Raw genomic sequence first — 50,974 nt, forward strand, 5'->3', positions numbered from 1 at the left:
AAAATATAAGATATGATATTTAAATATAGTATTTGAAAATTGAGGGTTTTCCATATAATTTTTCAAACCAAGCTCTTGTTTGATCATTTGCTTCCTCTTAAAGTAATCTAGTTTAGTTCGAGTTAAATACTATTTCACCCATTTGCACCCCTAAGTTTGACCATTATTATTATTACTATTGTTATTATTATTTTCAATATTTTTTAAAAGCAACACTAAATGTATAAATAATGGATACAAACGAGTATAAATAAATTGACGTATTATTATATAATTGATTGATTTAATTGTTTATCTTATTGTTAATCCATAATTATAGAATTATATGATAATATATTAATTTATTTAAATATATTAATATTCATCTATCGAATGCAAAATATTATTAATTTTTTTAATAAGTTTTAGATTGAGTTTAGTTGTTCGAAAACATAAAATAAAATTATTACAAAGAAAAGTGAAAAACAAGAGAAAACATCCAACAAAGTCTTGAAAGAAAATACATTGACGGATTAATTTTAAGAATAGTTTGCGTGACAAAAATGAGATACCCAATTAAGAGGACATTAGTTAAAAGCATTTTATGGGACATTTGATCGAGGTGTTATAAAGATTATTTTGATAATTTATTTTTTATTACTTATATTATTTTATTTGATTTATAAGTAATAAAAGATTTTGGTAATCTTTTATTATCAATTGTAATATGATAGATCATATAAAAGTAATCTGATTACCGTCTTTATTTTGTGTATTAAAATATTATTAAAGTAATCTTAATTTTATTATAACTATATCTTTATTTATTAATTTTTTAATAATAAAAATAATCGTATTTTTAATTAATATAACAAATAAATATTTTACAATAATTAAGCTAAAAAAATATATAAATAAAATTATACACTAATATTCTTTTATTATTTTTAATTAAACACAATAATTATTTTTATTTATTTATTTTAATTAAATTTTATCAAATATATAATCATTTATAAATAATAATAATTTTTTAATTTTGATAATAAAAGATTTTTTAAACAAAATATTTTGTATCACATAGGTTATGATTGATTTTCTTTTGCTTGTTATTTTTAGTTAAAACTAAATTAGGTTGAAAAAGTAATGGTTGATTAGACGGAAAATGAGAGGCCCAACTTGGTACTAAATTACTTCTGTAATTCATTTTTTTTAATAATTTTTTATTATTTTAATTTACAATTGGATTATTATCTAATATTTCTCATTTAATTTTAGTTAATTAATTTGTATTTTTGGGTGGAAAATTATATAATAATATATAAATTTATTTATACTTATTAACACCTATTTATTATATATAAAATATTATCAATTTTTTAAATAAGCTTTAGTTTGAGTTAAGTGGCTAGAAAAATATAAAATAAAATTATTAAAAAGAAAAGTTAAAGGCAAGAGAGAACATCTAATAAAGTCTTGAAAGAAATATATTGATTGATTGATTTTAAAGGTCGTCTGTACGGTAAAAAATGAGATATTTAATAACGAGGTATTAATTAGAAATATTTTAGGGGATGTTTGATTGATTTTTAATAATTTGTTTTTTATTATTTTATTTAGTTTATAAATAATAAAAAATTTAATAATTTTTTATTATTAATTTTAATGTGATAGAAAATATAAGAGTAATTTGATTATCACCTACATTTTAGATATTAAAATATTATCAAGATAATTTTGATTTTATTATAACTTAATTTTATAATAATAAAAATAATCTTATTTTTAATTAATATAATAAATAAATATTTTAGAATAATTAAATCTAAAGATATTTAAGTAAAATTATATATTAATATTTTTTGTTATTTTTAATTAAAATTTAATAATTATTTATATCTATTTATTTTAACTAAAATTTTATCAAATATATAATAATAATTTTTTAATTTTAATAATAAAATATTTTTTAAACCAAATATTTCTTTGAAAATATATTAAAACTTAAACTTTTTGATTTCGTACCGCATAGGTTTTGATCCATTTTCTTTTGCTTGTTACTTTTAGTTAAAACTAAATTAGGTTGAAAAAGTAATTTTTGATTAGACGGAAAATGAGAGGCCCAACTTGGTACTAAAATACTTTTATAATTTTAATTTACAGTTGGATTATTATCTAATATTTCTCATTAAATTTTAGTTAATTAATTTCTATTTTTGGCGGGAAAATCGCTGCCACAGCAGTTTCTTTTAATTCAGGTGGGCGTCTTCTGACAGTAGGTCCCACGTGTTGCGTGATGTCTGCCTCAGTTTCTTTCTGAACGCGCCATCCCAGAAAAAGCACAATACTTTCCATACTCGTTTCTCCACGTGTAAAGTACTTCCACGCGTCCGGCTATTTAGTATCTCGGGACTAAACAGTGTTAAGGAGAGAGTGTTCGAATGTGAGATGAGCCTGTGGCCCACAGAAAAAGAGCAGTGTCACCGTGCGCACAAAAGTCCACAAGGGAAAAAAGTTAGTGAGAGAAGATTTTTTTTGTTTTCAAGTTTAATTAGTCATAGGTGGAACCCACACGGTTTTGATGCTCGTCCTCTTCTATCCTCGTTGATTTTGGTACTTGCAATTGTACCCTATGATGCTCCCTTGCAATTTAGGGTCGGCCCTGGTTGGAATCGGATTTGAACCAAAAAAAAATTAAAATATGAAATTGATTTGAATTAAAAACTTATTTTTTTTGAATAGTTTTTCTAATTATAGATCATAAATTAAAAAAAAAAACTTATTTATAAGTTTTAAAATGTTTTTTTTTTAATAATATTAAGTCGAGTTTAAGCATCAACCATCACATCGAGATCACGCTTATGATTTTCACTTTTTAAAATGCATTGAACTTATTCAACTCTCTTATATTGAGTCGAGCTTCAACATGCCCAAACTCAAGTGTTTGAATTCGATTCAATTTAAATCCACCCAAATTTTAATTAAAAGTGGATTGAAAATCAAGACACAACTAAATAAAAGTTAATTTGAATATAAAATTGTCAAGTTATGATTGAATTTAGTTCGTTTGATAGATGAATAATATTGTTATAGAAAAAAATCATTAAAGAAGAAAAATAGTCAAATAACAATCATTAATGAGACAAATTCTCATCCAATAATGTCGAGAAAGCAAAAACGATCGAATTGAGCCAAATTAACACCAAACTCGTCCTACTCACCATGTGAAATATTGAGATAATATTTTTATCAATATTTCTCCGTGCTATATTGAGATAATATTTTTTATTTATCTAATTTAATAATTATAAACTAATTATTAAATTTGAGATTTGATTGATTTACGTATAATTTGTTAAAATAATAATAATAACAACAAATAGACAAGTAATCCATCAACTTTTTATAATGATAAAAATCAAGATCTTGATTGATGCATTTTAGTGCATTGATTTATTTTGAATTTATTTAATTAATTGGCCTTTTTAAAAACATATTTATTGATTTAATTTTAATAAATATCCCTATTATATTGAACAAATATTAAAAGTGAATACAAATTGAGCAGAGTTTGAATACTTTTGATTCAAATTCAATGAGTTAAAATTAATAATAATTTGAATTTAATTCAAATAAAAAATAATTAGACTCGGTTTAACATTATCTTATATATATATAAACAACGAATCAACCGATTCACAAACCAGTTTTTTGACTGGGTCAAGAGTCGATCCAAGCCTAAAACCTCAACCTATCGTTATTTTTCAATTGTATTTTAATATTTAAAAATATTTTAGAATAAAAAATTCTTAATAATGATCAAGAATTCAATTCAAGCATGTATAGGCTTGGTGGTTGGTGGTGATTTGAGTCACGATTGAGAAAGAAAGCACCGAAAATTAAGGCAGAAAATTGGGATTTCAATTTCTAATGAAGATGAATGAAAACGACATCAAATCTTGACATTTTCATGCTTTAAGATTCTTTGATAATGAAATTTAATTAATTAATTATGTTAAGTATTAAATTATAATTAATCTTTGAGATGCATTATTATAGGTAACAAATAAGTACTTTTTTTAAAGGCCAAAGGACTTATTCCCACCTAAAGTTTTTTTTTTTTTTCAAATTCTTATCTATTATATTTTAAAAATCAAAATACTTATTTATGAACTGTTAAAATTAATTAAATCTATTAAATTTACGGATAAAATTGTTATTTAACCAATCATATTAAAAAAATAAAACTTTATTTTATTTTTCTCTTAAACTCTAAAAACTTTGAATGAGAGTTCATCGCTAGATAAGGGAGAGAGTTCGTCACTAGAGAAACCTTAAACCTAGTAGGGAGAAATGCAACTTTTTTCAAAACTTAAGTCTGAGAGAAATTATTAGTTTTTATGGTTTTGGGAGAAGAAAGAGAAAATAAAATAAAATTTTAAAACTAATGATTTGGTTAACGTTGACATCTCATGGGTAGATATTCAGATTTTTGAAAGATAATAAAAGAAAACTTAGGAAAAGAGTAAACTTTGAATGGAAATAAGTCCTTTGGCCTTTTTGAAAAGCATTCAAGGTATTCATTAAGTGCTCCTTTTAATGTTTAAAGTGTTCTTCCCTTACCACATGATTGTTAGATTCTTATTTGAAATGTTTTTGTGTAAATTTTATCTTATTGCAAATGCTTTTTCTGAAGTTCAGTGATCAATGTTTTTAGATATCGAATAGGTTTTGACCTAATCAAATGGTTTTGACCATTCGATTTCAAATGTTTTTTTTCTAGAGTTTGGTGATTAATGTTTCTAGATTTGGAATGGGTTTTAACCTAATCAAATGGTTAGTTTGAGACTTTAAGTATTAACATGACAAGATTAAAATTTTGAAAAAGTCTTAGTTATATTAATGTTAACATGATAATTAGACTAGTCTAACCTAGTAGTTAAACCGCGGTTCGACATTGTTCACTTGGTTAACCTTTGTTCAACATGATCTGTAGGTTAAAACGGGTTTTAACCACAATCTAAACCATATTTATCATCGATTTCTTATTAGATTGATCGAACCTAAAGGTTTAATTCGGATTTTAAAACACAATTTTTTATGAATGCGTACATTATACAAAAATATTGATATCTCTTGTTGGTGGTATAACTGATTTATTATTCTCATCTAACATGAAAAGACAAAATTATATAATAAAAAAATTACAAAAATTTACCTATAACAATATGAAAACAAAATAAATAGTTTTTATTTTTTAAATTTATTATAAAAAATAAAAACTACTTACTTTATAGCTTAAAATGGTTGGTCAATACCTTAAGAGTGTTTATGAGAATATTATTATTTTAATTTAAAAAAGAATATTCTTTTATTAATATTTTATAAATAAAACAACCGTTATTAACGGATATAAATAAATTAATATATTATTATGTGATCAAATAATTTAATTATTTATTTCATTTTGACTATTTTAGAATGAAATAAATAAATTATATTTAGGATGCATTTAGTATAAATAATATTTTATTGTTAAAATAAAAGATTATCGTAAAAATTGATTATAAAAAAAATTACTGAGTATAAATAATTATCATATTTGATTAAATTTAATAGTTATAAATAATTATTGTATTTGGTTAAAAGTAATAAAAAACAATAATATATTATTTTACTTAAATGCTATTCGTTATATTAATTGAAAATAAAGTCATTTTTATCTTAAAAATTTAATAAATAAGAATAATTATTGAATATGAGTCCACCCATGACGGGTCGATTCTCTGCGATTTAATATAACTGCCAAAAGCAGTTATAAGAGATAGTTGGAAGGGCAGTTGGACATATATAAATTGTCCAAATTGCCTCCCTTAAAAAGATAACGTTATTTTTTTTAAGAGAAGAGAATTCTCCTCTCTTCTGCAAAAACCAAAAATGCACAGTAAACTTGTCTCCCAAAATGGAAATCAGTACGTAAGCAAATTGTGTCGTAGAAATAGATTAATGTCAACACCTCGCGCAACATTCGAAGAAGCTTCATCGAAAATTATTCCAGATATGAAAATCTTTATTTACAGAATTCATAAAATTTGATCCTGACATGTTTAATTATTCCCAACAATAATTATAATAAAATCATTATTACCTTTGTAATATTTTAAAACTTAAAATAGATGTGGTAATCAGATTATTTTTTATATTTCTTACTCTATCACTATTGAAAATAGAAGATTATCAAAATTTTATATTACTTCATAATAAAACGAAGTAATATTTATAATAAAAAATAAATTACTAAAATAATTTTTTTATACATAAAAGAAAACCCTACTTAAATTTTAAATAATAAAATAAAAAATTATTTTTCATGTTGCTTTATAGTATTGTGGTTGGTAAACTAATTTTAGAGGTAGGTGAGTGAGTCAAAGTGACCCATAAATAATTAAATATATATAATTAAAAAAAATTCTCTCAAAATTTAAAAAATTATTATCATAACTTTAGATTCTTGTATTATCAGTCACATTTGTTTTCTTTTTATGTCACATTAGATTTTAAAAAATCTAATTCACCAACAAAGCCATTACATGTCTAATTTATTTTCTTTTTATTTTGTGACAAAATCTCATTTGCTAGAGTCTTATCACAAAGCTGGTAAAATTTGGAAGGAATTATTTTTTTACTCGTATTATATTATTTTGTATGATAATATCATATATCGTACGATATTAATAATTATGTCTCTCACTTTAATAAGGATATATAAGAAAATGTTAGTGTGTATCTCGAATCTGACCATTTGGATTCCACACTTTATAGAATTGTTCTACCCACGGTGAGTGTTTCTAATTTATTATTATTGTTATTGTTAATATTATTATTTTCAAATGTTTGAAATGAGGGATAGATTCGAATCAAATTAACCTTAAACAAATATTATTTGAGTTCAGATTGAATCTAAAATAATTCAAATGGTAAATAGTAACATTGAGAAGAAAAAGAGTGATTGAAAAAGAATAGTTATAAGAAAAGAAAAATTACCCAAAAGAAATTTGGTGCAATGATGCCAATGAATATTTAAAATTGAACTAAACTAAAACTCAATTTGAATTGGACTTATTCAACTAAACATCAATTCACTCTCTAGAATCCAGCCTTATTTGGAAAAAAAAAAAAGTTAAAAAAATAAGATAAAATAGGTAGAAGTGGTTAAATGATGTCAAAGGTTGATGGACAACAGGTAAAAGTTTGAAATTTGGAATGTGAAACTCATTCAATTGCATCATCTCACAAATGGGTTTGAGTGTAGAAACTATCACTTTTTAATATGCTATGGCTAGTCTCCATAGAATTTACATATTTGGTGGTTGAGTTTTGTCTTACAAAGGTGATAGGGTTCCTTGTTGTATTAAAAAAAAAAAAGAAAACCCTTAAAAACAATCGTATTAAGAACTAACTATCTATAGAAATAAACAAAAATTCATGTTAAAAATAATAATTAAAAAAAACCCTAATTAGATCGACCAATTCGATTGGAAGGAATGATGATATCACCTTGATATAATTAAAATTTTAAAATAAATTTTAATTAGATTGGTGTTGGTATTATAGTTGGATCAATCTAGTTTGATGATTGAACTACGATTTAATACGATTAACCAAATTTAGCTCTTGGTTAATAAGATCTAGAATTTGTCATTGAATTTTTAGTCTAACCGATCTGGGTTTTAAAACCCTATCCATGCTCTAATGATTATACAAGAACCCAGAGGCAAGGAACAAGTATTCTAGCGTTTGTATCAATCTCAAGTGATATGACATCGTTTGCCAAATCATTCCATTGAACTCGTATTAGATTTTCGTTTTTCTCGAATCATGAAATGACTCGGACGAGAAATTACATGAGTAGAGCCACAGTCTTCCGAGTCTGCCTACAATCTGGCTTGTAGCAACTACAGCTGCAATATAGTCATAGCCTAGAGCCCACATGCCATGACCACACTTTCAACCAGAAGAAGGCTAATACTTCAACAAAACCTAACATCACATAGAACCAGGAAAGGGAAAAATGAAAAGAAAAACACACAGAAAGAAAAGCCTTAAGCCTATGTTCACATTTACATTTTTGAGCTCTCAGGGGAGCTGAACAAAAACTACAGGATTTTCCTCTTTTTTTCTATTTAACTGCTTTTAGCTAGGTGATGGAGCTTGAAGATTTTCTCTGTAATAATATTTTGAGCCAGTTTCGGCATCTTTTGATTTATACTAGAAATTATGATATACAAAAGCCTTGCCTGTCATAAACAAGATGAGATGTTGAACATGAAAAGGCCTCAATTTTGCTAAGGAATCGATCTTATGTTAATGTTGCCCAAATAAGCCCTGGAACAAGAGACAAAAACAATTATGAACGCAAGGAAGCAAAATTTAATATGTTTATATCAGAACTAGAACTTGAATATCACAATTTTGGAACCATCTAGTTATGCTCACTTCTGGACTTCAACTGCCAGCATTCTATTAGCAATAGACAAGCTTGTACTGTTAACTTGTATCATATGTTTAAATTTAAGTTTTGGATTTGACTTCAAAGCTAATATGGCAATACCAAGCATTAGACATGTTTTTCAAAAGCTGAACTATTCAGCCGCGTCGATAGCAATGTCCCCGCTTCAACGCTCTTCTTTTTTGTTTTTTCCAGCAGTGTATAAACAATGTGGAGAAAATTCTTGGTAGTAGTATTAAAGGAATTGCTTTTTAAAGCTGTGACTATTGTGACAATCTTTTACTTGTTTCCAGTTGTTCAGCATTAAAGGCATTGCTTTTGAAAGCAGGTAAGAAAACTAGAAAAACATTTTAAATGTGTTTGGCACTAATACATAAAATGAAATATCCAAAACAGTTTAAGAAATGGAGTAAAACTCACCTGTCTTCTCCTTCGGCTTTGCATGATGTACCATAAGCGAGCCATCATGTAGCATGGCAGAAAAACGCCAGCAAACTGAAGAAGCGACACCTGAAACTATGGTTGGAATTCCAGTTTAGAGTTAAAGAAAAAGCAATTGAAGAAGGGAGGAGAGGTTATAAGTTATAAAGGATATTCATCTCTACATTTTATCATAAGCAAATTTTTATGGAAATATTACTGTGAAAAAATAGATTACATTGAAGAAAGCTGATGATTCCTGTACCATTAGAATTTGACGGATAGGCCAGACCATCAGCAACTGTATGCATCAACAACACAAGCTTTTCAAGACCATATGCACGCTAATACGAAATGAAGAAAAGCTTTAACAAGTTTGCTTACAATTAGAGCAACAGATCGGAGACAAGCAATGCTACTTGTACCAGCAATGGCATAATCCTCATACTCTGATTGCAGAAACTCATGCTCGGTTGCTGCTAGTGCTAAATATGAGAATCACGAAGATCAATGTGGGAACCCCAAGCCTGCCTGATTCGCAAAGGGAAAGAATACAATGAGACTTGATCTATTTCTAATTCAGAAATGAAAATAAGTCAAGGATGAACCATACATGACATTTCAAGAGCAGCTTTTGAATGTAATAATCAAGTGTTACCTGATATCAATTGCCATAACACTAGGTTCGGTTCTGGCAGGCGGGAGAGAATAATTTGGTGAAAAGACCTGCAATTACTCATCAAATCACATATTAGATATGTTCAAATTTCAATCAGGCAATAAAATTGCCTAAATTTATACAAATGCTTACAAAAGTTTATACCTGATTGCAGATTTCGCAAATGATATCACCCTTTTTATTACACCATCTCTGAATGCATTTCCTATGAGCAAACTACAAGCAAGAACCAAAAATGTCAGCAGACTACTTTAAAGTCGAAATCTGAAACCCAATTCAACAATGTTTCCTACATTCTACGACCCTCAACATTACGATATATTGACTACGCATAACAATGTTTAAGTAACCATTAAAAACATTATAGTTACCAAAATATGTAACTAAAATGAATTAGCAACAAAGGATGCATCAAGGCAAGGAAACCAGTGGACCAAATAAATGGAATATATTCAGAACTAATAAAAGCTCTGTTAATAGGAGAGGGGACAAAATGACATTTTTTAATCTTCAGCTGTATGGATGGCCTCAGAACAATAGAAAATTTAAATACCTCAACTAACATGAGCAAAAAAAATGAGAAGTTATCATTTTCTGCTGTTGGGTTGAACTCAGAAAACAGTATCCGGAAATTTTCCTGACAAAAAAAGGTGAATTCACATAAAGAATTGACAATGCAACAACTTTTTCAACCAGAAACAAGACATAACCTGAAGAAACCAAATAGAACATGATTATCAAATCATCTTTTTAAAAAGTCAAGATTTTCCTACGTTTTCTTGGTAACCAAAAAAAGAAAAAAAATCCAAATTTCAAAAAGAAAAAAATTGAAGTTAAATCCAAACCTAGAAAGCCTAAGATCAAACAGTAAACACAGCACAAAAATAACTCATAAATAAAAAAATTCACCAATACCCACAGACCAAATTCACCAAAAAAAAAAAACCCATAAATAAACAAGTTAACAAAAACAAAGTCCAATATGAAAAGACCTCACAACTGCAACAACAAATCAAAGAAGAGAGAATTTAAAAAAAAAAAAAGAAACTTCTATCTGAAATCCACAAAAATTTCTCACAAAACTAAAATACCCAGAAGAGGAAACAGGAAAAAAGAGGCCTTCAGAAACAAGAAAATACAAGGGAAAAGAAAAAGAGAAGGGAAGAAAATCAAGACCTTGAGGGTGCCATTACAAGCACAAGGAGCTTCCATGGCATGAACTTGATCTTCCTCTTGGCAAATCCTACACTCCACAATCATATCACCGACGTTTTTCTTCTTGTTGTTATTGTAATTAGTACAACTAATATTATTCAAACTTCCTGAACTGAAACTGAAACTGAAGCTGAAGAACCCTTCTCCATTATCACTCACACAAACAAGAACCCCATTTCTTTCATTTATCTCTTGCTCCTTCACCACAACAACAACGTTATCACTCTGCTGACTCTCTTGTTCCAATGTTTGTGGGGCTTCAAAGCAAGCTGAAGCTATGATCCTGTCCCCACAGACCATGAAGTCATCAACCATTTCTTTCTTCTTCTTACTCACTCAATAGTTTACAAAATTATAATGCAGAAATTAAGAAACATAGGTCCAGATACTGTTATTCGTAAAATTGTGATGCTGAAATGAAAGAAGAGAGACCAAGAGGGTCTGTAAAAAAGAAGGAATCCTGAGAAGAAGTATATTCAATGTCCCTTGTTCTTGCTCACATTTACACTTTTTTGGAAGATTTGACCTCTTCTTGTACGGCTTGCCACTGTATATAGTAGAGTTGGATCTTCCCGTTCCACCAATGCAGGTATTCGGTGACACTGTTTATCTGGTCTGATAGACTTTGGATTCAATTCGTATCCATATATTATGAAATACATGCATGCATGATGTCTGATATTTCGTTTTGTTGATACAAGTGACCAACAGCTACAATGGATAAGCATGCCGTATGCCACGTCATAATTCCGCAAATGGATGCATGTATATCATATAGGCCGGACGGCTTACTCTCCCAACAAGGTATAGTAAAATCCAAACTTACATTACCCTCCCAATGTTTGTTCCTCTTCTCTTTGGTTTCCGTCTTCGATTGAGACTTTTTCAAATATCTCACTAAAATCCCTAAAACCTTTATCCAAAATTGATCAAAATCCACACTTTCTCCTAGGGGTAAACTCGAAATGAATCTATTCAAATTCAAACTTGATTCAAATAAGTTTAAAATAATCCAAAACAAGTCCAAAATGAGTTCAAACTTGATTAAAATCCACACTTTCTCATAGGGTTGAGCTCGAACTATTCGTCAAATTTTTTAATTATAAATTTTGATATAAAACGAAATCGTTTTGACTAATATGTATTAAAATAACATCGTTTTAATAACGAAAAACAAACCAAACCGAGTTCAAACCAAATTCAAGCTTAAGTTTTACGAGTTTGAGCGCGAATTTGAGCTCATCTATATGTAAAGCAAACCGAACTCAAATTCAACTCAGCTTGAATCCAACCATAAGTTTCTTAAACACCTCCAATTTTATACATTTTTATAAAACATACCACATAGCCTTCAAGTATGAGTCGTGTTATAATTCATAAAATCAATACGTATTATATTATATAATATCCTACTGTATCATACTAATTTTTGATTTATCGTAAAATATAATTTTTTTAAATAATTCTATATATACCAATTTTGAACATATATTTATATGTATTATTATATAATTAAATATTATTTTATTTTTTATTAAAAATTAATCAATTATATTATAACATATATAAATAATTTTATTATATGATTTTTCATTTGTATCACATCTTCCAATAGTAACAGCAGTAACGACCATTATTTCTGCCACTGTCAAAAGCCCTTAATTTGGATTCTAATAAAAAAGCAATAGAGTTACTGCTTGAAATTTAAAGCTACCAAGTAAACTGATTGATTGTTTCAACTATAGCAAAATTATATTGTTATATCAAAATTTGCAATTACAATAATTAAATATTTAACAAACACATGATTCAACATGAGCTCTATAATTCTGAGAAAAAATTGTTGAACCAAAGCAAGTATTTTAATTTTTGAATCTTGTGCTTCTACTGATACCGGCATTGATACCAGAGGCTTCACCACCGTAAGGACCGGTAGGCTTCCTGATATCCCTAACTTGCCCTTTACGACGCATTACTGCCTTCTGATGCTTAGTCTGCACATTACAAGAGAAAATGAATTAACAGTTCAAGGGATAGAGTAAAATACTAGATTAGTATGAAGTATTTTGACAAATACCCTGTATTTCTTTCTTGGATTCTTTAATAGCTTCTTGCGCGGACGAGTCAGGCCTCTGTTCTTCTCCATCTGTTAATGTAAATTGGCAGCAAAATATTATTTGAAATTAGTAAGCAGAAAAGGGGAAACACTAACACGCAGATAAAATCACTGTCCTCACTTGATATGATATCTGTCTTTTTCCGTCCACAGTTTCAGGCAAAGATGGGGTAGCTTGAGTCCTGCAAAACATAATCATCGCTTTGAGAAGCAATTACCACAAATTGCCATATACGAGTAGCTAATGAAAATACCCAGAGTAAAATATGAGATGTAGGATGATTTAAATCATTTGTCAAGATTAAATGGATATAACTGCAATTGTATCTGTCATTATTAACAGTAGGGGTGCAGCTAATATTTTTTAATATAAAAGGGATGTAAGCCGGAAGAGAACAAAGTAGGTTGATAATTTAAGAGCAGTGAAGAAACAGACCTGGTATAGATCTCAGCTTTAGCAGCAAGTTTTTGAGCTCGGTGATGTTTCACTTGTTTGTAAAATTCATCTTCAGAGCCTTCTGTACCTTGATCCTCTGAGACACCCTCATCACCCTCTGAATCACCATCTTCCTCTGCCCCATATACGCCGATTTCATCCCCACCATCATCCTCAGACCTAATTCCAGCTCCTGCCAACACTTTGAGCTCATGTTTTCTCCGCCTTTCTCCAATATCATCTCTCTTAGGTAAATCATCATCACCTGAAACAACCTGCCAAAGAGTACAAAAATTTTGTTGAGGGTGAATTTCAATGTCTTAATAAAAATTCATCAAAAGGCATAGAAAGAAGAGATGATATAGTCAAGTATTATATACCTTTGGTTTATTTGGTTGTGCAGTAACAAGTTGGGAAAGTTTATTCAAGTGCAATGAGCTTACATGCCCATTACTCTGTCCATCAACATCCATATCGTCATCATTAAAGTCTTCATAAGTTTCAAGTTGTCTGTTCCATGCCAAGTACAAATAATTAGTTTCCTCAATTTTTATTTTAAATTAGTAAACATAGTCTCAATGTAGTACCCATTCACTGGTTTCGAACGTTTCTTGACTTTATCAGGCTTTGGAGCAATAGTACTAAAGACACCCTTCTGCTTCAGCTTTTCCTCTAAGGCAGCTCTTACTTTTAACATTTCCATGCTCTGCACACCAACTTGATCATTCTGACATATTTTAAGTCTCAAAAATTAACACACAGCACAAGGCAACAACAGAAAATATAATGTCATAGATAAAATGAAAGGGTTGGGGTAAACGATCAAACAGTTAGGTTTAGAACATGGTCTTCACCTGACGCTTGTGTTTCCCTCCTTTACACTCATGATCCCTCAAAGATTCCACCTTTTCCAATTCATTTTCATAAGAAGTCTGTAGTATTAAAGGAAAATAAAGAAGTTACCAGATTGACCTCTAAAAGGGAAAGTGTAAAATATGACAGACAAAATCAACTTGCAAATACCACTGGTGCTTGTTTTCTCTCAGATGTGATGTAAGATGATTTCTGCTGATCTTTCATGACAGAATCAGATGCCATTACAGCATTTGCTTTAACCAACTTTTCCACAGTTTCAGACCTGGTATGATCTTTCTTCAAAATCTCATCAAATTCAGATGGAAGATTCGCATCAAGTTTTTTTGTCTGTCAAGTATAACATGAATCAGAAACTGTAAAGCTTAAAAAAAAGTAACTTAAACTTCATATATGATAAACAAGCGGAGGACCTAATATCAATTACCATGTAGTGCAAAAGCATCATAGAGAAAAAAAAAAATTTTAAAAAGACACAAATCCAAATACCTTCCTGTCAAATTGATAAAGCAATAAAATAAATTAACCTGATTGGAAACGATATTTCTAATTTCTGTAAAGATGTAAATTAGTCAAATATCTTAAACTAAAGATAATTTTAAATTGACCTTAACTTTCAAATTTCCAGTTACTCGTAATTTTTAACAGTTTTACTTATCTTAAATATGAAAATGGAAACGAATATAACAGAACTTTAGACCTCAGAAAGGATTTCCAGTCCCACAGTTACTGATTACATTATCCTTTCAGAACCCCATTTACTAAAATCCAAGGTTTGCTGGACAAAATTTATCCACTAGTGTAGAATATTATCATTGTACTGCACAGTAGGGACCTCTTTAGTATATCCCTGGCAGTTCTAAGAGTGCTAAGATAAATCTAAAATTTTTACCATGCTATGGGAGAAAAAAATTTAACTCATGATCATAAAGAATAAATTAGGATTTATGAGGAGAGCAGAAGACCTTATCTAGTAAACCCTTAATCCCTACAAGGCGTGCTATGACAGGATGATCACGAACTGGCTGCCCTTCAGACTTGAGAAGAAGATAAAATGTTATGGCCTGGCAATAGGCCAGTAGAAGAAGTTGCTTCACCTCCAGATAATGCACCCCACCTTCCAACTTGATCTCCTGCTCTTTAACCTTTATGAAGCACCAAAGTAATTATCATGAATACAAAGGCATTAATTTAATGCAGAATTACCAGCCCCTAGAGGAACCACCAAAGAAACTATGAAAAACTTGATTACGCATTAATTGTATGATTATTGATTATAATAATTTGATTAAGCCAAAAGACTTGAAACTATGCTGAGCAACATAGTGTGAAAACATTAATACAATATATGCATGGACAAAAAAGATACTAAAAACACAACATGATAGAAAATTTCCCCAGCACATAGATTCAAAATGCAGAGATCAACATCCCCAGTCTTGGTACTTGACATTCTAAGGCTAAAGAACATCAAGAGTGACATAACCCTTTGATCTGATAATAAAACAGTAAAATAATACCTTTCTTAAAAGCGGATTAACTTTATTATCAAGTTGTGCAAGCGCATCGTTCAACTCTGACAGCAAACCAACTAATTCAGGAGCAGAACTGAAGGCACAATAAATTAGCCAACCAATCAAAGCATAAGACACGAAAAGTGGGCAGTCAAAGATAAACAGAGGAAACAATTTGTAATTTGTAGCATTATTAGTATATAATGGAATAAGCTAATAGAGAAAAACATCTACAAGCACCAGAGTAGACAATGTAATTGTCCCTTAAATTCTTCATATCACAACAAAAGCCTATTACCACTCAACCATAAATGAAGAACATGCCCTTCTAACTATTAAATCAAGTGAAATAAACATAGAACATTGATGCATCTCTTTGGAATTATGTTAATAAGCTTTACAAACACATGATTGCATTACATTTAATATTTTACAGATGACCATGCTGAAAGGCCACTTTCTTTTAACACATTTGTGTTGAAGGAATACAAGTATCAGAAGAGTGCATTTGGTTGGTATTATTGTGGAGAGATGAAATCCTGCTTTTTAAAACTTTATCCTATAATTTACATTCTGATCTCATAGATTCAAATAATAGACAAAGAACATTTTCTTTTTGCATAAGGAGCAGATAAATTGTATTAACAAAACAAAGCATAATTTATAGCTTGCATAGATTACTTGTATGATTGTATGAAACAGAATGAGATTGATGTAAAAAAGCCCCATTACTATGGAAGGCTTAGTCAAACAGAGTTATTTATAATGACTTTGTTATTAACTTTATCATCAGTAACAAACAATATATAAACCATTTTACAATTTGTTTTTTCAAAATAAGGTTACCTGTATACTACATCCATTTGCTCCTCCCTTGACAAAGCATTCAAATCTTTTTTGACCTCCTCATAAGCTGTACCCATATCATCCACTGCTTCTTTGTTTGCTGCAGACACTGTTTTTCTTTTTCCTTTAACCGAGATTTCCTATACAACAATATGTTGTGGAAACATATTACGACAATTTAACATTCATACTCTCACTTTGAGCTACATGGTTTTTAGTATTGAATTTCTTTCAATTAAGGAGACAATTGCTAACTCAATAATGCAAAATAATGTGGAAAACCCACCTCCAAGGTTAATTCCCTATCACTCTCATCTTCACTTTCAGTAGCGTCTTGAAGGCCAAAGTCTTCCATTTTTAAAGATTTTGCTCTCTCTTTCAGCATTCTTATCACCTCTGCCTCCTCTTCTGCAGGCGAGTCATCATCACTCGATTGCAACTATAAAATTATTAGAAAAATTAAAGTTAAGTCAAAGACAATTTCAAAGCATAGAAGAACATGAAACTATGAAGTTATAACGCTATATAGATTAATTTTCTTTCCAGGTACTAATTGGATATGCAAATACAGGACAGCAGGGGGGTGAACAGATAATTATAATTATAAAAATTCGCATTAAAGATTTAAATCCTAACCTCAAAATCTCGATTGTCACCATAATAATACTGGCTCTTCATCCCACCCCATAAAGTCTTCTTATCTTCCTTACCCTCATCCTCATCATCATGCATTTCATCTTCAACTCCACCAAATTTTGCCCGCAAAAATTTTTGTTGCCTTGCAACTGCAAGAAATAGAAGATGCAATAAGTGACCTGGTTAAATATATCTTTCCTGGTGTGCTCTCCAAACAAATATAAGAGCCCACAAGAATTGACAGAAGAAATTGTTATTGCAAAAATTTAACAGATTTGTAGCCAACCGTTACAAGTTGAAGTGAAGAAACCAATTCTGAATTAGCATGGAATACAATTTAGACATGTATGGACACTTGATTAGCACCAAATTTTGTTTTATAATCTTGAAGAGCTGTCAAACAGCAGCCTTTCTACAGTGCCTATAAAGGGTATTCTTAAGTCAAAGCCACAATTTAGCAGCTCAAATAGTTTGATCACATTAAAATCAAGAAAACTAGAAAGAAAATGAAGATCATTATTTATGATAGTACTTGAGTAACTACTACTAAATGCAACATATTTCAACTTACTTTTAGCAGCCATTCCAGTGTCTCGGGCATCTTCATCATCATCCTCATCCTCCCAATCTTCATCTTTAACGTCATCTTCATCATCACCCTGTAATCAAACAGCAAGATGGAATTCTATAAAGTGTTCAAATTTGCTGAGGTCAAAAAAATAAATAAATTAGTGGTTATTTTTTAGAATGCTTAAATATGAGTTAAGGACAAATTGACTACCTCGACATCAAACACCGGATGTTCATTATCTTCATCAGAATCCCCAACATCACCATTTATATCTAAAGGAATAACATCCCTTTGCTTGTGAACTGCAAAAACAAAATAAATCAAATGCCATCTCTTATGATCTCAAAAAAAAAAAAAACTCCTTTAGAAATAATAAAACAACGAAAAAAAGCTTCTTTTTTTCTTTCTGAAATTACACTATATCAACAAATCAAAATTTTCAATAAATTCAAATTTACAGGTGTCGATTTCATCATCCATGTCTTCCGGATTAACATCTTCATCACGTGGTCTTCTCTTCGAACTCTTACTGCCCTTCTGGCTCCTCCCTCTCTTACCCATGATTCCAATTTAGCTTAAACTACAGCACAGCAACCAAATTTTCAAACCCTAACTAAATACGCCTAAATTGGCCAAAGCCGCTTTTCTTCCAGGCGTGCTCACAGCCGCCTTGAGAGCTCAACGAGTGCAGCCGCTTCGCCTCTGTTGATCGTTGAGCTGTTCGCTGTCTGTGTCAACCAGTGGGTTTTTGCCGCTAGGGTTTAAGATAATAAACCCTCGTTCATCGTGTGATTTTAAGATCACGTTATTTAATACATGATGGGAAGCTAGAGGACCATTTTGAGATTTAATTTACTATATTATCCCTGAGCCCATCTCGAATTCAGGCCTCTACTTTGCAACGAAAGTTTGTAACTTTTTGGTAAAATTACATCATTTTATTTAATAATAAATAAAATAATATTATTTCTAATTTTATAAAAATAAAATAAATAATTAATTTTATTTCATCTAATACTTAGTATCTTTATAATAATTATAAACGAGTTCAAGTAGGTCTTTGTTCGGCTTGACTCAATTGGATCCATTCTTAGCTTCATTCATTAATAACATAACTTTCTGGTTTTGATGTTTGCGAAATTTGCCAATGTTACCCAAAATCCTATATATATATATATATATATGCGACTAATTTCTCCATGGAAATGACAAAAAGTGGGCTCGTTGAAACTTCCTGGATCAGAAAGTACGGACAAGCTGAGGCATGAATAAAAATCCAAGGTAAAAATCTGCTTACTGACGCTGGAACGGCAAAATCAGTGTCCTATAAGGGGCGTTTGGTTTGAATTTGTTATTATTTTTTTTGATAATTTATCTTTTATTCTCTTATTTGATTTATCATTAATAAAATATTACAAAAATATTCTATTACTAATACTAACATGATATATAATATAGGTAATAATCTAATTACCATTTTCATCTTAGGTATTTAAATATTACCGAAGTACTCTTGATTTTATTATAATTATATTATTATTTATTAATTTTTTTAGATAAAAATAAATTTATTTTTAATTAATATGATAAATAATATAAAAAATATTTAAAAATAATTGTATTAAAATGTATTTAAGTAAAATAATTTACTAGTAATATTTTATTACCTTTAATCAAACATAATAATTATTTATACCTATTAAATTTTATCAAATATAGTAATCATTTATATTCAGTAATTTTCTAAATGTTTTATCTTTAAGGGAATATTTATATTTTAGTAATAAAATATTATTTAAATCAAACATCTTTTAAAGTGTAAGGGTTTATCTGAGATAATATTAATAAATTTGATCACTGTAATTTAGATTTATCTATACAATTTATACGAGTGATGTCCTCAGATGTATATAAAATAAAAATAGTGCTCTATAAGCTAACAACGGGTGTCACAGAATGACATAAAATAGAATGAAATTGTTCTAAAATAATGTCTTTGGTTATTTCAAAAGCCGTTTAGTTATTTCCTATTAGAACGAGTTATTCTAACAGAACATGTAGTGCAGAAAGTTGAGTGGGCGTGCGATTGAGATCATTCCTTACCTTAAATAAGTGGATCATTGATCATTAACTAAACCTAATGGGTGTAATGATATTTTCCATATTTACTGAACAAACTCAAGGTGTAAATGTTCGAACAGTCCCGTGAGTCCCTTCTGATAAATCTCGTTGTCGTTGTGAGACAAAGACCTGAACTTGAAGAAGAAAGGAGAAGATAAAATGGAAATAGCCGTTAAACCCTTCCTCATAGGCGTAAACCCTAGAGTAAACAACGCAAATTTCACTGTAAATTTCAATTTTCCCTCTTCAAAAGCATTCCCTTTACGTCTTCTAAACTTGTGTAACTGATAACATTTTTATATATTGTTCCTTTCTTTCAGACGCTTTATCACAAACACATGGTGAACGTCTCTGCTCCAACAGTTTCTTCCAAAAGAGCACGTTTTGGGCCTCGAAGGAACTGCAAAACACCTGAGCTTTCTACAAGGTGATGTTGTTTTATACATTTCGTAATGAGGGTAAGATGATAATGTAGTTTTGTGCCAAAAAAAATATGATGGCACATCGCTGTGGATTACTTTGCAACTGAAACTTAGATCATATTATAGTGTTGTGTCATGTTTGGGTTAGGTGTTTTGAACACGATTCTAATTTAGGTCGAGTTCAAGATGAGCGTGGTTTGACTCGAAACCCAAATGAACATGACCCTGAATACATGAACTGCCAGCTCTAGTACTGGGTCCATAATGATACGAGGTTAAATTACTGATTACATGTAAAATGTTTTAGTAATTGTGCATTTTGAGTGGCATGTAGCCTGTGTTGTTGACAAAAAAACTGTTCTTTGGTTATGTGTAATAATATTTAGTGGCCATGGTGTATAAAAATTATGTTACATATATTAGTAAAGAAATTTGTAACATGTATTAGCAACTGAGAAACTTTTTATGATGACGAAGAACTTTTTTTGTGTACTGTTACTGATCCAGTATTGTGGCAAATTCCTTGAAATTTCAGACATTGAGTTTGGTGGTAGAAATGTGGAATCAAGAAAGTGATAACTTGTATTAAACAATTAGGTTCTGGATGAGATCAATTGGATTTTGTACAAGTATTCTACTTGGATTTACTAGTTTTAAAGAAAATATAGGTTGGAAAGAAGGTGGAGCTGTTTTGACTCTTTTGTGAAGGTAATAGGTTGATTGGAAGTTATGGGACGATCAGACATCTCTGTTTTTCTTTTAGAAAATTAGTTGATAAGTGAGACTGTAGATTTGGCAGTGATGTGATGTGTGAATTCTTTGGTACTTCGCTTTGGTTCATTGTTTGCTTGACTTACAGTATAGCTCTGTTATTTTCCAATATGTGCTGAGTTAGTAAAAGTAAAGGTCGATTTCAGGTTGTGCTCTGTTGTTTGAAAATTCCCTTTTCATATTGCAGGAGTCATAAATATTGTTCGTCTGTTTTTGCTGTATTATCAGGTTCATCCAATTGTCTTTGTTCTTGATGTTACCTTTCTTATTTATTTTTTAATCTCATTTCTTCCTATTGCTATTGTTTCTGACACCAAATTGTTTAACGTGAATTAGGAGTGGAAGATGTCAGTGTTTCTTCATCTCAATTTGATGACTTCTTGGTTACCATCTCTGGAACTGATGACACTAGAAAATTGAAGGTACAAAAGAATCATGTGTCAAAATAACTGCATCATCATGAAGCTTCTATTGAAATAGAAAATAGTTATCATATAGGAGATTCTGGAATGACCTTAATGTTCCTTGCATTGTTACTGTTGGATTTATGGAAAAGTTTTATGCAGATATTTACAACCACTTGCATCAATTTAAAGTTGTCACTAATGTCCAGTATTGACTGCTGCAACTAGGTAAGCGTAGAGGTATCTGGTACTAAAACTCGAGCAATTTTTGATGATGTATTTGATAAAATGGTTGCTGAAGCCCAGCCAATTCCAGGCTTTCGACGAGTAAAAGGAGGTAAGATATTTTCAATGCACTGCAGAATTTCTAATGAATAGAATCTTATTTTGTTAGGATTTAGAGAAAAAAATAAAACTAGTCATGATCGTCTCAACGATCTTTTTAGTCAATATAGTGGCAAAAAATTAAACTAGCTTAAGTTTTGACTGCCATGCAATTTCTGATGAATATAACCTTATATTATGACTGCATTATTTTCTGATATTTTGCTAACAACTTGCTTATTTAATGAATCACTGATTTTATTTCCACTGACTGTTCCATAACTGATGAACAATCTGGACACTGCCAGGAAAAACTCCGAATGTAAGTTTCTGTATCCTATTCTTTTGCTACAGTCAGTTTATTTTTTTGGTGATTATAGTGATCTTTCTCCGTCCCTTTTTGGGTCTGAAGATTAAGGTTAATAAATCTAATTGGGAAACAAATATGTATTTTGAAGTGAAAATCACCCTTGCATATGTCTAACCATTCATAATAAGTGCTTTACGCGTGATTCATACATATAGCATGATAGAGATCAGATCACTTGGAAATGTAAACTGTACAGTTGGAGGAAAATTTCAATGCATTCTTGTGCTGCATTTCTAATTTTACGCAAGATTCCTTAATTTGTTCTTGTGATAACCAAGTAATTTCAAAGCTGTTTTCTGGGCATTTGAAATTTTTGCTTATAGGAGACGACATAAAAGTTTATTCGGCTCTCATTTTGGTGCGAGCTCTTCTGCACTTTGTATTCTTTATTTCCCCTTCTCCTTTCAACAGTATGTTGTTGCTGCATGGGGCTGACTGAGAGTATGCTACCTGCTGGATATGAGGTTTATCCATTCACAAACTGATGCTTGCAAATAAGTACATGTTACTGATACACATTTTAGGGAGTGCATCCATACAAAATCCACACATATATTTGATATTTTTGATAAGATGCTTATAAATTTCATCCTTGTTTATTATGTCAAGCAGATACCTAGAGACATTTTGTTAGAAGTCCTTGGACCTTCTAAAGTCTATAAAGAAGTTATCAAGAAAGTAATTAACTCCACCATTGCAGAGTATGTTGAAAAGGTGAATTGCAAATAGGCTGTCTTTCTCTTCTTTTTTTGGCATTTCAAAACCATTAAATTAATGCTTAGTCGTAGTGAAGTTGTTGTCAGTCCGGTCATTAGACTGCTTTGAAGTGGGGATTAAGCAGGTTAATTGCGTTGTTTCATAGTTTAACCACAGGTTTTACATGTTGACGTGAGCATAACATATGTGAATGCCAAAGTGCATTTTGCAAACGTTAGGAAACTGAGTCCTAATAATTGGGAAGGATGGGCAACAATATTGGGCCACAAATCGAGTTGTGCAACATTACAAATATTTATTAGTTAAAGAGGGCTTTATTCCTGGTCTTACCATTGGTCTGACTGGGGAAAACCCATACTGGCCTTTGACTGGGTCAAGGTCTGGTTCGGTAATTAAAACATTGACATCTTCATCTACTTCTTAATGCAAGAATTGTGCACACTGCATTCACTAAGTAGATAATAATATCACAATTTTTTCAAAACTCTGTTAAATGCATCATTGAAAATATCTTTCTCCTTATTATATTTAGGGTATTTCTATGGTACTTGGCAGCCTAGTACAATTTCATGTCAAGGGAGTTAACAGCAATAGATAACGGTAAAATAGTATTCCTAGTAAACAGATATGTTCATCCAACGATAACTATTACCAGTATCCGTGCCATTTGGTAGATAGGTAGAACTTTTCTTATGCCAATACTTATATAACATCCTAGTCAAATAACTTGATCATCGTTGAGATATTGTTTGCTTTCTATACACACTTTGTTATGATTTTGCTTATTTGATTTAGATACATAGTTTGTCATAGTTTTGTTTTTGAGTTTTACAATCTAAAATACATTTTGATAGTTTAAAAGTTTATATATTATTTAACCAATGTTATCTTATTATGTATAAGCGATGTGAAATGTTTATATATAACTAATATCTCTGCTGTGTTTTGTCAATATGAGATTTATCAAGGCGTTTTACATTTAACAACATTTTAGTGTGTAATTACATTTTATCAAGCTCCCCGTTTTTTACTTATTTTGCACTCAATCAAATTGAGCCTGAATGTAATCCTGATAATCTGTTGAATCCTTTTACATTGTCCCAGGAAGGTTTAAAAGTAAGTACAGACTTGAGAGTTGAGCAGAGCTTTGAAGATCTTGAGGATATGTTTGAACCAGATGAAAAGTTCAGCTTTGATGCTGTCATTCAGCTTCAGGAAACAGACTGAAAAATGTTGTTAATTTTAGTATTCATTGAAATTTTGTGTATGTATTAATTATTTCCTGGAAGAAAGCTGTAGACACTGTTGATATTAGACAACAAAATGACTGATTTCCCACTGAACTTTTCCCTAGAGTTGCCTTTTACCCTTGAAGTTTAGTCTAATAATATAATCACCCTAAAAAGTGAACTGATAAAACCTTTGGGTCTGTTTTGGTTTGGAAAATTTTTTATCATCAAAAAACTGAAGAATTACCACAATGATAAGTTGATAATGTATTTGTCTATATCGGTATGAATAAATAATTATTATATTTGATTAATTATGATAAAAAAATATTAAGATATTATTTTACGTAAATATTTTTGGTATATTAAACTATAGTATATTAAACTGAAATTATTAAATTACGATAAAATTATAATCAGATTATTTATATATTACTTGTTATGTTAACTTTGTAATAAGATATTATCGTAATTTGTTATTTTCTCAAACTAAACACATCTATGGTGTAATAAGTTAATATATATAAAAACTTAATTATGTCATTAAAACTATGTGAATGTCAATAGTTTGATTGATTTCGGATCGATCAAAACTCAAATTGGTATTTTGACACTTGATTGAAAACATAGATAAGCATATCTCTTATTAATTTTAAGGACATTGATTAGTTGAGCAAGTCCAAAGAAATTAAAAATGAGCTAAATTTATATATATTAAACCCTATTCAAGAATTGCCACCATTGGGGACTGAGGAATAATTTCATAAATATTGGGTTTCTCAGTAATTTCTCCAAAATCAGGAAGTCAAAATTTGTCCTCTCATAAATACTGTAACAGTGTCAATACTGTATTCTCTTGCCTCTTCTATAACTCTGCTCTTGCCATTTGCGTTCTCCCCAAGAGAGGAAAAAGAGAGGGCTTTAGAGACGAAAGTGAAAGAGGGTTAAAGCAGTAACAGATCTCCATCGCAGTCTACGTTATGGTAACACTAGAACTTCGAGATTTTTTTTTTTTGAAAAAGCTTAGAACTTTAATAATTTCTTTTAGTGTTTTCTAATCTAATCAATCTCCGATTTCTAATACTTGCATGCAATTTCGGACCTGTAATTTTTTATCTAATTTCTTGTTTTGAATCGTTGTTGCATTCTTTGTAAGTTGAAGAACTGAATAATTAAGCTGCCATGGAAGATTTTAAGATAATTTAAACGTTATTGATGCAAGTAGTAGCTGGGTTTTCTTTTTTTGTTGATCTGGGATTGTTTATTTGAGTTCTTTGTGGGTGTTTGATTTCACTTGCGTTCATATTATTTTCTGAAGGGCTTTTTGCAACCCGATCCGTTTCTGAATGAATTGACTAGCATGTTTGAGCGAAATAGAGAGAAGGGCTCTGTTTGGGTTACTTTCAAACGATGTAAGTGTTTATTTGTTTATTTATTTATTTTCTATTATGCTATGTTTTCTTTGTTTTCTCTCTGGTTTTACTTGATGTGGGTTGTAAAATTATGTGTTGGGGTATTTGTGAGATATGCTGATTATCGTTCGTGCCTTTTAAGCATCAATGAAGTCTAAGGTTCAAACAAATAAAATGATGACTTCGGGAGAATCCATTGAATATCGATGCCTCATCCGTGCTACTGATGGGAAACAAAAGATTTCTACAACGGTATGTCTCATTTGCTGTATTCTTTCATACACATTTTACTGAGCTTGAGGGATTTGGGATATGATAGGCTGTAACTGTCATTCATCTGTGCATCTAGTACAATGTTGTTACATTATTTGGGATATGATAACCCACCAATGAAGAGCATCTTCCTTTGAAAAAATAATTAACAATCTTGACTATCTTTTTTTGTGGGTTTCTAGCTTTAAATTTGTCTCTCAAAGTAGAGATTTTAGTGCCTAAGTATGTCTGTACAGTCTCATGGATTTGGTTTTTGACTGGGTGTCAGAGTTTGTAAATTCCTGTTGTGAGTTGAGATAAGCAATTGTTGAGAAGTTTATGAAAGTGAAACAAGAAGCACTATTGGATTATGCGGGTGGAAAATCCTGGGCTATTGCAACACACTGGGCAGCAAAATCTCCTTGCATCGACAGACTCAAAGCTTTCAGTGGACAGAAGAATAGAGAACCCACAGATAGAAAACCAACATTGTGTATGATTAGCGCTGTTAACAATGAATAACTAAAGCCTTTATTCATAGGTTAAAGAGATATTTTCTAATCCTGAGTAAACACGAAATAAAGTTTAAAATAATTAATGGACAAAATAAATCCTTAAAACAACCTTGACAAGTGAATCCATAAATCAAGAGACTTAATTAACCTTGAAACCTATCCTATTTATCTTACATCAAGTTATATATTCTGGCATATTAGGACTCTGAGTGGTTCCAAACTATGTACTGCCTTGCCTTCCTTTTTGTTTGCCCCCACTGGCTTAGTGAAAGAGGAAATCATTTTCCTGTTTGCTCATGTTTTCCTGCCTGTTTGATTGTAACCTGGAAATATCTTATAGCATGTATCTCCACTCCAGAATGGTGTTTTGTGCCAGTGTCTTGTGTGACATTAGGTGAAATGGAAATTCAGCTATCATTTAAACTACCAAAGCTTGCTTTATCACAAAGGATACACTAGAGGAAGGGTTTGAAGAACTTTCTCTATGCCAATGCTTGTTTAAACAAGTTTTTCATTAATAGTCATTAAAGGCTTCTTATGCTCTTTCTTTTTCCACTTCATATCTTTATCACCAATTGAAATCTAACATTTTATTTTTCTTCCAGTTGCCTAAATTCATCAGTTGCTACTTTTAAATTGTGATAGTATCTTGGTAGGAAGATTTATTGATTAGCATTGATCATTTAAACAATTGTTTTTTTCTCAAGTTTGTGAGGACTTTAGTTGTGTAATTGTGTCCAGGCAAGATTTAAAAGTATCCTGGATACTGGAGACTTGATAAGATAGAAATATCAAAATTACGTGCAGTAATATTTGCAATGTATATTACATGAACATTGATTTGCACTTCCTTACCTAGACAGACCTCTTTATCATAGGCATGATCCTATGAGGCAACTTGTTTCCCCTTGCCCTTCATCTATTTATGTTTCATTTGTAAATCAAGAGGCCCTGGCTAACAGCTGCCCCTGATTTTGTTGAATAGGTTGGGGCAAAGGATCACCAGCGCTTTCAAGCTTCCTATGCTACTCTTCTCAAGGCTCACATGGCTGCTCTAAAGAAGAGGGAGAGGAAGGACCGGAAAAAGGCTGCAGAGGGAGATAAAAAAGATGGAGCTTCAAATAAAAAGCCAAAGCCAAAGAGAGTGTGAACAAGTCTCTTGCTACCAACACCCTCTGTATAAAGTGGGAAAGCTTTTTTTTTTCTTCTTGATATTTGCTATCTAGGATCTTTTGCTTAAATGGGGAGAGATCATACAGAATTTCTTTCAGTTTTGAATTATTATGGAGATACGCGATACGGGTTTTTGTTCAGGTTGAATGCTATCTGAGAAAACATGCAGACTATCTGTTTTCAGCCTTTGGCATAATGGATTTTTTGACCCAGAAATTCCTAATGATTTTGTTTGCTTGGTAGGATGTTGTTGGACATTAATGAGGTTCCTCTTGCATTGCTTAAAATTCAGAGGGTAAACAACATTTTTTTTAATGCAATTCTCCATGTTCATTAATGGTGGATTCAAACCAAGCCAACTCGAGTTTGAATCCATGTTTGAACTCGAACTGAAGCTCCAGTATGGCTTGAGTTTGAGGACTATCTAAAGATTCTTCACTGGAGCTTGAGCTGATCCTTCTTAAGCTTGGTTCAACTTGAATCCACCCTGCATTTCATGGCTGCTATTTCAAAACATGCTCATCAAACTTGTGGTGACTTGAGTTGTAGCAATTTGTTACAATTTCTACAACTTGGTGGAAATTTGTTAAATATTTTTTCAGGGAATAAAATTAAGGGCTAATTCCTTGAGCTAGAAGCATCATTCAATTGCTGCGATCCTTGAGGAAATTTTTACTGATTGCAATGCAGGCTTGCTGTAAAGCTACATTGATGAGTGAGAGGTAGGCTCCTGACACTGAAGACTCTCACACTTCTTAAGTTCTAATAACTCGGGAAGAGTAAGTGACTCTCAGCCCTTAATTGTTGTTGGATTATGGGTAAACTTGCAAACTGTCTTACAAGGTAATAATGTCTATATTTAAATTTTAAGGTAATAATCTTGGAATTTTGAAAGTGAATTAGGCTATGAGTAATCTTTACAACTTTTTTTTCTCCCATGTCATCGAGCTGTCTGTTCAAGCAGTTCCAGTGAGACAAACTTAATATCAAATTGACCATTCTGAATTCAAATAAAGTTTAAACAAACTTTTGTTTGACTGGGTTTTAATCCACCCCAGTATAGGTCTATGATAAATGGTATTAAAATAATGTTGCAAGTATAACATTTTATGCAAACTCAACTCTTCTATAAATTGATGATACACACATCAATTATTTTAATTTGGTTTCTACCATATGGCGCACTAAAGAAACTTTCTCTGTTGACATGATGGCTAAATCGATCGTCTCTTGAAACATCTCAAAAAGAACACAAATCAAGTATTAAAACTAATTCCATATCACAGTTGCAGACAATCTGCACGGTGCACCGGGAAATGAACACTGAAAAACTACAAGAAGGATGACTCTGCAAACATGTTCGATCACTGGGTAGCATTTTGTAAAGAATGTAAGATCAAAGAAGACGCCTATACTTGGGACAGTTGAGCCATGCTGAGTTGTTCGTCTCTTGCCGAAACTTCTCACAAACCTTCTCTGTCAGGATTTTCCAGACTCTTTCCCATTTATACATAGTGTTCTTCAAGCGGACGCTCTTTTTTCCTTTAAGGAGATACTTTATGAAATCGTTTGTTAACCGAACCAGCTCAACACCATCTATGAAGCAAATGTACTGCAACATAAGAATAATGTAAGAGATGTTAATAAATATGGGATGGGACAGACCAATTCTGAACTGAGAGACTTAATCAATATAAATAATTTTTCTTACAGAAGGCCAGTTACAGTAGAAAATATGTTCTGATCCATATAGCAGAAAAAATGTAGTAAATTGAATGATGCTTCTTGCAACACTAAGACGGTAAAAAAGAGGTAAAACTAATGAACCATAAAATGCTCACAAACGAGTATTAAACAACAAATAGAATACACATGTTTCAATTTGAACAACAACAATAAAACCTTTGCTACTTATTTTCTATTTCATTTTTTTTAAACCTTTGAAACCTCATGCAGTCTATCACAGATCTGTATTATATATGGCTTAGATACATTATCGCATTAATTTTGGACCAGCTGTTCTCAATTTTTTTTTCGATATATTGTTTCAATTGAAGTGCCTTAATATGCAGAACATCAGTTACTAGAATAAGCACTGTTTTCAGCTCGGATCATTGCAGTTTAGGACAATGAATACTTCCAAAATCTGCACCTTTCCCCTCAATTATTATTATCTTAAAACTAATTGCAGTATATTTTTGCACTTTAGGTAAATTATTATATAGAAAAAAAACATACAGTAGATATATTCTTAAGCATTTGAAATTTCAATGCAGTATAATTAAGATGTTTAAGATCAGACTTAATATGATTTCCAACACAACTGAACAAAAGTAAGAAGAAGAAAGGGGAAAAAGATCACTTTACCACGAGTATGACGAAAATTGTTGCTAATATCCGTTTTCCAGTTTCATCCCTTGAATCTCCAGAACCATTTCCACCGCTGCTGCTGCCACCACCACCACCACCATCACGTGGCGGACTCTTGCCACCGCTTCCATTATAGTATTCTTTCTTCTCAATCTGCTGTCGAAGCAAATCCTCAATTGACTGTCCCTTCAAATTTCCCATATTTTTTCCAAAAGCTTCCCATGGATGTTTCTGATGAAAATAATAAACAAATGAAATACACTAGGATAAGGGATTCCATAGTATATGTTTCCAGATCAACATAGTGGCTTCCATGACTTAAACCAATAAAAAGACAAACCAATGATGTGCTTTTATGTTAGTCTTTTTGTGTACAAAGTTCAACTCCAATATAGTCATTTTTATAGCAAGATGAAAACACCACAAAGACAGCACTCAAAACATTTCATCAAAACTTTTATGACTGCAAAAAGGGAGCAAGTGGCTGTAAAAAATAAAGTAACATAAAAACCAACTGTTTAGTTGTCTGGGTAGAAATACAGTACTAATTGCTTTTTGGTATTTTCAACGAAAAAGACGAGAAAACAGAGATATTTAAAAAAATAATCATCTCAATATATTTATGCATGGCTAGCCAACTTTGATATTTCTTGAACAAATACACCCAAAAAAATAGTGACCTTCAACAGCCATGTAAAATGCCACTAATGTCTAACATGTCAAGTATAATTTTTTCATCCATTCGTGTGAACATGAGGCTAAATGTGAAAATCCTTAGGTGGATTATTTCCAAGAAGAACTCGAAATATAGTTATTTCTAAACCAAGCTCAAACATCCTAAGTTTATGCAATTCAACAATCACAAAGCATTAAGAAAGACAGATTATACCACATATACTTCACACTCAAAATCTTCAACACAAAACTTTAGAATCAATATAACCAGATGAATGGCTTCTGGTTAAGAAAAATAGATAGGAGGACCTCAGGAACCCCACCCAGGCATCCAAGAGGCGGATGAATGATACTAAGAAAGCAACGTAACTGACACGTGCACTGACTGGGACTCTCGTGAGAAAGCCAAACAATTTTATCACTTTTCTTGGAACGAACGTCACCATAATGAAAATGAACCATGAATATTGTAATGGATGAATTCTACATAAACTACGAACAAGAATTCAAGAAACACATATCCATTCTCTCATTTCTTTGAGAACTTCGATCAAACACATTATAAAAACTCACAAATCACCACTCACCCACGACCACAGCCACAAATCCTAAAACTAAAGGGGCATCTTTTTTACCTCGTCTTCTGACTTGTCTTTGCCTCCCAGAACGCAAACAACCCCTCGTGGTTGCCGCCCTCTCAACCGAGGCATGAATAGTGGGTACGACGTCGTCCCATTCAGCGTCACCAACGCCCTACTTGTCTTGCACGGCACGCTCCTCAAATCAGCCCTGTTCGGCAGAACCACACCAGACTTGCACAACCCATTTCCCTGAATGCAACTCATCTTTCAACAACAAAAACAAACACTGAAAACAACAACAAAAATGAATTAATTAAATCTAAACAAATAAAAAAAAATTCTAATTTTTGATAAAGAGTTACTGACATCAAACGAATAAGATTAAGAAATACTGGAAGTACGCACATGAAATGGAATCTGAATGTTGAAATTGAAGAGAGTAATCCTGAAAGTTTTTATTTTTATTTATTCTTTGTTTTGATTTTTATTTGAAACCCTAGAAACTTCTTGGGTTTTTTGTCTTATTGAGTGCGGAGAAGAAGTGAAGGGATGATGTTAAAAGTCCTGGTTAAGGCACATCGAATTGAAGAAAATTGGTATAAATAGTCTCCGCTTAAGGCGGTGAAAGGACTGACCATCGAGTCGATTCGAAAATTTATGTTCAATTTTAACGAATCAAACTTAAACTCAAACACTCATTCATCAACTTTGTCGGGGTTGAGTAGTATCACAACATTGAAGTCATTTTTCTCTATCAGTTTTTCTTATTTGAGCTAAGTATATTATTAAAAGAAGGTAAATACAATAATAATGATGGTATTATCATTCCCATTATTAATAATTAAAAGTAGATCTGATTTGAATTAAATTAAAACCATGATAATTTGAGTTTATCTCGGATCAATCAAAGAGTAGTTAAAATTTAATTCAAATCGATCACAATTTATTGAAATTTAATCTAAATATTTAAAATCCAAGTTTCGAGCCAAACTCATATGGCCAAATTATTATTTGGTTAATTATATTTTTTTTTTATAGTTGAGGCTCTTCCATTGGGATAATTTTAAATTTTATTTTGGTTTTTAAATATTTTTATTTAATTTTAAATAAAAATTTAATTGAAACTCAATTTATTTATAAATTTAACTCCAATTCAATAATATTGCTTAAATCGAATTTTATTTTAAAATTTTTGTAATATTTTAGTACTGTTAAATACTTTCTTAATTTAAATAATTAAATATTTATTTATACATTTAATTACTATTACATTGCAAATTTTTATCTGAATTATATTATGGTATATGAAATTAAATTAACATTTTTAAATGCTAATGGTAATTGTTACTAATTTTTAGGGTTATCTTCGTCTTTTCGATCTGGTTATATGTGTAACAAAGCTTAATTCCAGATCTGTCCAAGCTTTCCGCTCTTCTCTGCTTTCCGCCAGTCTTGAGTTCCAGGAACCGAGAGACATCGGCGACTTTACGGACATGGAATTTGAAGCAAATTACGAGATTTCTGCCACCGCCGATTTCATTCACAGTCGGAAGTTCACTAGAGTCGCTTTGCAGGTAACTCGTATTCTAATTTTATTTATTTATTTACAAAACCCTTGTAGGCCTCTCGCGCGTAATTTTTGAAAAAATTAAATAATTTTCAATTAAAATGAGATTAAAAGACTATCAATTGAGCCAGTTTGTTATGCTTTGCCTTAAAGTATTGCGCTTTCTTAGTGAATGTTGAAATTTTTTGCAAGTTTTATTGCTTTTTCTGATGTAATTTTCTCGCAAACAGATGGAGAATATTTTCTGTTTTCTTAAATTTTAAAAATATACTATAATTTCACAAACAAGTGTAAAAGTGTAATTTTACGTGCTTGCAAATTGTTATATTAGTTGGATAGTTGTAAGTATTTGTTCCATAAGATCACATTGCTGTACATGATTTTAATGCTATTGTACTGGGCAGATTTATACCTTTATAATTTGAGACATGGTGGTTCTGACGAGCATGATGAACACATGAAGCCTGACTTTTGGTTTTGTCGATTATAAATTGTCTGAAAAGATATTGAGTGGTTTAAATTGAGCAAATTTTGGATTGTGTGAGCATTAAAAATTTTTTTGAATATGTTAGCGTGTCATGATTATTATATGTTTTATGTGATTTTTATTTTATATTTTTTTTTATAGTTCCCGGATAATTTACTGAAGGATGCAACAAGGGTAGTCCAAGCTCTAAAGTCTAAGCTTTTGTCTCTCAGAGATTCCAGGGGAGAAAAAAATGGGGATAACAAAGATGTTGGATTGTATGTGATGGCAGACACAACTTTTGGTAGTTGTTGCGTTGATGAGATTGGAGCATCTCATATTAATGCTGATTGTGTCATACATTATGGACATACATGTCTTAGCCCGTGAGTATTCTTACAATAATTTGTTCTTTTGTTATATGTATTCTTATGAATGAAAATATGTGTTGGAATTCTTTTTTAATTTATATTTAATTTTTTTATTTTTATGCACACTTAATTGAACTTGAGATTGTCTAGTTAGAAAATGAAATCAGTGGATGAAAATATCAGGCACAAGAGGACTGGGTTATGAGTTTATAGTTTCCCCGCTTTAATTGAAGAACTTGAATGTAATTTATTTTGGTTTGCATACTGGTGTATTTTCTTCAACTGCTGAGCATTGATTTTTGTGAATGTGGCAATTCAATTTAGTTCATTAGTTTTTTCTGTGCTATTGATAATGTTGAATTCTACTTCATATGGTTTTCTTTAAATGGCATATCTTTTGTTCACAGGACTTCAACACTTCCTGCGTTCTTTGTTTTTGGAAAGGCTTCCGTCAATGTACCCAATTGTGTAAAGAATCTATCAAAGAATCCTTCAACAAATGGAAAACCTATTTTGGTATGATTCTTTATTTGAGAGTTTCTCTTTTGGCTTCTGAGTTGGCTCTTCAGTTTAATGTGCAATAAACAAGTGTCAAAGATGAAAATGCAATGTGTTTTTTTCTAGTCCACCTTTGGAATAGCACACTTTTTCTTTGTGATGTATTGAGATATTGGCTGAATAGCCTATTAAAATCCTTTCCTGTAATAATTATTGGTTTCTTTTGAAGTGCAGGTCCTTTATGGGCTGGAATATGCACATGCAATACCTCACATTAGAGAAGCACTGAAAGAAGCATCGTGCTCTGATGTGTCTGGACCATTAGAAATTAATTATGCTAATGTTATGTCTACAGTTATATATCCAGCGGAAAATCATAAAAGTGTCAATGAACTGGCTGGTGGCTGTACTGCTGATGATATTTCTAGTGCGGTAGCTGGTACTAGGTATGCCATTGGAGGCTTGATCTGGAATATTCCAGATGGACATAAAATGGAGGACTACATGCTTTTCTGGATTGGTTCTGACAATTCAGCTTTTGCAAATGTTGTATTGACATTTAACAGTTCTGAAATAGGTAGATAATTTCTATATTTGTCATGAAATTTATTGCCAAATTTTGTTTACTCTTCTTAAAAAGTTGCTGCTTTTATGTATATTCTAGCAAAACTGTGGTGCACATCCTTGTGTATTAATGTTTACGTGGGTGATTGATTCTTTAATTATTTACCTTGCTTGTGGTTGAATTTGATAATGATTTTTTCCCTCTAACGGTTTTCGTTTAATGTCAATGATGCTGGTTTTAGTCAGATATGATGCAGCAGAGGAACGCCTGGTGACAGATGTATCTCGCCAGTTAAAGATTCTTAAGCGTAGGTACTATTCACAACAATTTCATCATTCTTGACCAACTTGACCATTTATTTCCTTGTGTTGCCGAAATTTCTACCTTATCTATTTCCATGTTAGAGAATAAAGATATAGTCTATCTCTTCTACTCCTTTCCTTTTATATATATATATATATATATATATATATATATATACATATATATATTTGCATTATTCTGTGGTTCACTGTGTCTGCGATGATTTCTTTCAGATATTACCTGGTGGAGAAAGCAAAGGATGCTAACATTGTTGGAATTTTGGTCGGAACTCTTGGTGTTGGTATGTTAAAATTTCTATGTTTCTTTAGTCTTTTCTATGTTGCATACACTTGTGTAAGTATTGAAACACAGGCTTTTAAGTTAATGCCGTGCTCAGCTAGCTAGCTAAAAGTATATAGGTAGTACTTGGGTCAATATCATTGCTAGTTTTGTAATTTTGCTTCTTTGTTCATGTGCTTTTTAATTGATTCTCAAATTAGTTATTTTGCTATTATTTGATGCAGCTGGTTATCTTCATATGATTCATCAGATGAAAGAGTTGATAACAAAAGCAGGGAAAAAGACCTATACTTTTGCTATGGGAAGACCAAACCCTGCAAAACTTGCAAACTTTCCTGAGGTAAGTCTTAATAGATGATGAAGAGTGTTCCTCTGTTTTAAGTTCGTTTTATTGGAGGTAGTAATGATTTTAATTGAAAATTTATCATATGCGGCAGTGTGATGTTTTCATTACTGTTGCCTGCGCTCAAACTGCTCTTTTGGATAGCAAAGAGTTCTTCGCTCCAGTTATAACTCCATTTGAAGCTATGCTGGCTTTCAGCAGGTATTGTTTAAGATTTCCTTGCTTCACCAATTCGTAGAATTTGGTTTCATGATTTAATCCTTGGATTCACAAAGTTTGAATTTATTTATTTTTTTTCACTCTAGAGGAGGTCAATGGACAGGAGCCTATACAATGGAATTTCGAGATTTGATTAGTTCTTCACCAGTTGAGGCAAGGGATCAGGCAGAAGAAGCTAGGTTTTCCTTTATCAGAGGTGGATATGTGGAAGATATCGACCATCAAGGTATGTCTCACATTTTGTTGAGGCATTGAGATGGAAATGATAGGACTGTTCAGTGCAAGTTTAGGTTTCCAAATTCGTCGGGAATCTAATATACAATCTTATTTTTGTAAAGTATTGCATTTTTATAACTTTGTTTTGTTTCAGAAAACGTCAACGATGAGCAAGACAAGGAAGGAGCTCTTGCTCTAGTGACCGCAACAGAGAAGGCTCTGCTATTGCAAGATGGAAATCTTAACACTCTCATCAAGGGAACAGCCAAATCTGGAGCTGAGTTTTTCATAGGTCGATCTTATCATGGCCTTGAAATAAATGGTGATGGTTCTTCGCCACAACCATATATAGTCGGTAGAAGTGGCAAGGCATCGGGGTATGAGGATGAGAAAAAGTAAGCAGGAAAGTTGGTGATTTCACTGGTTAAAGTTACGGATAGATAAAAGCAACAGAGAGTTTCGCCAGCATTTAACACTTATTACAGCAGCAATCCTATGATGCTGTTGGTTAAATTTCAAGTCTTCTCTGGCAGACTTGTGCTCAATGATCGGCAAATTGCATTTAAAGCTAAACTGTCTCGTTCAAAGGCCTTGAAGTAAGTTTTCCTTCCTGTTTGATGATCTCTGGTATTCATTAATGCAAGAGCATCTGTGTTGGTCAAGTTTTTTATACTGTGAGAGTAATGTACATTGAAGTAAGGTATGTGGTGTATATACCTTACCAGATGAACTTGGTTTGAGTCCGAAACAGAATTGTGGTCTGGTAGTATGGTGCATATTACTTGCAATTGCTTGAGTCTTGGGTTCAGCAATTAAATTTTGCAAAACCTTGATTGGATTGACCTGAGGTGATTCGTCCAGTTCCCTAACTAATATGAGTTTAAACAATTACTTAGACTAAACTAATTTCTGGGTCTTAGTCGGAGCAGTTTGATTGGCCAGTTTGATCTAGTCCAAGTTTTAAAACATTGGTCAACTATTGAATTGTTTTTTCCCAGGAAGAGCACAAATGAAGATGCGTACATATGATTATATATTAGGAAGTGTAAGTATGTGTATTCAAGTTTATTTATTGAGCAATGCTATATGTGCATATTTTTGGTACATAATTTGAGTATATAAATGATGTGTCATTATCTGATTGGATGTTGTTTTATTTTTAATTTAAAATTATCTAATTACGTAATGACATATTATCTATATATCTAAATTATATCTAAAAAAAAATGTGTATACATAATTTTATTGTTATTTACAAGTGTGTAGAATCGAATTTGGATCTTCCAATTCCACACTGTGCGATTGGGTCAATTTTGGTTTTGATTAAATGCAAGAAAAAAAGGGACGGTTTGTTGAAAAATCATTTTAAAAGTTAAACTAAATAGAACTATAATACAATTGTTTGAATTACCGCAGTTCACAATTTGATCAGGTGACAACTCAACTTAAACCTAATTGTTGAAATAACATATTTTTACCTTAAAGTTTGACAAAAGCCATATTTTTAGTCGGTTGTTAAAATTATCATGAAGATCTATAATTTTTTTATAAAATTGTTGAAAAGATAAAAAACTTTCAAATTAAATAATATTTTATCTTAAAATTTTTATTAAATAATTTTTAAATAAAAAAAAAATTATTAGTACAAGTATAGATAATAGGGCATTAACACATTATCGTATTTGGGGTAAATATAGCTTTTGAAAATGTCATGCATATTAAAAAAATTTTTAGGGGGTTTTTAAAAATTAAGAAAAGTTTAGGTATGTTTTAAAATTTTAAAATTTCAATATGCTATCAATAGTTTTGAAAATGATAATTAAGCCCTCAAATAACTTAACAAAATCCAATAAATTAGGGGTGTAAATATATATTACAAAATATTGATGCTCTAATTATATTTTTAAAATATATAAAGATAAATATAACAATTTTTTAAACAAAAGAGGAAAAATATCCACTTATCTCTAATAAGTTAAAAAAAAGACATTTTCTCTCTTATAATATACTATTTATAATTTAGTTTAACAAAAATATTATTATAATATTTTAAACTTTGAGAATAAAATATCAATTAATTATATTTTTATTATAATAATTGAATAAAATAACATAAATATCCTAACTGTTAAAACTAATGACCGATTTAATAGAAAGATGGAAAATGGTTTTCCAAACTTAAAGGGTTGGAAAATCATGTTATCAAACCTTGGGTGGGAAATAGTGATTTAACATTTAATTTAGAGTAATACTATATGTACATTTTTTTGATACACAATTTGATTAAATAGATGATACGTTATCATACGATTGAATATAATTTTATCTTTAATTTAAAATTATTTAATAACGTGATATTATATTATTTATATATTTAAATTATATAAAAAAATATATGCATGGTTTTATTGTTTAATTTTATAATATTTATTACTTCTAGAAATATGAATTTCTCCCCGTACGCCATATCATTATAATATTAGGAATTTTACCTCTTATTGTCTTTGAATTTTTTGTGTTCAGCTCATGGGGGAAAAAAGTCCAAGGGAAAAAAAATGCATGCTTGCGCTGCCATTCAAGCACACATAAAATATAAAATTAAAATTTCATAAAAATAAAAAATTTTCGAATAGTCAAAATGTCATATTATTGCCCTAATTGGGCAATCATGTGGGTTAGCCTTTTGATAAAGACAAAATCAAACTTTATAATAGCATTTAAGATATAAGTCGTTACATAAATCGTTAAACCCAAGTGACATTTGAATCTTTCTAGCTTTCATAAATCGCTAGAAGATATAAGTCTAACATTAAAAAAAGAAAAGAAAAAGAAATGTAGAGGAAATATAATATATTGGAAATTAAAAAAAAAGATCGGTTTGAGTCATTTTAACAATTGGAGTATTATATCATATACTAAAAGTCAAATTTTTTAGGTTATATATAAGGTATCATATTCTATTTTAGGATATTTTTTTAAATAATAAAAAAAATCTAATTGTCACGTTATACTCTTAGAAAATATTACAAATACTTTCGAAATTTTAAATTTTTAAACATCTCTATCATGTCATTGTTTCTCCAAAAAGATATACTGATTTGTATCTATAAAATCTTTCATATTGTATAATAAACCATCATATCGTATCAATTTTTGATATATTTTAAGATATGTATTGTTTTTCACATGTATTATATTATATTGTTTGATATAGATATTGATAACCATGCCAATAATTAATAATGTTAAAGGACTTGTTTTTCTAATGAGCAATACTATGTGCACCCATATTTTAGTATCCAATTGGGTATATTGATAATATGTCATTAAGTGATTTAATCATTTTGGTACCTGTGAAAGGGGATTCAAAATTTCAAACTCTAAGATAGTGTTTTAGAAAAATGGTGACTCGAATTCTGTAAGAGGTTATTCAAATTCAGGAAGTACGAATTCAAAAGGTGAATTTTTAAAGAGATCTATGATAGGTATTAGATTGATATATTTAAGTAAATGCAATAGTTAGGATTATATCCATTTGATAGTCTAGTTGAACAGAGTGAGTACGCTGTTGTATACTAGAGTAACCTGTTATATAAAGTGTAAATATGAGTCATTATAAAAATACGATTAGTGACTATTCGTGTCAAGTACATGTTTTAGTTAGAGTTTATATATAAAAGTTGTATTAAAGTATATGTAAAGATAAAAAAAGATTTATACTAAATAAGGGCAGCTAAGATTAAAAGCTCAAATGTTATCTTCATCTTGTTGTCTCGTTCATTTATAGTAAAATTTTTCTTCATTATTTGCCCGTGTTTTTCTTACATTGGATTCTCTACGTAAATACTTGTACTCTTATATTGGTTATTTTTACATTTTGCTATTTGTTTTTCTTAATATTTCATAAACAAGCCTATTTAAATGCTAACTTGATCATAATTTTAAACACATGTAATTCTTAGCTTCTGATTTATTCATGCATACATAATCATGAAAAACCTTCATGAAAAATAGTTCAATACAAAAGGTAATACTTAAAGAACAAGTCTCCACTTCTTGTGTTATAAAATAATAACTCGGGAATTGGTATTGCCAGGTTAATAGTCCTCTTTATTCGTTAATAATTATACGAAGACAAAATTTTAACCCTGCTTCAATCTTGAGAGGACACATTATTTTTACCTCAGGCTAACAATAGAGATAATCTCCAGGATCAACACCAAGTTCGTCGCAATACTTAGTATAAAGGTTAACACGAGCCCTAACGGCACTAGGGTTTCCTCCATTGCACTCTGAAGGCTTAAAGGCTTTTATTGTAGCCCCAAAACCTTTCGTTAATTTTGGCTGAAGGCGAGTAACCCAGTACCATATGGCAGTTTTGAAAGATACTACGTTGTCTTTTGCGACGGTTGAAGGATTGGATAATCCGTCAAACCCAATTTCGTCGCCGGCTTCACCGTAATTGTAATTCCATTGTAGTTGAATGGGGCCTCGGCCGTAGTAGCACTGGCCTTTAACACAAGAGTAGTCTGTATAGCTTTCGTCACAGTAGTCTATAGAGGCACCGTGCGGCTCTTCTATACAGCAAAAGTCTACACAAACAGATAAACAAAAATACTTAGATTATGATGTCATTCATGTGTCGGAATCACTATATTCAGAGGTATTAAATTATCACATTTTTTTTAATTTAAAGGATTAAAATTTTATTTTTTTTAATAAAGAAAACCGATTTACAGATTTTCCTATAAAATAGACTAAATTTTTAATATTTTTTAATATTAAACTATTGAGAAAATATAATTAGAGTACTTTGTTTTGATTTATTTAGGAAGTAAGAAAATTAATTTAGCAACCTCAATGGAAAATTTAGAAGTTTAATTATTTAAATAAAAAAAATACATGAAAGTTTAGTGTCATTTTAAAGTTTGATCACTACAATTTGAAAAAAAGAAATTATATCAATTCCTGCCAACGATGTTATCTATACATATTACTATTCAATAAATCCTCGTAGAGGAATTTATTTGACAAGCAACAAATTAAAGTTTGAATTAGATTCAAATCGAGTTAAATTAAATTTGAATTTACTAAACTCATCTCATAGTTATTTAAACTCAATTTGGTACTATAGTCGAACAAACAATAACTAAGATAATGTTGTTTTGATATGTATTAATTAAATCAACGTTGCTTTGTGATTTGTATCAAAATCTTTTAAGTTTATGAGTTTAATGAGTAAAACACCCTTAAAGCTCAAGCTCGATAATATTTAACTTTTATACTTGAGTTTGAGTTTAAGTTCACTTGAGCCAAACTCGTTTTGAGCTCATTTGATCTGAGTTTATTTTTGTGTTTGAACAAACTCAGTTTGAATTCAATCCTGATTTGATAAGATCTTATCTTTGAAATGTTTGAGAGATCAAAATGATAAAAGGAGGGATAGGTGGAACTTACTTCCAGTTTCATAACTGAAATGAGCAAAAGAAGCAGCAACTTCACGCAAAGAATCGGTGTAAGTACCAACTCTACCATAATAAGGAAAGGATTCAGTGGCATAGAGGAATGCATTTCTTGTATAAAACCCTTTCCCAGGACAACTATCCGATGCCTGCCCAGCAATGCCATAGAAAAACCGAGATGTCACAACTGCTTCTATAGAAACATTATTAGGGTTTGACGATGAAGAGCAAGGACCTGACTGGCAGCCATAGCCACAATATGCATCACTAGAGCCACAATACCCATATTGACTGCAACAATGAGTCTCAGCGCAGTTGCAGTACTCAGAAGGTGAAGGGTTATAAGTGCCATTGTAACAAGGCCCGGCTTGGCAACCAGAGCCACAATAGGCTTCGCCAGAGCCACAATAACCGTATTGGCTGCAACACAAGCCGTCACCGCAGTTGCATTGGTAGGTATACGTCCCGTTGTAACACGGGCCAGCTTGGCAGCCGTAGCCGCAGTAGGAATCGCCATAGCCGCAATGGCCATATTGGCTGCAACATTGGTCTGAGCCACAGTCACAACTTCCACCCTTTGCACATTTTGGCACAACTCCGGCGAGAACCACAAGAAGAGTAATTGTTATAAGGCTTTTTTTATTGATGGAAATTTCCATCATTTTAGGGGAATTTAGTGAAAATTTTGATTGAGGGAAGGAGCTGTGGTGTTGAAATGAAGCGTGAAAGGATGGTATATATAGTGGTAGAGCTTCTTGTTAAAAAGCTTTGGAAAATAACTTAAGCTTTTATTTAAGTACTGATAATTACAGGACACCCTCAATATTTTACTTGAAGGTTGAAACACCCGCTTTGGTTCCACAAACTGTCAATGACACCCAAAACGTTAATATTCACCCATGCATGGTTTTAGTTCTTATAAGAATATTAATTGGATTTCTAAATAATGCGCCGTTATATAATTTAATAATTTTAAATTAAAATATAAAATAATATTTAATTATATAATCGTATATAATCTAAATACTCAATTAAATATTTAAAAATAAACTCAAAATTTCTAAAACCAAATCATTCATGATAATACTTTTTTTTTTTATCATGATAATAATTTCTTGGTCAATTTCTAAACCCTAAAAATGACACTTCTTGCGCATTTGACTTAGGTTGTGTTTTATTATCGAAATTGAAAGATTACTTTAAAAATAGATTACTGTGAAAATTTTTGTGTATAAATTAATACTATATTTGATAAAAATTAATAAGTATAAATAATTATTGTTTTTAGTTAGAGGTAATAAAAAATATTAATAAATTATTTTACTTAAATATTTTTAGATATAATTTTCTAAAATATTTTTTATGTTATTTGTTATATTAATTGAAAATAAGAGTATTTTTATCCTTAAAAATTTAATAAATAAAGATATAGTTATAATAAAATTAAAATTATCTTAATAATATTTTAATATCTAAGATAGATATGATAATTATATTATATGTCACATTAATATTGATAATAAAAATCTTTTATTTCTTATAAACTAAATAAAATAATGTAAATAATAAAAGATAGATTACAAAAATAATTTTTAATAATCTTTAATCATACCAAATGCCCCCTTCAAGAAATAATATAAACTCCTTCTAGTAACTATATCTCAAACACAAATCAATAACAAAACAAAGCTTTGAATATGATTGTGCAAAGACTAAACCAAAATTCACAGATAGGCCACGACTGGCCAAATTGAAAATGTTGATATTTTTGTTATTAGTTCTTGATTGTTATTTGACACTGTCTAGAACGTGTTCTTTACATTTTTCAACATGTCTAGAAAGATAGGACCATTGTCTTTTAGAGTCAATGAACAACTGTCACATCAATTAAATTTTGAGTATTGCTGTTGATTTAAAAAAAAAAAAATGGTAATCGGGACTTTCTACCAAATTATCAGGGGTATAAAATGATTTACCGTTGATATAAAAACTGAATTTAGACTTGGCATTTGTCCTATATAGGGTTACTGATATAGGATAAATAGGAGGGATATTTTATTATTAAAACTTAAAAATTATATTAAAGATTAAATATTTTAAAGATTATTCGGTATAAATTATTTTATATTTGATAAAATTTGATAAATTAATAAATATAAATAATTATTGTATTTGATTCAGGATAATAAAAGAATACTAATATATTATTTTATTTAAATACTCTTTAATATAATTATTCTAAAATATATTTATATTATTTGTTATATTTATTGAAAATAAGATTATTTTTGTCTTAAAAAATAATAAATAAGAATATAACTATAATAAAATGAAGATTAACTCAGAATATTTAAAGTAAATGTGGTAATAAGATTACTATTTATATTACCTATTACATTACTATTAATAATAGAAGATTACCAAAATTTTTTATTACTTATTAATCAAACAAAGTAATGTAAATAATAAAAAAGATAATACTAAAGTAATATTTTTTTATCTCTAACCAAACCCCCTCAATGTGAAATTAAAGTTAATTTTTGGCTTTTGTTTCACGTTAAAGCAATGTGAGATTTGATTATACTGTTTCATGCTAGCTAGCCCTTGTGAGGTGTTTTTTTTGTCTCTCTCACTTAAGAAGTTAATGGATTTTTCCCACTCTCAAAGCTAACTCAAGAGACGAGTCGGCCAACTCAAAGGATGAAACTTTTCCTCACACCTAGGTACTAACACGTACCTTTTTTCCAACCTATGTGTAACAATCACAACATACTATTTATCGACTCTCCCAACAGATATGAGACACTTAACTGCCTCTTTCTCACACATCAGATCATGAATTCAACAGTTGTTACAACCAATCATCTAGATAAATATTTAGAACTTTCACGTCCACTAGTTATTTTTATGTACTTTTAGATGGAGTTGTTACAATCAGATTCTAATACCACTATAAAGTGTTATATTGAGTTTTTTCCATCTCAAAATCTGGCTCAAGATATGAAACTTTCCTTGAAACTCATATACTAATGGCTTACTCCTTTTCCAACCGATCTAAGACATCCCAACAATTTTTTTTGTTCTTTGTTTCTCAAATTGACAAGGTATGTCTCCTGAATTCCTTCATGCATGACTTTATGTCCAGCATGCTGCTTTTCATTTCTAGACCACAGCAGCATGCGACTCGTCATTAGTCCACGCGTCCTTCTGATCTCCCTCTCACCTTGTCATTTTGCCCAACTCTATAGTGCTTGTGACAATAACTAAAGTCTAGTACGTGAAAATAGAATCAAATTCCGCATTGAATATAATAAAATATTGCAGCCCATGCTAGCCATCTCGAAGCTTCACCTCAGGCTGTAGGTATATAATAATAAAAAAAAAAAAATATGCATACAAATAAATTATACAAACTAATGTGACCGTTTATAATTGAATAATTTGATTGTTTACTTTTTTTTTTTATTTTAAAAAACTATCACACTAAGTTGTATTTGTAGAAATTGTTTGTACTTGTAATATTACTTAGAATCAAGTTAACTACATATTTCAAATTTAAATAAGAAAACACTATAAAAAAAAAGGGTTTTAACATGATAAATTTTTTTTCTATTCCTATTATTAATATTTGTAACGATAAAAACTATAACAATGGTTAACAATAAGATTTTTTTTGTCGTTAAAATTTCTTAATAACCATTTTTCTATCATTAAAATTATAAATTTCTTTGGTTTTAACGAGAAAATAAATAATTGATCGATAAAATCATAAAATAACAATAGAATATTATTCTTTTATTATTGTTTTTCTCGCTAAAACTAAATTTTTTTGTAGTGAAAATATAAAAAACCTTAATGCTTTACATGAGCTTGTACTCAAATTAGATCATGGAACCCAATTAAACAAAGTTTAATTCAACCAAAAGGGCGATCTGATTCGAATAGGTTTCCTCATTATAAAAATAAAAAATGAGTGAAGGCTTTTTGTATATTGTTGGACTTATAGTAAAGATAGATAAATAAAATTATGGCTTTTGTATGTTTTTTACTTGAAATAAAATTGTTGGTATATATACGTACAAATGTGGGTTTCTGTAGAAATACAAATTTTCTTATATTTGTTGTTAACAGTTACATGATATAATGTTTTTAAGGATTTGGATGAATATTGAATTTTGTTTTTATATTGAAAAAAATAAAACATAAATGTGGGTTTGAATTTGGATATGGTTGGTGGTGGAATAGTTGTTAGAAGTTGTTTGATACATTAGGATGGTTTTAGATGATTATCACAAACCCCCTTATCTTTTACTTGCTATCACACAACTTTAAATTGTTTATAAACTTGTTAACTTAGCCCAAAAAGGGTTATCAAAAGTAATTTAATAAAACAAAATGTACGGTCGGGGGGTGGTATTTGGACTACCCACTATTGATAGAGTTACTTGCCTTTTTTCAAAAATAAAATTCAAAAACCCATCCAAATTAGTTAGGTAGATAAATCTAAAATTACAGTGATCGAATCCATAATTACTATACTAGATAAACACATGGTTACAATAATCGAACCCATAAGAACTGGGTTTTAACTTTTTTGTCCGTCCTTTTTAAGTACATAAACTAATTACCTAGTAGCTTGAATTCATCAATTCTATTCTACAATTAGAATTATTTTTCATAGATATTGTTAGCTTGTCAAAAACTAACTCCTTATATAAAGAAATGTAAATGTAAAATTGTTTTAAGAATGAAATTTAGTGTTATTTAGAAAAAAACTTGAAATTTTTTTCTGTTAAATGAGTAGTGTTATGTGCACAAATAAAAAGCTCAATATGTGTATTAATGATGAGGTAATACTATATGATTAAGTGATTTTAAATTAAAGATAAAATAATATCTAAACGTATTATGACACAGTATCGTTGATATTTATTATAAGTATATATAACATTATTTCTGCCAAAATGATATTTCTTCGGCACATTTAATCCTTTGAAAATCTTATATTTCAAATTAAAATCTTAAACATACCTAAATGTCTAAATAAAATGCACATATATCAAGTGTTACATTTGTTTTATTTATATTTTCCCTTTCTAATTCTGTATTTATTTCTAAATTAAATTTTTATTATGTGAAAGAGAAAATATGGATTGGGAATACATAAAAAAAAGGTTGACTTTGTTCACATATAATATCTACTTTGCCCTCTTCAGAAATTTGTGTATATGACAATATAAGAATTAGAAAAACAAAAACAAACAGGGATTACATAATATTATTCTGTATTTATTTCTAAATTAAAATAAATGACGGGGCCTAATATCTATTAAATTACTATAGCAATTAGTAAAATATCATGTGAAACCATATACCATTATCCCCTAATTATTTAAACCATAATCTTCATTTTCTTCTCAAAATACAATTTTCTCTAATAAATTATATTAAAATGTACTAGTGTGAATATCAAAATTTCTAGTCATTTTATAAAATAAAATCTAGAAGTCGGATGTCGACGAGAGAAAGATATTGGAGTTAATTATTGTAGCATAATTGAGAGACAAGATACTATTAGCATGAGTATTAAATATATAAAAGAATTGAAAAGTTTGATTTGACAAAACAATTAACAAAAAAGAAGTTTTTTGTATTTTTTCATATTACGATTAGTTGGAATTCAATATATATATGGTCAATTTTTACCACAAATTAATATTTATATTTGTCCACTTAAATTTATTTATTTTTTTCCATCAAGAATCAAAATAAAGGTTAGCCATGGAAATTGGATTAAGAGATACTATAATTAGCAATGATTTAATGATTTGACAATGGAAAGCGTTTTAAAACTTGTTCTTACGTTTCGTTTTTAAAATGAGAATGTTTTTGAATTTAATTTTGACATTCATTCTTGATCTTATTGTGGCAAACAAGATGATAGCAAAGTTTGAAAATTGTTGAAATGTCTTTCATTTATGACCACAAGACATGTTTTCTTTTTGTTAAATTTTCATTCTTAGAAAAAAAATTATGAATTTGTTGTTGTCGACATGCTTTTAAATATGATCAAATTTGTGGTTGATTTCATAGACTCACCAGGGTTTAATAAAATATTAATAGAGTAATATTATATGTATCCAATTTTAAGTATTTAATTAAGTATATAATGATGTATTATCATATGATTAGATATTATTTTATCTTTGATTTAAAATCACCTAATCCCATAATAATATATTATCTAAATATCCAATTAAATATTCAAAAATGGTTACATATTAAGATTCCCTATTAGGTTTTGTAGATATTTTACAAAACCCCTTGTTAGATTTTGAAATTTGTATATTATGTGATTAGATATTATTTTATCTTTAATTCATAATCACCCAATCATATAATAATACATTATCTGACTATCCAATTAAATATTCAAAAGTGGGTACATATTAAGATTCCCCATTAGGTTTTGTAGATATTTTACAAAACCCCTTGTTAGATTTTGAAATTTGTAGCATTGTGAGTGTTTATGAGGTTCTAAATTTCTATGTATAACAATAAATTTATAGTAGCTAATTGAATGATCTATTAAAAGTTTTATCAAGAAGAATATTTCTTATTCTACAAAGTTTGCTTTGAAATCCATTTGTTAAATAAAGGTGAATGATATGTCAATTAAGCATATGGATATCCTCAACTTTAATTTTTTTTTCTTTTATAAGAAAATCTTACATTGGTAGATCATTTACAAAGATTTGGTAATTAAATACATAAATTTAGACTCTAATGGTTAGTAAAATTAGCAAAACATTAGAACTTCTATAGGGAAATTATAGGTTTGAACTTCTGTCATGTTTGTAAAATCTTAACTTATTTGATACAGTAGTTGTGAATCCAGTTATTATATCCCGAGTTTATCCGTCCGACAAACAAACATAGGCTAAGTCCCTGATTATAAAAGAAAAACCCTAAATTTATAAAGATTTGGTAGGGCTTAATAAAACCACTCAAAGTTTCCTCATACTTTAAAATTTCAAACAAAATTTGAAAAAATATACAAATAATTCCCTTATTAATATAGAAAAATATATAGTCAACTCAATAATCATAATTTCCCAAAATGTGCACCTTTTTCAACCATAAAATCTAATTGCTTACTAATTATACCTTAATAAAATTATGTGCACTTAACATTGCTGTAATATATAACACTAGGCAGTGTTAAACTTGAAAGTGTAATTGAAGCATGCCAAATCATGCTAGACTTTATATTCTAGCCCATTCCAACTATTCTTGTGCTTGCTATTTTTCATCCATAGCAATTTGTTTAAGTCATATGACTTTAAGATTGAATTTGTCTTTCGAGCAGCACCATGATATTTTGGTTATTAAAATTAGTAAAGATGATTATATACATGAGAGTATTTGAAAATAAAATATTTTAAGCCCGACTTATTAATAGATTAAGGTATTTAACAAAATTCATTGTATTTTAATTTAGTTTTAAACTAACAATAAAATTGTATATATCCAGTTTTGGGTATGTATGTGATATGGTATTATATGATTGAATGATATTAAAATAAAGATAAAGTAATACTCAATCATAAAATAATATATTATTAGAATATTCAATTAAGTATTCAAAATTGATATATATAACATTGCTCTAAAACTAAATTAATATGCACTTGTACGTATATATTCATTGAAAAAAATGAGGAAATAAATGTAAAGTGAATTAGGAGAAACTATAGCGGTTTTTGAGTATAGGTATCCTTTAGATGAATTTTTCATGCATTGATACATGTAAGTGGCAAAATGGTGATTGCAATTAACTGACTAAAGAGATTAAAGTAAGTACTCAATAGATAGAGAGGTGTTAAAAAAACTTGTTTAGGCAATTTTTGAGGGTCTAAAAGCCTTACATCTTAGCGATACGCTAGCCCTGGTTATTAATATTCATGATACATAATACGTATTATATGATATGATATAATGTAGATGAAAAATGATACGCATCTTAAATATATTGAATTAGTACAATATAATGAACGTAACACACTATATTATGCATATTATCAATACAAATTAATACATATTTTTAGAGATATGATAACGTAGTAAGAATGTATTTGAAAATTTTTAAATTTTCAAAGAGTGTTTGTAATATTTTCAAGAAGATGACTTGAACATTTGAAATTTCAATTATTTTATTTTAAAAGATATTTCCTGCAATACGATAAATATATAATATAAAAATTAACTTCTTTTATTCTATCAATAAGATGCATAATTCGACTAGCATGATGCTAGCCACTTTATGTTGCAAAGTTAGGTTATAAGATGAATGCGTTGCCAAGAGAGATGTGTTTAGGATGTGTGATCAATGTATAAAATTCAGTGTTCATAAGATTTGCTTGGTGATTAGTTTGAAGTTTGGTGAATCTATTAATATTTACAACACTTTTGCCTATAAAACTCTTCATAGAATACAAGAATGGGATGATGAAGAGGCAGTGAAGAACTGAGGATGAATCAGTTGTACATTTTATAATATAATTCAGCAGGTGAGCAGATTGAAAGTAACGGATATATAATGGACTATGATGATGCAATAGGTGTATTTCCTCCATTTATTTAATTCTTATCCATAGAAATTTTTGTAGGGGTGGATCCAATTTAAGTTGGCTCAGCTTGAGTTGATTTTGAGTTGAAACTCTAGTTTAGTTTGAAGATTAACTCTTTGTTCATTTTGTCAATAATACTATTTACCCAATTAACAACAACTCTCCAACGATACTATACTAGTTTGAAGAGTTTGATCTCAAGCTAGATGTTATGACTTCAATTTGAGTTCAAGTCAACCTTGAACTCAGCTTGTAAAAGTACACTATGCTTGGATAACCTTTTGCACTTTAGTTAATGTTGAATACAGGATTACATCATGTTGGATTATATATGTTTATATCAAAGCTTTTATAACATTTTAGAATTATGTAACTATGAGTTTTACTTTAAAAGGTTCATAATCTAAGAAAGATTATAAGTTTAATAACCATCAGCATTGTTAATGATTATAATGAACTGATAGGTTAATATAGCATAGACTTGATAGTTCATATTATTAAGTTGTATTTATATTCTATTAATTATGAATAATATCACAATGCAAGAAAGTGTTCAAGTAATACACATGTATAAATATATATGACATTTAACAATTTAAATTTATTGTTTCAATTTCCTTTGTAATGTCTAAGGGGATTTTTTTTTTTTCAAATGCTTATAAATAGGTGATAGATTAGATTTGGGTATCCACAAGGACCATAACCTAATCCAACCTAATTGTTGTAAGTTCAAGTATAAGCTTCATCTTATTGGCCATGGTTCGGGTTATGTTACCCAAGTGCTTGGGTGACAACATTTGAGCACACAACCCAATGGGTTCTTGTGACACTCTATTAGGGATTTGTGTGAATTCAAACCAAACTAGAAATCTTAACTTATTCAAATTGATCTAATTGTGTCAAA

The 50,974-nt window shown here is 30.0% G+C and overlaps 6 protein-coding genes and 1 pseudogene across 12 annotated transcripts; 3 read left to right on the top strand and 4 right to left on the bottom strand.

The window, feature by feature from the left end:
• Positions 1–8,011: 8,011 nt before the first annotated feature.
• On the bottom strand, positions 8,012–11,440 carry LOC123221724 (annotated as a pseudogene).
• A 1,073-nt stretch (positions 11,441–12,513) lies between these two features.
• LOC123221839 (something about silencing protein 10) lies at positions 12,514–18,593 on the bottom strand. 2 transcript variants are annotated; one of them, XM_044644763.1, is made up of 16 exons: positions 18,253–18,593; positions 18,005–18,096; positions 17,795–17,882; positions 17,224–17,372; positions 16,874–17,026; positions 16,588–16,727; positions 15,748–15,835; positions 15,193–15,372; positions 14,378–14,557; positions 14,209–14,286; positions 13,942–14,060; positions 13,735–13,864; positions 13,355–13,629; positions 13,040–13,100; positions 12,880–12,948; positions 12,514–12,796 (listed from the first exon to the last, which is right to left on the bottom strand). In XM_044644763.1, the coding sequence occupies exons 1-16, from the start codon at positions 18,353–18,355 to the stop codon at positions 12,665–12,667; spliced, it is 2,037 nt and encodes a 678-aa protein (XP_044500698.1). In that variant the 5' UTR covers positions 18,356–18,593; the 3' UTR covers positions 12,514–12,664. The 2 variants fall into 2 exon arrangements, with proteins under 2 accessions (XP_044500698.1, XP_044500697.1); XM_044644762.1 differs by having other exon boundaries at positions 13,942–14,081.
• A 1,328-nt stretch (positions 18,594–19,921) lies between these two features.
• LOC123220297 (trigger factor-like) lies at positions 19,922–24,266 on the top strand. Of its 5 annotated transcripts, none has more exons than XM_044642411.1 (8): positions 19,927–20,119; positions 20,236–20,342; positions 21,296–21,336; positions 21,445–21,530; positions 21,741–21,849; positions 22,145–22,158; positions 22,819–22,920; positions 24,028–24,266. In XM_044642411.1, the coding sequence occupies exons 1-8, from the start codon at positions 20,075–20,077 to the stop codon at positions 24,148–24,150; spliced, it is 627 nt and encodes a 208-aa protein (XP_044498346.1). In that variant the 5' UTR covers positions 19,927–20,074; the 3' UTR covers positions 24,151–24,266. The 5 variants fall into 5 exon arrangements, with proteins under 5 accessions (XP_044498348.1, XP_044498346.1, XP_044498349.1 ...); XM_044642414.1 differs by having other exon boundaries at positions 19,928–20,140; positions 24,032–24,170; XM_044642410.1 differs by having other exon boundaries at positions 19,929–20,128.
• A 708-nt stretch (positions 24,267–24,974) lies between these two features.
• LOC123221328 (signal recognition particle 14 kDa protein) lies at positions 24,975–27,720 on the top strand. The gene is made up of 4 exons (XM_044644154.1): positions 24,975–25,135; positions 25,471–25,564; positions 25,707–25,816; positions 27,317–27,720. The coding sequence occupies exons 1-4, from the start codon at positions 25,133–25,135 to the stop codon at positions 27,479–27,481; spliced, it is 372 nt and encodes a 123-aa protein (XP_044500089.1). The 5' UTR covers positions 24,975–25,132; the 3' UTR covers positions 27,482–27,720.
• An 889-nt stretch (positions 27,721–28,609) lies between these two features.
• On the bottom strand, positions 28,610–31,704 carry LOC123221327. 2 transcript variants are annotated; one of them, XM_044644153.1, is made up of 4 exons: positions 31,497–31,704; positions 31,185–31,416; positions 29,872–30,105; positions 28,610–29,116 (listed from the first exon to the last, which is right to left on the bottom strand). In XM_044644153.1, exons 2-4 carry the CDS (start codon positions 31,392–31,394, stop codon positions 28,901–28,903), a joined length of 660 nt encoding a protein of 219 aa, XP_044500088.1. In that variant the 5' UTR covers positions 31,395–31,416; positions 31,497–31,704; the 3' UTR covers positions 28,610–28,900. The 2 variants fall into 2 exon arrangements, with proteins under 2 accessions (XP_044500088.1, XP_044500087.1); XM_044644152.1 differs by having other exon boundaries at positions 28,743–29,116; positions 31,536–31,703.
• Positions 31,705–32,544: 840 nt separating this feature from the next.
• On the top strand, positions 32,545–36,825 carry LOC123219992 (2-(3-amino-3-carboxypropyl)histidine synthase subunit 2). Its single transcript, XM_044641977.1, has 10 exons — positions 32,545–32,704; positions 33,326–33,549; positions 33,942–34,050; positions 34,267–34,609; positions 34,839–34,908; positions 35,134–35,201; positions 35,425–35,540; positions 35,638–35,744; positions 35,849–35,988; positions 36,133–36,825. Exons 1-10 carry the CDS (start codon positions 32,624–32,626, stop codon positions 36,375–36,377), a joined length of 1,503 nt encoding a protein of 500 aa, XP_044497912.1. The 5' UTR covers positions 32,545–32,623; the 3' UTR covers positions 36,378–36,825.
• A 3,187-nt stretch (positions 36,826–40,012) lies between these two features.
• LOC123220378 (endochitinase PR4-like) lies at positions 40,013–42,152 on the bottom strand. Its single transcript, XM_044642580.1, has 2 exons — positions 41,436–42,152; positions 40,013–40,570 (listed from the first exon to the last, which is right to left on the bottom strand). The coding sequence occupies exons 1-2, from the start codon at positions 42,100–42,102 to the stop codon at positions 40,167–40,169; spliced, it is 1,071 nt and encodes a 356-aa protein (XP_044498515.1). The 5' UTR covers positions 42,103–42,152; the 3' UTR covers positions 40,013–40,166.
• Positions 42,153–50,974: the final 8,822 nt, after the last annotated feature.

This window comes from Mangifera indica, chromosome 7 (assembly GCF_011075055.1).
Source record: "Mangifera indica cultivar Alphonso chromosome 7, CATAS_Mindica_2.1, whole genome shotgun sequence".
Lineage (NCBI taxonomy): Eukaryota > Viridiplantae > Streptophyta > Magnoliopsida > Sapindales > Anacardiaceae > Mangifera > Mangifera indica.

Excerpts from the sequence above, each read along its gene's own strand:
- LOC123219992 (XM_044641977.1), top strand. The coding sequence starts at position 32,624 with ATGGAATTTGAAGCAAATTACGAGATTTCTGCCACCGCCGATTTCATT. Across the intron at positions 34,610-34,838 it reads ATTTAACAGTTCTGAAATAG|TCAGATATGATGCAGCAGAG; the intron begins GTAGATAATTTC and ends TGCTGGTTTTAG. Across the intron at positions 34,909-35,133 it reads TTAAAGATTCTTAAGCGTAG|ATATTACCTGGTGGAGAAAG; the intron begins GTACTATTCACA and ends GATTTCTTTCAG.
- LOC123220378 (XM_044642580.1), bottom strand. The coding sequence starts at position 42,102 with ATGATGGAAATTTCCATCAATAAAAAAAGCCTTATAACAATTACTCTT. Across the intron at positions 40,571-41,435 it reads TTTCAGTTATGAAACTGGAA|ACTTTTGCTGTATAGAAGAG; the intron begins GTAAGTTCCACC and ends CTGTTTGTGTAG.
- LOC123221839 (XM_044644762.1), bottom strand. The coding sequence starts at position 18,355 with ATGGGTAAGAGAGGGAGGAGCCAGAAGGGCAGTAAGAGTTCGAAGAGA. Across the intron at positions 17,373-17,794 it reads CACTGGAATGGCTGCTAAAA|TTGCAAGGCAACAAAAATTT; the intron begins GTAAGTTGAAAT and ends TATTTCTTGCAG. Across the intron at positions 14,082-14,208 it reads GAGGGAAACACAAGCGTCAG|AATGATCAAGTTGGTGTGCA; the intron begins GTGAAGACCATG and ends AAAATATGTCAG.
- LOC123221328 (XM_044644154.1), top strand. Across the intron at positions 25,565-25,706 it reads TTGGGTTACTTTCAAACGAT|CATCAATGAAGTCTAAGGTT; the intron begins GTAAGTGTTTAT and ends GTGCCTTTTAAG. Across the intron at positions 25,817-27,316 it reads AACAAAAGATTTCTACAACG|GTTGGGGCAAAGGATCACCA; the intron begins GTATGTCTCATT and ends TTTGTTGAATAG.
- LOC123221327 (XM_044644153.1), bottom strand. The coding sequence starts at position 31,394 with ATGAGTTGCATTCAGGGAAATGGGTTGTGCAAGTCTGGTGTGGTTCTG. Across the intron at positions 30,106-31,184 it reads AAGACAAGTCAGAAGACGAG|AAACATCCATGGGAAGCTTT; the intron begins GTAAAAAAGATG and ends TATTTTCATCAG. Across the intron at positions 29,117-29,871 it reads CAATTTTCGTCATACTCGTG|TACATTTGCTTCATAGATGG; the intron begins GTAAAGTGATCT and ends CTTATGTTGCAG.
- LOC123220297 (XM_044642409.1), top strand. The coding sequence starts at position 20,075 with ATGGAAATAGCCGTTAAACCCTTCCTCATAGGCGTAAACCCTAGAGTA. Across the intron at positions 20,141-20,235 it reads TAAACAACGCAAATTTCACT|ACGCTTTATCACAAACACAT; the intron begins GTAAATTTCAAT and ends CCTTTCTTTCAG. Across the intron at positions 20,343-21,295 it reads ACACCTGAGCTTTCTACAAG|GAGTCATAAATATTGTTCGT; the intron begins GTGATGTTGTTT and ends TTCATATTGCAG.